Here is a 72089-nt window from a genome sequence, read left to right as displayed (position 1 = left end):
GTGGCAGCACATCCGCAGAGCAGAGAGAGAAGACAACTGACAGGTACGTGGGGGTCAATATCGGGGCACAGGGTCTGATTCAGCTGTGAGATTTCGTTTTCGAATCTGACCCGGCCGTGGGCATGAGGCCTTACTCAGAAACAGCTGGGGTGTGTGCTATTTAAAAAAGGTACAAGTGAAAGGATGACAAATGGGGTGAAAGACGGAAAGGGATGAGGGAAATAGGGGGATAAAACAGGGAAACATGTAAAAAATATGTACTAAAATAAATACAATCAATAATATAAGAAATTAAAAATCTATATGAGACATATATACTATTTTCATATATCAATGGTGACCAAAATTTCATTTAGATGGCTGAATAATAATGAATGAATGAATGAATGAATAAATAAATAAATGAATGAATTTATAAATAATCAATAGATCAATAATTACATAAATACCTCAATACAAGTAATGTATTGACCACTATTGTCTTTTACCCGATTTGTTATTCTTTCATTTGTACCACCGTGTAATAGTATACATATCAGCTGTATCTGAGAAAGACGTTTGCAACCTCGAACTGTATTATATTTGTTGGTTGGTCATTAAAGAGAGGAGTCAGGTTCATTCTACGACTCCTATTGTGCTATTACTAGAAGGTTGCATCTAGTCCCAGCTCTTTGTACCATGCTCTTAATTCCACGTAACTGGATTTATTATGCACTGATGTATTTTCTGTATTTTGTAAATAGTGGAGTAGCTCAGGGACATTATTACTGCAGGTAATTTAACAGATTGTCGACTGTGGAAGAATACAAAATGAAAGGCTTACCCCTGCAATAAGCCACATGCTCACTAACCGAGCCTCCCCCAAATCAGGTGTCTACACATTAATAGTATGGTTTAGGAGCACTCATGAACTATACAAGTAACTTAGATCATGAACTATATAATTGTAGGTAACTGGTGGGATCATGTAATGCATTGAAGGTCCCATAACAGGTTTTGTATCTCATCACAATTGCCTGATTTGAAAGCACATGAAAACAACTTTCTATACAGTCAATAGCAATTTTCTTGGTGTGTAACAAAAGAAGGTTTCTCTTTCCTTGCATCGGAGAGTTAGAGAGTGCTATATTTTCACATTGATTAAATGCATACCATTGTATTATATCATTTTATGTCTTATACACATTTTTTCTACAGCAGGCTTGGCTTTGACAATTTTGACAAGAATGTTATTTTGACAAATTAAACTAATGTCATTTTAAAGGGGTTTTCCAGGGTCAAAACCATTAGTGATCTATCCTTAGTAGCAGGTTTCAAGAGTCTGCCACTCAAGAACCCCATCGAACTGATGATTAACAGCTGCTACAAATGTCTGGAACTGTCAAAACACAATGTATAGCACAATGGTCTGGTTTCATATTGCAGCTCTCTCCTACTGAGGCATATGACAGCTGCAATATTCAACTAGCGCACTATATTAGAAAAGTCATTTTGACAATTCCAGCTATTTGTATCAGCTTCGTATCAGCTGATCAGTGTGGGTCCTGAGTGGTGGTCTTCCACCAATCTGCTATTGGTGTTCTTTTCTGAGGATACACAGACAAATTCTGATTGCAGAATCTGCGATCGCCATCCGCATGGAGAATCCATGGCAAAACAGCTGTGATTGGTTCATCGAGAGCTGGCTGTGATTGGCTGGTACTCGATCCAATCACATCCCTCACTAACTGAACCTGGGTAAATTCAAAGCCATGTTCACCAAAGCGTGAATCCTCTGACAGCGGGAAGGATAACACAGCAGCCTGCCGCAGTTCTGAGGAGACCATCGCGGGGAACACAGATGCTGGCTGCGAAGTGAGTATACACCAGCCACCCCCAAAAATAAGACACTGTGCCTCTTTGGGGCCAAATTTAATATAAGACAGTGTCTTATTTTGGGGGAAACATGGTATCTGGGGTTACCTGCTTTAATGCAATTCATTCTCCAATCAATGTCTACACTGAGTGGCATCATCTTTAAGAAAACATGTACTCTTAATTTCATAAGATCCCAGCAGTGTATTTCATTATATTATATTTCATATCTATCTATCTATCTATCTATCTATCTATTTCATATCTATCTATCTATCTATCTATCTATTTATCTGATATCTATCTATCCATCTATCTATCTATCTATCCATCTAATATCTATGTATCTCATATCTATCTATTTATCTATCTATCATCTATCTATTTATCTATCTATCTTTCTATCACCTATCTATCTATTTATCTATCTTTTTTGTTTCAGAGATCTGTGACTCAAAGCTGTTTATATATTATGCTACTACATGTATAAAATACACAAAAAGAAGGAAAGTAGCTATTCTGTCCGAATATAAATGATTACATATACCCTTCTGCCACCACCAGGGATCTCAGGCTGCTGTCAGAGACTGGCCTATTTCTAAGCAACCAAGTGAAAGAGAGGATGGAAAGTTACCAATGATAAAAGCAGAATGCTGGCTTAGAAATGAGCCACAACTCAATAGAGGAATAGAAATAAGCACTGGAGTGGAAATAAAATGTGCTGTAACATACAGAAGAACCACAGAATTAGGGAATCAACTGAAAGAAAGTAACAATGGAAAATGACACAGCAGGGTAAAATAAACAACCAGCTAAGAGCAAAGCAACATTAACTATAGAATCCCAGCCTGTGCAGTAACTAAAGGAACGCAGGAATGACATTTACTTGTGGCCAATGTCACAGCGAGTTAAAAGACTATAAACAAAGGGGAAAAGGGAAAAAAGGAAAATGTAATACTTGTATATACCGTACATCTTACCCTCATGCGGTGCAGTTTGTTATAAAAAGCACTCTGCCCTCATGTGTATGCATTATGCAACTACACACTATGTTTCACACTTCATCCTCATGTTGTAACATTCAAGTGCCGTGGTGTGATAAATATAAAAAGTTAGTAGTGTAAAAAGATAAAAAAAATAAATAAAAAAGTTAAAACCTCACTTTTCCCATTTTTTTCTGTAAAAAAAATTTTTTTTTAAAGTCATCACAAATTTGGCATTTCCATGTTTGCAATGACCTGTATAAAGAAATTAGAACATTATTTAAACCATGCGTTGCACGCCGTGAAAAAAAAAGCAACCTAATGAATATAGCTAATTTTGTATACCTCGCCTCACAGAAAAAGGAATAGAATGCGATTAAAAAGCAATTGGAATTACCAAATAGTACCATTAAAATTATAATTCATCCTGCATTCAAAACACACACCATAATTGAAGAAAAAAAATATTTGGGGTTTTTAAATGTGACAAGTAAAAAAACTTAAAAAATAAGTAAAAAAAAAATATTAAGAAACTGCATAGTTTGACATTTGCATACTTGTACAGAACTGCAGGATTAATTTGACATGTTATTAATGCCACAAGGTGAACACCATAAAAAAAAGAATAATAAACTACGCCGTAATTGCAGACTTTGTTAATCTTGCCTAGAATAACAAAGTGGTATATGTTCTCGGAAATGAGATAAATGAAAGCTAGAGATTATCCCACTAATAACAAGTCCTCATAGAGCTTCATTGATGGAAAAAATATAAAAAACTATGGCTCTTGGAATGCAGTGACCCAAAAGCATTTTTGGTGTATCGAATAGCAAAACAAGAGTAAAACGTAAAAACCTATAAACTTGGGATCAGTGGAATTATGCTGACCCTTAGAATAATACTAGTATCAGTGATTCTAGTGGCACAATTCACCACTTACTAATGTAATATAGTGAAAGAGAGTGGAGAGGGTCAGAATATTTCCACATGCTGCACATGCTTTACAAACTTCAGCAGCTTTCTTAGGAGACATGTTGGCTTGTTGCTTCCGCATCTGAGCTCCATGTCATTTCCAAACCAGCAGCTCACTGAAGAGAAATCGGTTCATGATTAGATGAAGGCTGGACTGGTGTTGGTGGCAGATGACATGATATCACGTTCAGGAGATATGAAGATAGAAGTGAAGGACTATGCTTCAAAATTGTTGATCAATACGCACCCCAGCTAAGTATGTGTACATTTGTGAAGCGTAATTTATTAGAGTCTCTACACAGGTTTCCAGCTGTCTCACAACCAGCTACAAACTGCAAGACTGAGTACTGCTGTATCCATAGCAACTGAGGTTTTGAGTGTTTGTGGTGGATGAAGTCTGCTCATAATCCCTCATTCAGTGCACAGGGATGATGTCACCACCATGTGATCAGGGATGGTTCAGAGCCCCAGTAACTGATCACATGATGGTGACATCTTCACATGTAACTCACACAGTCACTCGATCACTCATCACTCACAGACGGGTGGTCGTTGGTATTTTGATTATCACACAGATAGGAGGGTGCTTTCAGACATCCTGCGGAGAATAGCGCTGGCAGCCTCAGCGATGAGGTCCCTGGATAAACTCTGGTGGAGGAAGAACATAACACTCACGACTAAGATTCGATTCTACCAGACAATATTATTGTAAGGCTCAGAGACTTGGACCTTGCTGTTGCATACCACTGAGCATCTGGAGTCCTTTCACATGCAATGCCAACGCCAGATTCTCCGTGTCCGTTGGTTTGACTTCATCAGAAACAGTGAGATACAGGCTTGCACGGGGCTTGAGTCAATCACAAAAACAATAACAAGGAGACAACTCAAGCTTTTTGGTCATGTTGCACGCTTGTCAGAAGCTGTTCCGGCCCACGGTGCTATAACCGCAGCAATTGCTAGGAAAATCGGGAGACGACCCCCTGCCGAATGGCAGAGGCCCCCTGGTCATCCGCGGCACTTGTGGGTGCAACAGATAGGCAATGGTACCTCCTCCGACATCAACACCGAATGGAACAAAGCTCTTGGACATGGTCATTCTAGATAGGCGTTACGGACCCTGGTCGTCCAAGCGAGATAACTAACTAGCTATCCCAGCCTGTGATGCATGAGAGCATGGTTTGATTCCTTGATAAAGATCACTTTAACATTTTAAACCAACAACCTGTTGGACCCTAAACAGCATGGCTTTACTGAGGGCACGTCATGTCAAATTAATCACGTTGATTTCTTTATTGTCAATAGAGTGAATGGAGGTGGTGCCATGGATATCGCATATGTGGATTTCAGTAAAGCTTTTGATACAGTTCCACAAAAAAAGCTCATAGACAAGTTATTGAAAATTTGACTTATTCCTTTGCTAGTCCCATAGATTCACAATTGGTTAAAGGATAGATATCAGAGTCTTGTCATTAACGGAGTGTATTCTGAAAAGGGGCTAGTTATAAGTGATGTACCAGAAAGGTTTGTTCGAGGTCCTATTTTTATTATGTCTTTAAGTGACATAGGAGAAGATTTAACAGGTAAGCTTTGTGTGTTTGCTGATGACACAAAAGTTTTCAATTTGGTTGATACTCTTGGTGGTGTCTTGAACAAGGAGAAATATATATTTAGCCTTATTGAATAAATGGTCAAAACAATGGAAACTGCAGTGCAATGCTTCCAAATATAAAATAATGCACATATGGAAAAGAAATCCTCGAAATGAGTATTATATTGGCTGTTCTGTGTTTTCCGGAACTTCAGAAGAAAAACATTTGGGTTTCTTATTTCTGACAGTCTCAAAATGAGTCCACAGTGCAGCTAAGCAGCAAAGTAAGTAAGTATGTTGCTTGGCTGCATAGCTAGAGGTATTACCAGTAGAAAGAGGGAGATTGTGATCTTACTGTATAGAGCACTGGTAAGACTACATCTGGAATACTGTGTTCAGTCCTAGGGACCTCATCAGCAGAGACTTTGATAAAATAGAACAAGTAAATTGCTATTCTGCAAGGACATAGAAGAAACATCCTGGGCAGGAAAAAGTTTAAACTACTTATTTAAGGTCAGGACTCTGACTTGGCCATTCCAAAAACACAAATCATCTTTTTCATCTATGATTTAGTTGATTTACTTCTGTGCTTGAGGTAATAGACTGTGGCCACTCTTCTGTAAAATAGTTTGATATACCTTAGAATTTATAGGTCTTTAAAACATTACAAATCATCCAGACCCCGAGGCAGCAAAGCATCCCCAAAGCGTGATACTCCCTCCACCAAGTTTCATAGCTGGGATATGGTTTCACTGTTGGTGTGCAGGGCTCTTTTTCCTCCAAACATAATGTTATACATTTGTGCTAAATGGTTCTACTTCTGCTCATCTGTTCATAGAACAGTTTTCACAAATATTGTGGAACATTCAGTTGATCTAGTTGAGGAAACTTGAGAAGGACAGATATGTTTTTTTATTGTTTTTTTTACAGTATAGTGTTCTATGAACACCATTCTTGTTCGGTGTTCTTCCAATAGTGGGCAGATGAACAGTGTTTTTTGCAGTTTGTAGAGTCTTCTATAGGCCTTTTGTTGTTTCCCTTGAGTTCTTTCCCACCTCTCTCTGGATTGTCTGTTGTGTTCTTGGAGTAATCTTAACAAAACACCTGCTCCCATATAGAGTGGCAACAGTGGGATTTTGTTTAATACTCTGCTTAACCATGAATTGATGTACAGTCAGCTATTTAACAATACTTCTGTTGCCCTTTCCAGTTTTATGCATCTCTATAACAAATATTTTGAAGCCCTTTGAAAATTATTTGCATTGATGCATAGTTTAAACTAATACATCTCTCTTGAGAAAAATTGTTTGTTATTAACCAGACTTTGTGTGCCTTTATTTAATGGGAAAAGCACCTGCGAAAACCAGAATTCCTATCTCCTCTCCTTAATTAAAACACCTTTTGACCATTACTGCAGCTTTTGGAGAAGTAATTAACACAAAGGGTTCATTTACTATTTTGTCCCTGTACTGAGAATGATTACTCAATATGCTCACTACAAGACACGAAAGTTACAACTTTTTTGTGTAATCAGTTTAGTTAATTATGTCTTTCTATCACAGATTTATATAAGGATCATTCCACATTTTATTATTAATCCATGCAAAAATACAGGTTATTCGAAATAATTCACTTACTTTTTTGAAGCTGTATTTAATATGTTATTTCACTTGTTTGGAAAAATAACTCTACTAAATGTTAACATTATGCAGTACAGTTATTATCGTATTGTGTTACGCTAAGTAGAAATTGTAAAAATAAGGATTAATGTATTCTGTGATGAGCAGTCCTGTCATACATTACTTGTAAGTCAGACTATATATGAACGGACCTGCATAATCTAAATATTTAATGAAAATAAATAAACCTGATACGGGTTTTTTTATACTTTTTGCTTAAAAAATAACAGGCAACAGTTTCTGTAATTGTCAGAATTAAAATATGCAAAATATGGAAAAACAGTTTTAGGAAGCAGTTATTCCTTTGACAGCTACAGTCATTGGGCTCGCCTGCAGCAAAAGTGCCTCTGGCGAAAACGTGAAAGAAATGAACCTGTGTGAAGCCTAAGGTTACATACTAAATGTGCATAGTGCTGAGGTTATTGATTGTTTAGGGATTTACCATTGTTTCTTATTCCAGAAGTAGATGAAATTCACAGAAAAAAAATGCAGCTTAAAGAGGCTATAAAGTATTGCACCTACACAAAGCGTATAGAACAGTAGAGGTTGACTCAACATATTGTGTTGGCTTTGGATATCATCGAAGCCTACACATTCATCTAGGCTCGGCCAGATGAAGGCATAGGTATGACTTTTTGCATAGCTATATCTGCAGCAGTGTTTTCAACACAGATTTTAGGGTGAATGCCCACGGACGGATTCCTACCGCATTTCCCACTGCGGAAATCCACACGTGAATTCTGAAGCTATTAGGTTCTATTGAACCTAATAGCTTTCTGCCTGCCAATGCTCACATGTGGAATTCTACCGTGAATTTCTGCAGCGGGAAATAAATTGCGGCATATTCTATTTGCAGCGGATTTACACCACGGGAGGTCTCCAGTAATATAGCATTAAGGAATTCCGCGATCAGCAGCAGGCACTTTTTTGTTTTTAATCGCGGTACTCCAGTGGCGTAAATCCGCTGGCGTATCCCGCGACGCTCATGGGCATGAACCCTTACTTAGTTATGTTTACAAACCTAAAGAAGTACATAACAGTTTGCACCAAAGTTGCATGAAAATATTGATGTAAAATAGTGCTTTTGAAACTCCAGTCCTCACAATCCCCAAACAGGACATAATATGAGGATATCATATATAGAGAGCACCTATGGCAATGTCTGAGCAACTAACAATAATTATATTAGCTGTGCAATACTATGGAAATCCTTAAAACCTGACCTATTGAGGGGTTTGAGGACTGGAATTTGGGAAACACTGGTGCAAAGTAAGCCAATCAAGAGGTGGCATGAGCTAGAAGGAAGTGTGTAATATTGTATCTCAAGCTTCAGACACCACATTTATCATCCAGCATGAGGAAGGATGATATATTTGACCCAACTTCTTCCTGTCTCGCTATCTAGTTTTAAGCTGACTTACCTTAAGACAGAATTATTAAATCATTATGCATCAATATATTTTCTGTTCTTGGCTGGGCATAGGACTCAGATTTTCAATTACAATCCTGGGGAAAGCAGCTTGCACCATATAAAATTGCCTCCACCTGCAGCTCTATGGATGCCAGTTGGGAATCACTGTCTTGGGGCTCAGTTAGATGAGAGTTGTTTTTTTGCACACCTATGTGCGCAAAAAAACCCCGATCCACGCATTAGCAAAATGCGTGTGACAGTAGCTCTGTACCCATTGCTTTCAATGGGGCTGGCGCTATTGCAGCTGGCCCCATTGAAAGCAATGCGATGCAGGCAACCCCCACAGTGATTTTGGGGGAAGGGCTTCAAATATAAGCCCTTCACTGAAAATCATCTCTATCTGGTGTAAAAAAAAAAAAGTATATATATACATCACCTCTCCACCACTGTCAGGGCTCAGCGCGTCTAGCACCTTTGTCCCCGGCACTGTACTGAAGCTGTTTCAGCAGGCAAGGTCTTAAAAATCCCCGCCTCCTGAAAGGGCTGCGTCTGATTGACTGAGCTCTTAGCCAATTTAATTCAATGAATAGCTGAGCACTGCCTGTGATTGGCTGAGCCCTGTGACCAATCACAGGCAGTGTTCAGCTGTCATTCAATGAATAGATGAGTGCTGCCCGTGATTGGCTGAGCGCTTAGCCAATCAGATGCAGCCCTTTCAGGAGGCGGGGATTTTTAAATCCTCGCCTGCTGAAAGAGCTTCAGAGCAGTGCCTGCATGGAAGAAAGAACACATGACGGAGCCCCGACAGCAGGGGAGAGGGGAGTATATATATTTTTAAATTTTTTACACAAGCTAGGGATGATTTTCAGGGAAGGGCTTACATTTCAAGCCCTTCCCAAAAATCACTGCCGGGTGGTTGCCTGCAGCCCATTGCTTTTAATCGGGCCTGCTGCGGCATCGGCCCTATGGAAAGCAACAGGAGAAGATTGCGATCCTCTTCCACAGCTGTGACAGCTATGGCAGGGGATTCCTTCTTCACCGCAGGGAGTCCCCTTGTCACTGAACACTGTGACATTGCTGCCACAGTGTTCAGTGATAAGGAGGACTCCCACCAGGGATATTTTACGAGCAGCATGGACCTTGCCACTGCACAGATGTTCTATCTTTTGCAGGTGCAAGGATTTTGCACCTGTGAAAGATGGACATGTGAATAGAGAATTGGAAAACATTAGTTCTATCAAATGCGTTTTTTTGCGCACATAGGTGTGCGCAAAAAAACGCTTGTCTGACTGGGCCATCAGAGTGTGAATATATACAGGGTGATCATAGTTAACCCTTTTCAGAGATAGCTAAAGAGACATCTACTGGGTGTTATTTAAATCAAACATGGTAATACCCAAGACATGCAGAAGAAATCCATGCCCCAAAAAGTTAGTTACAAATCAACTGTTTGAAGGCAGTTAGACATGTCCTAGTCAGCAATGCTGAACATCCTATGTAAGGTGTTGCATTTTTCCTGTATAGGACCAACTGCTTGCAAAAACTGCTTCCTGAAGACCTAGAAGTCTGACTAATGTTTGCACTGAAATTCCTCGGTCGATTGGAGCTGGACAGTTCCTTGAATTGGTTTTATAAATCTCACAAGCACCCTGGTGAAATTTGGAACAATTATTTTTTTTCACATGGACACTTTCTGTATGTCCTAGATTGTATAATCACCACGTTTGGTTCAATTATGCCCAATAAATGATTCTCTAGATATCTCCAAATAGGAATACATTAATTATGAAATTACATCCACACTGCTCAGCACTTCTCTATAATGTCTTCCATTCTGCTGATGTTTCTCTATATATAAGAGGTAGTAATAGGGGAGAAGAATCTTCTCATATTTCTGTGTGCAGCATATGTGCAACATCATAGCAGACACTCTACATCTCGCAACTCAGGGAAAACTGAGAATTAGAGATGGAGCCTATTACATAATGGTGTGATCCCACCTGTACATACATTACAGGATATTCTGAAAAGTCATCTGAAAATATAGGTATGTTTGAAATAAACTATTTTTACAATGTATTATTATTTATTTTTTCTTTACTCACTCTTAGCTGTGTGAAACACGTTAAAGCCAGACGGTACATTTACATACTTCCATTGATCTCATTTGATACTATAGGCATTAACGTTGTAAGCTGATTTTTTTTTTCTGCTGGAACTGTACAATGCACATGTTTTTATTGTGTATTTTGCAAGTCCTGTAAATTAATGCTCTCCCCTGTGAAGATTACAGAGAAATACATATTGAAAGTAACAAAAGACTAGCTATATTAGAGTTGGCAGAGTAAAGGTTACCAAGAGTGACAGACTCAGCAGGTGTGCAAGGCTTTGCCCATTGATTCAAATTGAAACTGAAAATAGCACTTTATTCAGCAAATCAAACCCAATCACTACTGAACAGTCTTCAGCTCTTATTTCCAAGCCCACTACTCTTTATTACTTCCTTTTTTTCTAAGAGAGAAAGAAAATACTTCTTTTTAAGGTACTAAACGTCCTCCTTCCATTTACTTGCTATCGTCAATTGCTTCTCTCCTTTTCAAATGAGGCAATCATCTTAGTATGCTCCTCCATGCAATTCAGTTCTTCAGAAAAACTATCTTATTTTGTCACAGAAATTTGCTACTATTCTGGAAATTAATCTTTCCTGTAATGTTTAATATTTCTTCCGAAACAATTACAATTTAATAAAGCATTGTAGCAAATGCCTCTATTTTCCGAATGCTTGAAGATTGGGAGACATTAGAGCCATGCCTGGCAGCAGCAAAGCCTGGATCTACAAGCATGAAGAATTAATGTACGTTGACTAATAGGAAAGCACTTTGGGAAGTGGCTCATGTTTTGTTAGAAAAGGTGCCATCCGATTGGATATCATAAATAAAGAGAATTAGAACAGGCTACACTGCACAGAGTTTATATATGAGTTTCAATGAGACGATCATTTAGGCTTTCCAGGCTCATTGAGAACATGTTGCCATGGTAACCCGGGAGAAACTTAGCCACTAAATAACGGATCAGAATGCACAATTCATAATGTTCACTGGAACAATATATCTTATTTCTGATTCCTCTGTGTTTTCCTCTTAAGTACAACATGAAGAACTTGAACTGCAAATATTAAGTATTTATCTATATTCATCAGATAATATGCATCACACACCAGCCGGGGAAAATGTTTGCTCAGTATCCTTGACGTTAGCATTTCAATATGGATTTCTAATGCAGAAACAGCCTGCAAATATTACCTTTGAGCTGGATAACATAAAAAGATTATGTAACTACTGGACATTTTATCGGATAATGTGACATAAAAGGACACAAAAAAAATACAAGATACAAAGAACATTCCAATTTGACGCCTGACATTATCCTTTGAAGAGCTTTATCACTAAAAGAATGCCCACCAACTGAGATCTGTCCTATTCTAAATTGATGTCTAGTGCAACCTGGCATTACGGAATTTAATATTGATTTTCTTTATCCACGCAAAATATCACATACAAGTATTTTAGATTATTTTGCAGAGGGAGATGCTAATCTATGCAGTCTGAGACAGATGGATGCATGGATGGTGAATAGATAGACACAAAATGTGCAGCTATCCGATTTAATGTACTGGTAATAAATAAGGCTGATATGAGCTTTGAGTCTTGCAGAAATCCTTAACCCCTTTACGAAATCTGACATATATCTTCGGAGGATGTGTGGAGGATTGTATGGAGTGGGATCGGGAGCCTGGCCTACACCATATGCGGCAATGTTGGCTGTTTTTGAAAGCTGGCACCTGCCACAGTGGCTGCATAACTTCAGTCTCGGTGGCTATTTATATGTCAATTCTGATAGCAGCATTTAAATGGCCTCAAAGAGGTAAGGGGCTCCTTCTTTACCCAAATGGCGCACTCTCACCAAGATCATGGGTGGCTGTTTCTACGTCATGGCAGCCTGGGGACAGTAAATTATATGATACATTTACTACTATTATTGAAAAATACAAACTCCAATATATCTGGGTTGATGAAAAGATTAAGAAATTGTTATGTTTTTTGTTTTTTTTTACATTGGGGAGGAGAAAACAAAAAGGAAAAAACAAAAAATGCCCATGGCCTCAATGAGTTGAAGTATCGGAAGAAGTAAGTCCTTCCAATGCTTGGGTTTTTCATTTTAATGAAAGTCTAGACATATCCCAGGGGACACGTTGCAACTGCACCTGAAAACCTTTAGCTGGAATCTACCTCCTGGGAATCTTTTCCATTGACGTCAAAGGATCCACATTTTAATTAGCAACTCCTGAGAGGTCTGAGTTATCTTTCTGCTAAGCAGGTGAAATGAGATGTTGTTTACCTCTTAAACAAATTCGTATAACTTGCCTTAAGGCTCTTTTGCACGCAACGATGATCTCTCAAAATACACTCAAAAGCCATCTTTTGAGTGATAATCATTGTGTGTAAATATGTGCCCATCATGCACTTACCGAGCACTTTTCGTCCATCGCTAACTCCAGGTCCGCATGAAATCCTCGTCCCTCAGGACTATAAGATAAGTAGGACCACACGCTGTGTTCTCCGCGGGCAGCGTTGATAACATTCTTTAACAGCTGTTAACAGCAGCTGTCCCACTGGAGAACAATAGTTATGTATTTAGAGAACAGACCACTCACTGTTCTCTAAATATATACAATGAAATATTAAAGGGCTGATTAGCCCATTAGTACCTAATGCAAAATGATCGCTCAAAACTGTCAGTTTCTGGTAAATTTTGAGCGATCATCTGTGTGTTTAAATGCACCTTAACTCTATGTCTAGAGAATTGCATAAGAGCAGGCTTTGACTGTGATCATTAAAGGAAACCTGTTATCACCTATGAATATCATGAATTAAGTTATGGTGCTTACCAGGCAGGCCTTGAGGAGTTTGGGGACGTGCTTTGCATAATAACCCCGTCTGTGTTATCGCCCATGGCAGTCGGCATGCAGGCAGTGCATCCCACATATCTATGCACTCTGTGTGCATGCATACACATTGTTCTCTATGGGAGTACATGTACACAGCCTACAAAAATGAGTTTGCTGCACTGTCTCTGCGCTAACTTTCATGAGCGATAGCACCGGATAAGAAAGCCAGGTAAGCATCAGGACCTCTTCTATGAACACCATAACTGAGTTTGGTTCTCTTTAAAATGGTATTGTATTAATTTGGCAGTGTATTTAATCTTGTGCATGTGCTGTAGAATCCATAATAGAATATCTCACGGTGCTCATTGTGGATGGATTGGTGTCTTTCTAAAAAAAAGGATTAACTGAGTTACTGAATCAAAGTCTCTTACAGAGTCCAAGACCTGAAATCCTGCAGTTTTCATTCTATCCATTGAGCCTCATAATAGAGAGAAACTTCCTATCCTGTAGAGATCAGTTTTCAGTAGTGATTTTAAGACCCTTTTACTCTAGTTGATGATCTGCCGAACAAGCGTTCATGTAAACGCTCATTCCAAATCATGTGGATACAAACATAGAAAATGAACGGTCACATTAATGAGCACAAGAAGTAAATGACTGTTTGTGCAGTCATTCACTCCAGCGACCCTTAGCCTGTATGTAGTCCTTTAAACAAAATCTGCAGGACTTGTCATATTGTCAATCGGCGTTTGTATGGGCAATTGCTCTGCTTGTCTAATGCACCATTTACACAGGACTACTGAACGATCTGCACAAGTGGGCTGACATCACTGCTAGTTCACAGCGCTCGTGCAGAACCTTAAGACAGGCAGATCATCACTAGGATTCACTCACTTGTTGGTAACTCTTCATTTTATGTGAAACACTGAGTGGGGATCATTTAAATGCTGCGATAAGTGAATGAACCATTAATTATTTGTATGCTGTTTGAAAGTGAGCAACATCTGCTATATCGTTCAGTATTCTGTGCTATCAATCCCATAATGCATCAGAACAACATGATATAAGTAGCTACAGCCTATACCATCTCTGTCTGCTTATATATTCACCTTAATACCTTTCAGACCATAAGTTTACAGTCAGGAGGCCGAACTATCATCTCCTCCATTATAACTGTGTGACAGGAGCCTCTAGTCATTATCAGTAACAGTGATAAGAGTTTTTGTGCCCCCCCTCTAAAGAGCTTGTGTGGTCGGGTCCATCACACAAGAATTATGCTGACTGAAAAAATGACTTTTTGAGAAAGCATAAAGCCAAGTAATTCTCAGGTGGGAATCAGATGATCCACCTGAGAAGAAAGACTCTAGAAAGTTTCAAAAAGAACGGAATAACTAAAAAAAAGTAATAGTAGCCAACTTATCAATGCTGGGGCACTAGTTACATAATAAATGCAAAAAAACATTACAGCTCTGTAATCCATACGGAAGCTTCAATAAAGGGGTTTTCCAGGGAGAATACTACTGACAACCTATGTTTAGGATTGATCATCAATAGTTGATTGGTCAGGATCCGTCGCTCAGGACCCCAACCGATCAGCTGAGTGGGGGCATGCTGTCAGTGATGTAGTGGCCGTCAACGTCCATGTAGGGGCCGGTGCTTGTTACTGTAGGCACAGCTCACATTGATTTCAATAAGACCTCAGCCTGCAGGTACAAGTGCCGGCCGCTACTCGGAGGTCAGCATGGAGGCTTCCATTCTGACCTCTGTTTATTTGCGGTGGTGACAGCATGTGCCCGCTCAGCTTATCGGTCGGGGTCCCAAGCGATGGACCCCATCTGAGCAACTATTGATGACCTATCCTGAGGATAAGTCATCAGTTATATTCTCCCTGGAAAATGCTTTAAAGTATCAATGTGCAGTATGAATTATTATATCTAAAAGTAACATTGGATTAATACATTGACTAACTCTATTAGACATATTGCATAGACACGCGGTTAATTACAGCGCGGGATAAGGTAGATGGCGGTAGTAGTTTATCAACAGCTGCTCGCCATAGGTTATCTACTTCATACTTAAAAAATGCAAGCCCCTCTGAGCAATGCCAAATATGTGTTTCAGTAAACTGATCTGTTTGTGTATTTTTTAGAGGCAAGTAAAACTGCCACATATCTGCTATATCACTTCAATTGTGTGACATAATTCAAATCTTCACAGGGTTTTGGCAGAAAAAGAGCAAACAACAAATCAATCCCTCCAGCATGTAAAAATACATGTCACTGGTAAACCATAACCAAGATTTACTTGTGTTTTTAAATCCAAGCACAACACTCTCCTCGCAAACACCACTTTAATACAAAACACAAGGGGGAGATGTAGTAAAGCCCATTAATTGTGCCAGCCTGCTGTGTCAAGAGGCACTGAATGAGCAGAATGTATTATTTTTACTGTATGGAGTACTTTGCATTGTCCCGCATTGCTAAGAATTTTTACAGGATTAGAATGATATTGACTGTTTTTAGATTGATTCTGCAAGTCAGAAAAAAAATGACCTGATTACGTATTCATTGGAATGATGTATATCAGGGTTGATTGCTTTGTTCCAAAGTCATGTCGCGTGTAGAAAATGTACTAAGATAATGCAAAGGGAAAATATTATGCGAGAAGGTAAACATAAATATCATTAACGATATAGCATATTTTATGGCAAGATAATGAGCTGTGCTAAGGTAGGAATAAATAATCGAAATGTATGCAGAAGGATGGCACTACCCATAATGCAACTGGGCATAAGAACAGGATATGAGAAAAAAATACTGCTTTTAAAACAGTCCACCTCTAGGAACTCATAGAAGGTATATAAAAGCTAAGAAATTGTACCTACAGCTTGCTACATACATTCAGTTGTGAATGGATTCCTATCCACTTACATAGATCTGTCATAGACTGGCATTAAAAAAAAACACATCCTGTTGGTCTGAGGGGTGCAGTCAATATGGTTGGATATGCAAGATCCCAAGTAATCCTGGACAAATGTATGGATAGCCCAAGATCAGCCCTAGAAGATGTATAGGCATGTTGATGTGTATGTGTCGGTAGATCTTCCAGGTGTATACTGCAGTATATGTCTTTTTAGACATTTTGCCTGCAGCCACCACTACATGGGAAATGTAGCATTACATAGCAGGATAGCAGTCTGTAGGATGCAGCAAGAAAGCATCCATGATTTCGTTTTAGATAATTCAAATAAATTATAATCAGATGCAACAAATTTTAGCTTGATGGCGATATCACAGCATAGAAAGTTATCTTATTGTTATGTCTCTAGCAGGCTTTGTAATATTGTATATCTACTGTGCTTTGCATTATGTGTAATAGCTCCATCTAGAGGCTGTTTGTGAAAACAGCTTTTAGTGAGTTAGTCCACAATCTAGTTTGTCCTATGAAAGCTACAGCAGCAGCCATATACTCAGAATCTGCTGTGAGACAAGTAGCATTCAGTGCTGCTTCTTTAGCCAGGCCTACGGTAGCATCACGGGTATGGTCAAAATAACATCTAGCATGGTAGGTTAATATTTTGATGCATATTATCATGTTTTCACGCCTCATCCTGTTATGCAAATAAGGAAAACGGAACAATACCTCTGCAGCGCCATCTATTGGATGGCAGCATTCCTTCAAATCAATGTCAGACCCTTTGCACAGGTCTTTATAATAATGATTCCCCATAAATTACCCAGAGGAGTTTGCATGGCAGTATAAGTCTCACTCGCCTCTCAGGTGTCTTCTCACACCCCTTCTGGGTGCTCTCCTTGGGGAGAGACGATGCCATTCCCTGACCCACTCACCCCCTAGGTGTCTCCACACACTTTTTGGGTGCTCTCCTTAAGGAGACACAACACCCCTCTTGATCCTCTTGCTGTTATTTCGCAGTTATAAGTTGCCAGTCAGTCACTATACTTGTTATTGACAGTGCTGCGTCTTCACTGTGTGTGGCCTATGGAGACAAGCCATCTTTCTCATTTGTATAGCATGGTATAGTAGTGTGTTATCACATGCAGCATGTAACAGTAAGTGCATTATGTTCCTGTTCCTTGGTTTCATCTATCCTTGCAATAAAAGTTGAAGTTGGACGTTGCCTCTGAGTTAATGAGTTGCTTGGATTGAGTTTAGCTGCCTGTCAACTTATGTCACTTTCACACATAAGCAGGACAAAAAACATATTTAATGGCTTAAGGGCCCATTCAGAGGGGAGTATTTTCTGTCTGAACTAAATCCTTATTTTTTACCGACTGAATATAGAAAGCACACAGACTAGAGATGAGCGAGTATACTCGCTAAAGGCAATTCCTCGAGTGAGCATTGCCTTTAGCGAGTACCTGCCCGCTCGAGACTGAAGGTTCGGGTGCCGGCGCGGAGGAGCGGTGAGTAGCGGCTGCAGCAGGAGGGAGCAGGGAGGAGAGAGGGAGAGAGAGTTCTCCCCTCCGTTCCACCCCGCTCTCCCCCCCAGCTCCCTGCCCGCCGCTGGCACCAGAACCTTTTGTCTCAAGCTTGCAGGTACTCGCTAAAGGCAATGCTCGCTCAAGCAATTGCCTTTAGCGAGTATACTCGCTCATCTCTAACACAGACCCATTGAGTTAGATTGGTGCATTCAGATGTGCGTCTTTTATGTGGACTAATGTTGTGCGTAAAAACATTTGCAGCATGTCCATATTCATGGCCCAAGATCGCCCATTAAAGTCTATGGATGCATAAAAAAACTGCAGTGAGCACACATTAGCATACATGTTCACTGCAGGTTTTTTTGCACACCCTGTTTTCTGAAGGTTGTGACAAAACTTACATCACTTGAGCCTTTTTGCCTTTTTTTTTTCGCACATAGATTCAAAACGGAACTAGAGAAATGCACATACACAGCAAAAATGCCTTTACCATGGACATACACATTCAGTATATTCACTGATAGTAGCAAGCACAATATAATGATTCACCGAATAATCACATTAATTGAAAACAAACTTTATCATAAATATTAAAATATAAAAATCCCCAGATTCAGTAATGTATCACTAATAGAGACAAACAAACATAGATACAAACTTTCCACCTCTATCCTCGCAGTATAAACCCTAGTGGGAGAGAGTGTACTGGTTCAAAAAGTACCAGACCCCTAGATTAGTGGCTAATGATGAAATATGCTCCAGAACGATATAATTCTAGAAACTTCTTAGAGTTTGCAGCCCAGTTATTTCCTTCTAGGGCATATTTCACCATAAGCCTCTAATCTAGGGCTCTGGTACTTTCTAAACTAGTATCTTCTCTTCCACTAGTGTTTACACTGCGAGGATAGAGGTGGAAAGTTTGTATCTATGTTTGTTTGTCTCTGTTTGTGATACATTACTGAATCTGGGGATTTTTATATTATATTAATAATATTTACAATAAAGTTTGTTTTTAGTTGATACTATTCTTCAGTGCAACATACACATTCAGTGCAAAGAAAGGAGGTTTTTTTGGACCGAAACTGCATACACCCATGTGAATAAGTGCAACCCATTTGTTTTTATCAAAGAATTTGCAAGAAAGACACAAAATTCTACATTTACTGCAATTCTTATTTGAACAACCATAACTTCTATGTCTATGGCCACATACATGAATACAATACAAACTGCAGCCCCCTCCATAAAGTATCCAGATACAGGTGCACACAGCATTTCACCTACTAATAGAGCAGAGCCCCTCCAGCCATAGACGTCTTGTTACAGTTGATATTTTGTAAGACAACTCCTTACTAAACGTTAACATGGCAATCACTGAAGTGTATGCAGTCACTTAGTGAGATGAACAATAAGGTGTGTATAATGTAGACAGAACCACTAAGTGTTATTAGTAACGTCTCTGGTGCTTTGCTCTTGGCACAGCTCTGGCACATGACTAACAAAAAGCTCATATAGAAAAAAGAGACTTGGCATCTTCTTGCAAAATAATATGTTTTCTTTCAGTCGATTTAGGGCGGCTTAGTTATTCTTCATTTCTATGAGATCACACATGAAGTCATCAAAAAAGTAACAATGCTGTATTCGCCAATACTTAAAATGATTTCCAGGAATAATATGCCACTTGATATGTAAGTTCTATACACTGCAGTTCCCATTATAACACATTTATAGAGTGTGATTATCAATGACTGTTTATAATAATAAGGCTTCATTCACGCACAGAGGGACATGCTTAAAATACATACAAATCTCTCCATTATACTTTCTCTCCACTCCTGGTTTTGGCTCAAAAAATACTGATGAAAAATACAGACGTGTGAAGGTACCCTAAGGCTAATTTAACATGGACAAGCGCGATATGGGGCTTTCAATCCAGCCCCCATATCACGCTCGCCATCCATTTAAAATCCCCAGGGATGCGAGGTGTTTTCATGGCTAAACAGCCTTGCATCACTTCGGGGATGCAGAGATCCTCCATCGCGTGTGGCTGTCACAGCCGCGGCAGAGGATCATGGAGTTTCTCCCATTGCTTTCAATGGGTTCCGGTGATGCTGCCACTGACCCCATTGAAAGCAATGTGCTCTGCGATGCAAGAGCATGCAATAAGATAGAACATGCTGCAATTTGGCACTTCGCGGTGCCATGCAGGAAACCATCGTTCATGTGTATGACCCCATTCAAAGGAATGCGGTTCATGTTTCTACAAGATTTGTGTGTCTCGCAATGCAGAAATCTCATGTAATTTTGATGCCCGTGTGAATCCAGCCTTAGGGCTTCGTCAGAAGAGTGTGGTTTACATGCTGCTGAGCAAAGGGCAAAACCATGCTGGTGACATGCAGGGACTCTGCGCATGAATGAGCTGCCACTAGCTCCATGGAGCAGCCTGGTCACATGTCCATGGTGCACGCAGCCTGCTTCCACGGCTCCCATAGGAGCCTATGGTAAGCACCCTGTACAGCGCGCACCACGGAGCTGACAGGCGAGTTGGCACTCGCTGTCTGTTCTTTTTTAAAAGCGCACATTCTGCGCTTCTAAAAAGGGTCCATGTGAGCACTTCCATAGCTACCTATTGGTTGCTATAGAAAGGTTGTTTTACACGCTACTGTAGCAGCATGTAAAACACACTTGTCTGACCGAGCCTTCTGACGGAAGTTTAAAATGACAGTTTTAATAAATTTCTCCCATAAACTTTTATTGCCTTTTTTGCCCCTAAAAAAATACATATAAAAAATCCATGCATACGTGCATTCTGAGAAGTGGTTTGTGGCTGGCATTTTTCTTTAAATACATCAGCCTTTCTTTTCTGGTGTTTTTTTTTTTCTATAGAAAGGCCTATCAGAAAACACCAGAAGAATACCATACCTAGAGCATGCTACAATTCTGAAAAAATGCCATAGATCTAAAAGACACACCAAAAGTTGGAGAAAAGCCCCCCAAAAAGCCACAATATTTTGCAATACATTTCACAATTCATAAATTACTAACACCTGGACATGAAGTATTTTGACTGCTGCACATTTTCTAAAAAGTATCAAAACGTACATGCTTGAAAATAAATAAATCCATATGCATGCCAATGGGTAATCTTATGGTATGAAAATCTATCAGCAATCCATGCATTCAGCCTCCCATTGATATAGTACAATCCATTAACACTATTCATTTAGTTATGACTATCACTGAAATACTGTATATTCCACGATTGCCAACAATGACTGACATGTTTTGCTCTTCATGTAAGTTAATGACATTTGTTTTATATAATATGATCTACTGTAATGACAGATGCTTTTGTAGTGCCTGACATCAGTCTGAATGTATATATCTATCTAATGTAGATAAATAGAGAAACAGCAAGATAGACAGATATGAGGATAGATAGATAGATAGATAGATAGATAGATAGATAGATATGAGATAGATAGATAGATAGATAGATAGATATGAGATAGATAGATAGATAGATAGATAGATAGATAGATAGATAGATATGAGATAGATAGATAGATAGATAGATAGATATGAGGTAGATAGATAGATAGATAGATAGATAGATAGATAGATAGATAGAATCATAGACTGGTAGAGTTGGAAGGGACCTCCAGGGTAATCAGATCTAACCCCACGCTCAGTGCAGAATTCATAAAATCATTGAATATATATATATATATATATATATATATATATATATATATATATATATAGATAGATAAGAGATAGATAGATATATAGATAGATAGATATTAGATAGATATGAGATAGATGGATAGATATGAAATAGATAGATAAGAGATAGATAGATAGATAAGAGATAGATAGATAGATAGATATGAGATAGATAGATAGATAGATAGATAGATATTAGATAGATAGATAGATAGATAGATAGATAGATAGATAGATAGATAGATATTAGATAGATATATAGATTTATATTAGATAGATAGATAGATTTATATTAGATAGATATGAGATAGATGGATAGATATGAAATAGATAGATAGATAAGAGATCGATAGATAGATATGAGATAGATAGATAAATAGATAGATATGAGATAGATAGATAGATATGAGATAGATAGATAGATAGATAGATAGATGTGAGATAGATAGATATGAGATAGATAGATATGAGATAGATAGATAGATAGATAGATAGATATGAGATAGATAGATAGATATGAGATAGATAGATATGAGATAGATAGATAGATAGATAGATAGATAGATAGATAGATATGAGATAGATAGATAGATATAGAGAGAGATAGATAGATATGAGATAGATAGATAGATAGATAGATAGATAGATAGATAGATAGATAGATAGGAAAACGATATAACTATTTAAAAATAATTTCAAAATGATGAAAGAGAAACTTTTTTTATTTTCATTTTATTTTCACAGTAGGAAGATAAAAAGATGGCAAAACACAGGAAGTATAACGTGTCATGGTCAAATGCCTTGTCATTATTTCCTATTGGGGCAATTTATAACCGTGACAGCTGACTATCAAAGTTATATGGTTCAGCTGAGAGGTGCAACACAATGCTTGTCAATGAGTACTTAAGCCATGGGATGTCACAAAAAGGGATGTGTAGCTTTTGTATTTTCTTTAAGAACTGCTCTCCATTCATACTGTGATACATGGCCTTTACAAACACCTTCCACTGTGCATGTATTCATGGTAATAATAGTGTTCATAATACAAGGAATATGTAGTCATTAGCAGAGGATAGATAAAGTTATTGGGTCAATTACAACGGAGTAACAAAGATATCAGTGTGAGACAAAAGAAAACTTCAAATAACGAAATAATGACAGTTCCCTATCTGATTTCTATGGCACTTCAGATGTTTATAGGGATGCTTTCTACTGTCATTATTGGTTAGAATGCTCTTAGTAAATAATTGTTTGGAATGCTGATTCCCAAGCAATTCAAGCCAGACTTAGATATGACATCTTCTAATCCTCAGGGCTTATTCACACGAGCGTATATCGGCTAGCGCTTTCACGGACGGCCACCATACGCTACCATTAGATACACGGGCTCAACATATATGCTGATGGCATATACTGCTGGTGGAGTCACTGTGTCCCCCTTCCCTACCCCTCGCTGGCATACCTACTCTCTCCTCCCCTCTGGCTGTTTGCAATGGGAGGGGGTAGGACAGGGCAAAGATAAGCTCCCACCACCTCCCTGCTCTTTGCTCCGCCCCATCCTGCTCCTTCCCATTGCAAACAGCTGAAGGGGAGAAGAGAAGGGGGAGGGAGTTTAGCAGTCATGCTGCTAGACTCCTTCCCACCTCCCTTCTCCGGCCGCTGTCATTGGCTCCCATAGGAGTCTATCGCAGCAGCCATAGTCTGGCCAGGAAGATAGTTCCAGGACTATTTTTCCTGCCCAGCGTAAAAGCACCCAGCCAGGGTACTTTTACGCCAGGGGAGTACGCCTGTGTGATATGATGCATTGGAATCCAATGCAGCAGATGGCAGCGTATATTGGCTGGCCATGAAAACACCGGCCGATATACGCTCGTGTGAATAAGCACTCAAACTGTATTCACATGGGCAAGGGCAATTATGGTGAGCGAAAAACTTCCTGCAATTTTAATGCAAATGTTATGTTTGCTATGTGTTTTTGTGATTTGTATCGTGTTTGCATCCATTCTTTATAGTGTTTTCATTGAATCACACAAAAATAGATCATACAACAATTTTTCAAACTCGGACTAATAGTCTGAATGAATTCAAATGAAAGATTTCTTTTTCTGTGTGAATTCTATCCATTTTGCCCTTGGACAGAACTCAAACTTGAAAATTGCCCATGGGAATGCAGCCTCGAGCTCAAGTTCTTGAGGTGCTCGAGATAGTGGGCAAGATCGACAGAGTACAACATACAGATAGTCCCCGACTTGCGAACATTCGACTTACGAATTTCGCTAGATACGAACAATCTGTCCTGCACAGTATGATGTAATGCTATGGCATTACATCATACTGTGCAGGGAGCGGAGAGGCTTCTATCAAGCCTGATAGAAGCCTGTCCGGTCAGATCGCGGTTGCTAGGCAGCCGGGGGCCTTCTGAAAGGCCCTAGGGCTGTCTATGCAGAGCGCCTATCAAGCCGTGTGCTTGGTGGGCACTCTGCATAGGCAGCCCTGGGGCCTTTCAGGAGATCCCCGGCTGCCTAGCAACCGCACAGCGTCCCGCGATCTCATCGTGGGACGCTGTACGGGCCCCCTGAACGTCGGGTGCAGCGGGCACCCGGCGGCAGCAGTTCCGACGAGCCGCGCCGCTCGGTGGAACTGTTAACACTCTAAATACCGCTGTCAGAGCGGTATTTAAAGTGTTAACAGTTCTGACAAGCGGCGCGGCTCGTCGGAACTGCTGCCGCCGGGTGCCCGCTGTAAGAACAGCCGGCAACCGACGTTGTATGGAGCGGGATCCACCCGCTCCATACCATTTGTTCGACTTGCGAACAAAACGGACTTGCGAACGGGCTCCCGGAACGGAACCTGTTCGCAAGTCGGGGACCACCTGTAGTTTATTTTAAACACTTGGAATTGCCTGACGACCTACTGTGTGGTTTGAAGGGACACACAGCCCGATAGTAGGTGCAGCAATAATAGGTCTCCAAAAAAATGATACAGCAAGAGATACATGCAAAAAATAATGCTGCAATACAATAAATTATAATCATGGTTGCTGGTATAGGGCAGGGGATAATTTTATATGTCAGATTTTTATGAACACAGCAATACCAATTAAATGTATTTTTTCCCCCCATTTTTTTTACGCTAAAAATGCATTTCTTATGGATTTCTCTTTATCATGTTGGATTTTTGTTAACAATACAATATTTAATTCTTTTTACATTTATTAGTCCCACAAGAAGACTTGATCACGTGATTACATTTTCATGGTTTCTTGAATAATATACTGCATTACTTATATAGTGCAGTGTATTATGCCTGTAAGTAGTTTGATAGATCTCTCTGTCTCCCTCAGGATCAGATGGGGTTTATTACACAGTAGTTTCTATGGTCCATATTACTCCTGTGGCCATCATGTCAACCCACTGGCGAGCTGTGATTTTTTCATGGGCAGTCAATGGGGTACATTTAAATCATTTAGATGTCAGAATCACTATTTATCACAGTATTTAGAGGCTTAAAAAACAAGGATTGGAGCGTTCTACGATCCAGGCCATTAGAGCAGGAGCCCAACTGTCTGTTGACAATTGAGCTTTGCTTCATAGGACACCTGTGAAAGTGTTATACTAGACCTCATTATAAAGGCAGCAACCTAGTCTAGGAGCCCTTAATGGCCACTGTAAAATAAAGAGTTGTGAAACTTTCTAATATACTTTGTGTTTCGTAGGCCCACTGTACTCAAGATTTCTTATTCGCTTTCAGAGAAGTGCAACATTCTTGTATACAAAGATTGAAAATCTTTACAGATACTTCTAACAGCTTAAGGGAATCCGCGACTAAAAGCAACAAAAGCACAAATTTCTCTTTTGTGTTGAACAGAGAAAATTCACAAAAAATTATTTAAGCAAACTCCAAAGGTTTCTTCCTTAAAGAGGTTCTGTGACTTATTCAAACTTTATTTGAACAGACTCTCCATATCTAAAATACCAAACAGCTAAAGCTCACCGTTCCCGGTCTGCTGCTCCAGGTCTCCGCTCTGTCATAATGTTTACTGGCTGCAGCACCCAATGCACAGGATGTCACAGCCTGCTGCAATCAATGACAGAGCTCAGTACTCTATCACAAGGCAATTGGCTGAAACAGCATGTAATATCAGGACAGTGTAATATAGTGAAAACTTTTAAAAATGTTTAAGAGGTGTGAGGGGTGGGGGTGGGGGGGTTACAGCGTTCATATGCTGCAAAAAATGTTAACTTTATTCTGTGGGTCATTTAGAATGAAAACATAATACATTTATATCATTTTTTGTTTTATTGCTTTTTTACGGGCCCCCCTTAATAGAATACCAACTGAGCACCCCACCCCGGTCACACCCTGCCCCTCAACCCATCAACCCTTTACCGCCCTCAAAATTTTGTTAGGATACTCTGCATGTTTTAGTCAAAGTGGAAAATAAATCAAACAATAGATAACAAAGTTATTTGTGTATATGTTGGTCTGACATGTTAATTGCCTCAATATCAAATAAAGCTGAATTCTTTACAAATCTGAAAAAAAATGAATTTGGTTTAGCAATTAACTTAATAATATGATAAGTTAACTATTTTATACATCAGTTCTTATTGGAAATTCCGGCAACCAAATACACAGAGAACAGAACCCATTGTTACCAATGGGTTCATTCTCACTAGTATAGCGTATTTGTTGGCAGATTTCCTAGCCAGCAAAAAGATAGGCACTGACCTATCTTTTGGGCAAACACGGCAATTGTTATACTTACTAGGGTCTCAGCTAACAGTTGGTCCTCCTCCAAAGCCGGCGGCATGCCGCTTTAGTACAGTAAAGTGAGAAGTCGCCTTTTCAGGAGAGAAGACAGGCTGTCAACATGGACCCAGTGAGTAAAATCATATCCCCAAGTCCTTGTCATGTCCCCACAGTTCCTTAACTTAGCTTGGGTGCTGTGGGGACATGACAGGGTTGCATATGCTGTGTATTGGAAAAATAATCTTTTCTCCTGGTCAGCCAGGCTCCCTGGCCATGGATAGGGCTGCACCTCTCTATAAATGGCTCACAGAGAGCCCCCCTGACTAGCTACTTAATTGTAGCCATCAACATTGACAGCATCCATGTAATTAGGCATCCGCAATCAGAGCTACCACCGATTACCATACCCCACCTTCGAGTTCCCACCTGTATAGTGGGTAGTTGCTTACAGTTCATTATTAGAGATGAGCGAGCATACTCGTCCGAGCTTGATGCTCGTTCAAGTATTAGGGTGCTCGAGATGCTCGTTACTCGAGACGAGCACCACGCGGTACTCGTCTCGATTAAACGAGCACTGACCATTGAATTCAATGGAGCCGGCAATACAGCCAGCTCCATTGAAAGCAATGTTCTGCCGGCGATCGCGGGATGAATTGTCGGGAAGGGCTTAAATATATAAGCCCTTCCCTGCAATTCATCCAGAAATGTGTAAAAATAAAAAATATATATACTCACCTGGTCCCGGCAGACGGAGTTCAGCGTGGCCAGCGGCAGTACTCCTGAACTGCTCTGAACAGCTGTGAGTAGTATTCAGCAGCCGGGGATTTAAAATCCCTGCCTGCTGAATGAGCTGCCTCTAATTAGTCACAGCCTGACCAATCAGAGGCAGATCTCACTCACACACCCATTCATGAATGGGTGAGTGACTGCTGCCTCTCATCTGATTGGCGCTGCTGAGCCAATGAGAGGCAGCAGTCACTCACCTATTCATAAATTCATAAATGGGTGTGTGAGTGAGATCTGCCTCTGATTGGTCAGGCTGTGACCAATTAGAGGCAGCTCATTCAGCAGGCGGGGATTTTAAATCCCCGGCTGCTGAATACTACTCACAGCTGTTCAGAGCAGTTCAGGAGGACTGCAGCTGGCCGCGCTGAACTCCGTCTGCCGGGACCAGGTGAGTATATATATATTTTTTATTCTTACACATTTCTGGATGAATTGCAGGGAAGGGCTTATATATTTAACCCCTTCCCGACAATTCATCCCGCGCACGCCGGCAGCCCATTGCTAACAATGGGCTAACATCGTTCTTCTCTGTAACAGCTGTGGCAGAGGAGAACGATCTTTATGCTGACACTGCGGGGGGGGGTCTCACTCTTGCCACTATTGTGGCTTAATAGCGGGACCTGGGAACTTGAGATGCAGCCCAACATGTAGCCCCTCGCCTGCCCTATCCGTTGCTGTGTCGTCCCAGCACTTTCTTGAATTGCCCCGATTTTCACAAATGGAAACCTTAGCGAGCATCGGCGATATACAAAAATGCTCGGGTCACCCATTGACTTCAATGGGGTTCGTTACTCGAAACGAACCCTCGAGCATCGCGAAAATTTTGTCCCGAGTAACGAGCACCCGAGCATTTTGGTGCTCGCTCATCTCTATTATCCTTCTTTCTATTGGATACTATTTTGCCTTATATTCCAATTAAAACAGAGAAATATATAAATAAATCTTACCTATGTGTTCCAAAATAAGCCATTTCCCTTTCCATCTACTCATAATGTTGTAAAACAACTGGTTGCAGCAAGATACCTCAGTAGAACACAGAGATTCTTAAACCTCACTCCTTGGCTAAGCCAACCACCTCAGCTGTTCACCAGATCAAGACCAGCAGGGAATTACCCCCCGTGTTCCCTGCAGGATTTCTACTGGTTATCTCAAGAACATGCAAAAAATCCTGTAGACTGATAAACAGCGGAGACAAGTTTAACTTCTGTTTACTTTTATCATTCATCTCTGGTTAGTATTCCCTAAAGACACTGATACATTGTAACAAACTACAGCTTTTGTGCCAAATTATAGGCCCTTTACATGGCCGATGACTGAGCATGGATGTTTGCTTGTCCAGTCATTGGGCCATGTGAATATGCGGCCAATCAGCTGATCAATGAGCAATCAATGATTTATTGGCTGATTGGATCTTTTAGGTAGCCATAAAATTGCTCGCTCATCAGCAACATATTTCCCCATGAAAATAAGGAGATATTCTGCAGCAAGAGCAATCCATGTAGGAACAAACAATTGTATTTATGAATAATCATTCATTCCTATACCAACAATCCTCTGCCATATGTGAATGGCAGAACAAGCACCAATCAACATGCTACAGTGCCGATCGGTGCTCGCTAAAAACAGCAGAGAACTGACCCATATGAAAGGGTCTTAAGTAAAGACAGGTTTTCAATTTTTTTTTAATTAATCAAAATTGTTTTCATTTACTGATCTGAAGCAAAGATGTTAAAAACAGTGTAACATGAAAAGAAAAACTATATGTAATAGTAGTATAGCTTTTCATGATACATTAATTGGGATTTATTTACATATGACTGGATCTCTTCTTTAACACAGTAGCTTAGAAAGGTTGAAAAATATGCAAATAAATGTAGTTCAACCTAATTACCTATAGCATTGAGCAACAGGAATGGAAAAAATATGAAAAATCCCTCATGAGCTGACTGCCACATGTCCTTATTGTTCGGAAACAAATCCCTTCCCAGCTGAAAAATTGCAGAATAAATTGCTGAATCAATTACCTATCTCACACAATTAAATGTTAATATTTAATATAGACAGTTATTAACCCTAGTTATACATGTTTTCCCCAATCCCGTTGCTTTATGTACTAAAATCTATAAATCCCACAAAAGGGATTTATTCCGAGCGTTCAATGAACATGGGCAGGTCCACTCTTAGGCTGGCCATGCACACAGCTCTCTCCCTGCTCTTCCATCCGCTATAAATATGCATGTCCAATTCGGGCAAGCACGCATGCATTCTGAATGGAAGAGAGCAGTTGGCTGCTACCAGACACTGTTAATGGTGGCTTATCTTTCCAAAAACAAAAGCATGGATGGTAGTAAGTTGAAAACCAATTTAATGATCCTTATTTTCCCGAAATATCCGCTATCAGGAAGAGTAGGACTGGCTATGCTTATTGGATGATTGTCCATTCCTGCCAAAATTGGCATGTTCAGCTAATATACATCTAAGGTGTTTGGCCAGATTAATACCATATATTGTATTTAATTATACGTATTGTTGCTATCATAGCACACACATAGTCTATGTCTATGGACATGTTCACGCTGCAGAATCTGAAGCAGATTTTTCCATGTGGATTCCGCTTCCAAAAATGCTGGAGAAATCCGTGACTAAGCCATGGATTTGTACCATGTATGTTTTTTTGCAGATCCACATGCGATTTTAGCCCCTGTGAATGGACCAAATGTTTTTGTAAACTCTAGAAGAAAAAAACTTCACAGTCTTACATAAATCCAGGAAGTACTAAAATACATTTCCTTTTCATGTCATACAATGCAGCTCAGGATCACAGCCCACAATGTAGAGACAGACATAGCTATTGTATCTAGTTAATAGTTGGAGGTCACAAGTAGAGGACTGTTTTTATCAGTTCATCATGCCCCAACAGAACATAAGAAAACAGCTTTTCTAACCCATGCCATTTCTTTTAATACAGCTATAGGAGCAGCATCTAATTTCAATGTAAAAGAGTTCTGGAAAAGACAACACATATGGAGGGGCATTTTAATACCTGAGTGAGTATTAAAATGGGCCGCCCTCCACTGTAAACCTGCTCTCTTTGCACTGAACTTGTTTGTGGAAAAAAAATAAAGACATACTCACTTCATCCAGCAAGCTATACTCCTCTTTGTTACCTCCCGATCATCTCCACTCCAGTCCCAGTCCAGCAATCACATGCCTGTCTAAGCACATGAGTGCTGCAGCCAATCACTGGCCTCATTGGATATTGAGACCAATGATTGGCTGCACTAGTCGCATGCTTAGTCAACACATGACCAGTGAACCCGGAGCAAAGACTGTGGAGACCAGAGCATTTAGGTGAGTATAACTTGCTTTATTCTATATTTAGCTATGTTTATTACTATCGTGTGAGTATGTTGGGTGCATAGACTATTCATATTTAGACCTCTCTTTAGTTTTGCTTATTTAGGCTTGTTGGGGCCAGTACCACCTCCATGCTACCACAGAGTGTGCAAGAAACAACAAAGAATAGGTCAGCACTCCAAATTAAATCTTTCACGTTAACATTTTCATCCATGTCACACATAACCCCAGAGTCATCTGCCTTGCTTCAAAAGTTAAACGTGCCCCCCCACCCCCACTAGCACAACTTCTCTTCAAAGCTGCCAGCCACTGTTTACCCATGAGTTTTGCCTGTATCAAAAACAATGTTTCTTCTAAGACATTGTAGTTAGAAAACTAGTCACTGTTCCCTCTAAACTAGGGACTACATCAAGTAAATATTAATGTATACCCCATAGTAATTAGTAATAAAGCAGACAGATATATTGGGCCACATAGCATCCAGGCATGGATTAAACAGCATTCAGGTCTACAGCATTCAAGATGATTGACTGCATCCATGGTGGTCTAGGGAAGTGAAGGGTTTAATGTCAGTACTCCTGGTGGTTTAGGGCAATGAAGGGGTTAATGGGTTAATGGTTGTGTACCTAGTGATCTAGAGCAATAAAAGTGATAGTGTTAGCATATCAATGATTTAGGACAATGAAAGCATTAATGCCAATATTGTTGGTGATCTAGAGCAGTTATATAGTTATTTGTAAATTCCCTATTATAAAGTTTCTGAATCAGGTAGTCTAGGTCAACAAAGAGGTTATTACCAGTATCTCTGATCATTTTGGACAGTGAAAGTATTAATATAAGAATCTCTAGTCAGGGGCGTAGCTAAAGGCTCATAGGCCTGGGTGCAAAAGTTTATCTTGGGGCCCCCAACGTCTCTCAATTCCTTAATGCAGAGGCATAACTTGAAGCTCTTGGGCCCGATGAAAAACCTGTAAAGGGTCCGCAACTATAATGCTTTATTCATAGTACTGGGCTCCCTATATGGAAAAGAGAGACCTTATGGGCCTCTTAAGGCTTCTGGGCCCAGCTGCAACCATGTGCCCTGCATCCCCTATAGTTACACCAGTGCTGGTGGTCCAGAACACTGTGAAGGGGCTGGTGGTCTAGAGCAGTGAGGGAGGTAATCTCAGTATACAGTATACATGGTGGTCTAGTGCCGCAAAAGGGTTCATTCCAATATTCCTTGTAATCTAAGTTAGTGAATGTATTCATTTAAGGGCCCTAATGGTCTAAGGTAGTCAAATGGTAAATAGTGGTGGGAAGTAGAAGGATCAATGATGCACACCTAATATCTAGCATTGTGCTGGCTGTAACTTCCCATTTCTTCCCTTCAGTGGTCATAGAGATGAGTGCAAGGAAAGGCTAAAGAGGAGTATCTGCACATTTCACTCTATGATTCCAAAATGCTGTGTCTCATCACTTTGGGCAGAGTCCATATGTGATGAGGGGGACCTGCGAGTGCCACTGACTTAGGAGCCTGTTGTAACTGTCACCCCTATAGCTATGCTACTGATCACTGTGGGATATTAATTGTAGTAACATCTCACACTTAAACCCTTCAATAGTGTTATTAGCAATTCATAAGAAGTTGGCAACCAGCTAATCAGAGGTTTTCATAGGCGAAATAACTTCCTACAAAAGCAATCGCTGACTACTTCTGCAGGAAGAGCTAATCTCCAAGTGTATGATATGATGATATTGCAGTGAGTAGCAGAATATTTAGAATTGCCTCTGGATATATCAGTGTCATTGATAGAATCCCATTACAGGGGTTGTCCAAGGTTAGAAAAACATGCCTGCTTTCTTCAAAACACAGTGCCACCATTAGCCATAGGATTGTGTGTGGTATTGCAGTGAAGTGAATGGGAGCTGAGCTGCTGAGCTGCAATACCCGACACAACACATGGACAAGTGTGTTGTTTGGAAGAAAGCAGCCATGCTTTTCTAACCTCGCACAACCCCTTCAAATACCTTCAAGGATAAATGCAAACTCCAAATTACTGAAGACAATAACATAAAAAAATAGGCAAATTTAATGCAAGCTGAAATCTAATGCTGACTTTGAAACACTAAATTATAAGGTAAAGCAGTTCAGAATTCATTTAGAAAGAAATTATAGCAATTAATTGAAAAGGGAAAAAAACCTTCCAGTTTAAAGCTTCCGGAGGTTCAGTTTTCATTAGAAAAAGGAACACAAGTAAAGCTCCAAATGAGGAAATATCTGAGCATCAGCGTGCTCGGAAAAGTTTATTTTTTTAACCTCCTGATCTTCCTTTACCAACATAATGTACTTCATTGGGTTATGCAGAGGGCATGCCTGTCTGTGGGAGTTTAGCATCAGGCAGGCTGTATGACATCATTCGAATATTCAAAACAACACATCGTGTACCTGATATTCAGCATCTTGATTATAAACCTTTTAAGGACTTTTATTTTACTTTTTTAAAGGGAACCTGCCACAACATTTAAACTCCCTGAACTACAAGCAGCATGAGCTTGGGATAGGCATATACAGTACACTGCAGGTACTCTGAAACATTGTGATATTCTAGAAAAAAACATTCTTTGAAAATTTGCTTGGAACGGGGCTTAGAGTCACAGGGGCAGCGCCGTGTCAGTCTCTTCCTGGCCAGATCACTTAGAATAACAGATCTCTGGCCTTACGCAAGGAAGGGAGAAGCCAATTAGACCCTGCCCTGTGACTCCGAGCCTTATTTCAAGAAGATTTTCAAAGTATGTTTTTTAAATGCTGTTAACATTTTAGAATAAAACATACATACCTTTTTTGGCATAAAAATGATGCATTTTCCTTTCTTTGCCCAATTACCCTTTAAAAACTCCCAAAAGCTATTTAATAACTGATGATTAGTACTGTAAAATGTTACTAATAAAGACTAAAACTCATCCTGCAAAAATCAAGCTCTCATACAGATATGTCAATGGAAAGACTAAAATTTTACATCTCTCACAATGTGAAAGAACTATTTTCTTCTCTATAAATATGTTTTGATTGTGCAGCAATACTAAAATATTAAGGGAATATTTAAGTTTAGCATTGTTGTATTTGTATCTATCGCACCTTGGCGGTGGCCTCGACTCAGGCCAAGACCTGTGACCGTTTTATGTAGGTCAAGGGTTAATGCACCATGTGCAGAGACTGCTGGGTGTTGTCTCTCTTTGCTGCATGGATGCATGCTGATGATTAGTCATTCCTGGGAGAAGGTTGGGGATGTGGTTCTCTAGTTGCTCTGCCAATCCTCAGGGATGGAGAGCCTTATATTCTTACCTCTCCCTTTGCTCATCGCTGCTTATTCAGTTCCATAGAGGAGTCGTTGGAGAGTGGATATCCTCTGTGGAGGGTGCATTGCTACTTATGCAGATAAGTGCTGCGGTTTACTTTTCAGTTGTATTTCTGCTGTCAATTCATCTCTCCAGGGGCTCCTATAGGGACAATCAGGGCCCAGGAAGAAGACAGTGGGGCTGCTTTTATCAAGGCGATGACTCCGCTTTTAGGCAGGGACCCTTCACCTCCCTGCTAGGTTAGAGCCAGGCTTCCTTCTCCCTGGAGGAGTGCTACTGATCAGCATACCATGGTATTCAACTGTTTTCAGCATTGTGTACTTTAACCTATGCCGTGCTGAGTGGGTGCTCTTGTAGCACACAGGCTTTACATACTGTCTGTCATATTCCTGGTGTGTTGTGCACTGTTCTACAGTGCATAGTGTTTACAACATCAATAAGTGTGAACATCACACTGCGTTCGTGCTGAGCCTTGTGCTCATGTGCCGCATAGACTTGACAGTATTGACCCATGCAATAAAGATTTTGTAATTAACCTCCCAAACTCCAGTATATATAATTCAGCTTGATTAGTTATGCCTTTCTATCTGAAACTCTTGCCCTTCTTCTCCTCAAATGATCATGTGATCTCAATTCTGACCAGCGCAGATTAAATTGAGTTTATGTATTCAGCTTCTAGGCAGTTTCCCAGTCTGTGTGCTGTTATTAAATTTATCCTAGCACAGAAATTGCCTACAAGGGGACACAGTCACTGCTATCACAGTTACTGATGATGATCACACAGCTCCTGTCACACAGCTATAATGGGGGAGATCACAGCTTATCAACCTGACTGTATACTTATGGTCTGGATACAGAAGGTAACAATTCAACTGCACCCGCCACCCAGCAAGCAGAATAGCATTGCATCTAGCTAATGGTGGGCTGATACATCATGGATTGGTGTGAAAATAAAAGCAAAAATCTCACCATCAAGATGGTGTCTGATAAGCACCAGTCAGTAGTCTGCACTGCATGAAAGTGGCTGCAATACACAGAGAAGACTTCCAGAGTGTGACAGGCAATCAGGAGAGGGGGAGGGGGGGGGGGGCAGACATGGAAAAATGAGTTTTCATCTGAGCTCCCCTTTATTATGTTATTCAATCCACATGACAACTGTGGCTGTGGATGGGTCACGTGACCAAAACTTGCAGAATAGCCCTGCAGTCTGCTAAACTAATAGATGTGAATGCAGGTGTTGCAATTTGCAAATAGCCATGACTGTGGCCTGAAGATTGCAAAAAATGCAGAAAAGTTGTTGCAACATAACCCTTACTAACTTCTATTAGATTAGGAGATTGCATTCTTATGAAACACCCATAAAACCCAATAGCAAGATGATAGAGACTTGGAGCACTGACTGAATTATTGCCCTTTTATTTGGTAGCTATTTTTATGTTTTCATGGGTTTTTTTGCTATTCTTTTCAGTTATATGTTTATACACTCAAACTATATTGTTCAATTAATGTAAAGCCATTTTTATATGCCATCTGATTGTACATCTTCTGTCCAAGACAGTTGATTGTTTAACCGGTTGTATGTTATGAAGTTGAAAAGTTTAATAAACACCAACATTGAAACAATAAAAGAAAAACATTAAACGATTGCAGGGTACACTGCAATCTTTTATCACAAGATGCATGCTCTAGCCAAAGTCACCATGTAGCCTTAGCAATGTAAAGAAATGTACACAAACAGTCATGGAATTGCTGTTTTTTTTTCCTTTGTGCACTTTAAAAAATGAATAAAATAATAAATGAAGGAATAAGAATTAATTATAGGTAACTAAAAATGATGTCAGTAAAAAGTGCAACGGCTCTACGCGGTTAAAACTGTCAGCTCTTTCAAATAACACATTAAAAGTAAAAGTATAGAATGTATAGCCTTATAACCATATCTATCCATACTGCATTTCTACTTTTAATTTGCCTATCACGAGTAGATTTAAATTTAATGTGTCCTCCAGCTAACTTCTAGTACATGACACAAAGGTGACAACTGTATGTGTTGGTGCCAAGCCAGGAAGCCATTCTTTCTTCCTCCTGTCACTAGAGCTCCAATTTAAAATAAGAGAAATGCTACCTCAGCAATGACATATCTGAGTACCTCGTTGTCATTACCAATACAAATCACTGAACTTTGAAATCTATTATTGATGCTCAGAGATGTGGATGCTTGCTATGTATCCTATTTACAATTAAGAGCCAACTTAGACTTCATCTGTAGAGTGATAATTACATAAATAAATTAGCAGAAACGGCTCAGATCATGAGGCACGTAATGCGAAAAAGCACCAAAAATGATGAAGAAATCTTGTCATTTTTAGACAATGGCCAAGATGCAACCTGACTCATTTTACCTGCTTCAATTTTGAGAAGGTGAAGGGGTCGAGGAGTTATGCAGGCTGTGTCATAAAATGTAATCCTAAAAATGAAAGCTGCATCCTTTGGCTGGGGATGAGTTAAACCCCACTTTAATTTACAGTCTGTAATATAGTTTTGTTGGCAGGGTTTCATAAATCTGTTTCATCAGTACGACTCCTGAATGATAATGGTGCTTTCTCTGGAGCTGAGTCTATCTTCTGCAAGCTTGCTTCTCAGGCCATGGAGGATTCAGCTGTAGGGATATCACTCGGTGCCAGTCTTCACAGAATCGTAAGCATTATTGAAAATGTGCTGGTGCCTCACATTATTATGCAGGTCCAGGGTCATTAAAATTTTATCATATAAACCCTGCCGTCTGCACAGAAGAGGAATTGAGATCCTTGGCAGAGGATGATCACATATTTTATCAGTTTTCTGAAAGGGAAACCAGCAGGTTCAGAGCAGGAGAGAAACAGAATAATATTCCCTTTAATATAAACATAATATTATGTCAAAACCCTCTGAAATTGACATTTATCTACCATGGTTAATATTAACTTTTCCTCCAGACTAGCTGAATGTCTCACGGATGCGTGACAATTCATACTAGTCACACTTGATATCATTTCTCCATGTTTTACTTTCAGGCGGGTTTAGTTAAGGAGCACAGAGATCAACACACACAGACTGCCAGTAGCATATACATGCAAACTCACAAGCTCTAAGAAGCATACACTGGCCCAGAAACCGGCTCGCTCAGTGTCACATATTACAGGCTAAGAGGCGGCTTGATAGCTTTTCCTCTGCTTCCAGAGTTCTATGATATGTATGATTGAATATATGTATATATATATATATATATATATATATAGTTGTGTTTCATCATTTGTGTACAAATGACAGTAAATACAGGGATGGGTTTCAATGTTCTGGATACAAATCAGTCTACTAATATCAGGAATGGAGCAACAATCTATCACTCCTGTCCATCTATGTAGTAAGTTGCTGAATCAGGAGTAGCTCAAGGGAAGTATGTGTCCCAGGTGCTGGGCAATGGGTATGGGGGTGATGCCAACAAGCCACTCTGCCTAGATCAGAGTATTTGAAAACAGTGTAAGGGGGTGGTAAGACAACTGGGTTCCTGAAGTAACACACCCTAAGTGTTTTTTCTACTGTTATAATGTTGTACTAGTTCTGAAATGTTAATGTAATGTGATTATCTGTGGATAAAGTCTGACCTCTGGTGGTTGCTTTAGTGCCTAGTCTTAACATATTGGTTTATTTTTATTGGCTGGGAGGATTATAGGAGGAGTATGGGCGTGTAGGACATGCCCTGGAGACAAACCAGCCTACAGACTCCTCCACCTTCTACCCAGGAAGTGGTAGGCTAATGGTAATGCTAATGACTGTCCCAGAGTGATGATGTTGTTGAAGGAGAGGTGGAAATCTCATACTTAACTTGATTGCCAGGTAGGCCTGTGTGTTCCAGTCCGATTGTGATTCTCCACTCACCCTTGAAAGGGCCATTTAGAAACAACAATTTTTACTCACAATTCACTCAAAGCCATCTTTTGAGCAATAACCGTTGTGTCTAAATGCATGGACATCGTGCAGTTTTCATGCACGATCCGTTCCTCGCTCAATTCTAGTTTTTTAGAATTGAGCGATGAACTCTTATCAGTGGTGCAGGCTGTTATCATAGTCGGCAGCGCTGATAAGATTCTTTCAGCTAATGTCCCACTGGTAGTTCATAGCGGAACATGAGCTGTAAGCACGGAAAGCAATGCAGCCGTTTGCTTATGCAAAACAGCTGTATTGTTTGCTGAACAATAGTAGCCCTGTTCCCCTCCGCCTGCATAGCTCTTTAGTAGCTAATTAACTACTTAAGAGTTATACAAAGATGATCGCTCAAAACTGTCACTCAAACTGTCGCTTGAGTAATCATTAGAGATGAGCGAACATACTCGGTAAGGCCGATTTCGCAATTGAGCACCGCGATTTTCGAGTACTTCACTACTCGGGTGAAAAGATTCGGGGGTCGCCGGGGGGCTCGGCGTGGTTGAGCGGGGGGTAGCAGCGCGGAACAGGCGCCCTCTGAATCTTTTCACCCGAGTAGTGAAGTACTCGAAAATCACGACTGCGAAATCGGCCTTACCGAGTACGTTCGCTCATCTTTAGTAATCATCTTTCAGTGTAAATGAGGTTTAAGTTGGACTGTGTTTTTGTTTGCTGCTGGAAATTAGATTTGAACCACCAAGATTTGAAGATAAAAGAAGATAAAGGGACTGTTCTATGAACTGCGAGTGGTTGGAAGATGTGTGCATTATGTACTGTTCACCTGATTTGCAAATGCATTGTTACTGTTGCTCAATCAATCGACAGCTGAAATATTGTCCTTTGTGCATTAAAGGCCTATTGAGAGCTGCGGTTGTAATAAGCTGTCCAATCTTTACAAAAACATACTTATTATATCAATGTTTCTACTTCTATAGTACATTAAAAGTTATGCAGCAAGATGTCGGCCCAGCAATCAATTGTTTGCCACAAGCCATTGAGCACTCTGGTACATGTATGTGACCAGGACCAGTATTGCAATTGCAGCCCATGGGCTCAGGTATGGATAGTAACACCAGTGACTGTCCCTGGGAGGAGAGGTGTCCATCCTCATTGTTGGCTATACCTGCTGGCTCTCAGGAGGAGTGTTTCTGGAGTTAGCTTCCATCCTGATTCCTGTCTGAGGGCCTAACCTTCACCCAGAGGCCCCTTTCAACAATACTAGTCTTTGCCTCAGGTGACAGAAAACCTGTTAGCTGGTGGTCTGCCTTTCCAAGATTGCTAGGCATGGGTCACTAAGAATAATTGTTCTCTACTCTAAAACCAGTAAATGCAAATGTAGCAGCAATAAATAGTTCTTATGTAAGAGGGTCAATAATTGTGAATGAGTGTTCGTTAGAATGTTCATGAACCTTTTCTGATTGGCTCAATTGTGCTGCCGGAAAAAAACGTTGAAAGCAGATCTTTGCAAGTGAACGATTGTTCATCCCCGATACAATCTGAATCAGCACGTATGAATGCCATTTAAACAAGCGCCAATCTCCTTGATTGGCATGTGTGTTCCAGCTCATATTGAGTCATGCTAAAGCCACCGTAAGAGATTGATTGAAAATGCCTGTTGCATCAAAGTGTGACTTCCAGTGGCATACAGTAGATTAAATAGAGACAGTAAGTGAATTAACAGTGAAAACATGTTTCACTTTAGTACACCATTTGGCCTGAAATGACTTTTTCTCACTTTCTATCCTTATATATAAAAATGAAATTCTGTTGTCTACTCTTTATGCACAGCCAAATGACTGGACCAATCTGCACCAAATTTGCCACATGGGTAAATCAGGAACTTTCAGAGATTCTAGACTAGATTTCAGCTCTCTAGGACCGACCATTCTTGACACATTCACAATAAATAAGAATACAAAAGCAAGTATGAGCTGAAACCCAGTCTAAAACCTTCCGAAGTTCCTGATTTGGCTCATTTGGTGCTACAAAGATGTTAGCTTTATATGAGTAGCAAACACAATTTTTAATCATACACAAACAAACAGAACAGCTACAAAAAGTAGATCCGTGCAAAGTAGGGTAATTCTGTTCTTTAACAGAGTTGTATGTATCCAATAAGTATTATATTCTGACAATCATGAATACATTTATTATAGCTGTATTTAAAGGGGTTGTCCTTCATCTTCAAACTTATTACCAATGCTTATCATTAAGGGCAGCAACAATTGATCCTTTTCACTGTAGTCAGGCAGCTTGGAAAGTAAAATCCTGAGGGTTTCCCCATAGAATTAATAGATGATTCATGAAACAGACACTTTGTAGCTCATATGTAATAAAGGAGGAGACCTATCTCTTACAACTCCATATTCCTTTAATGAAATATTTATTTTCAACAGATTCTGGCTTATGCATACAATCAATCTCTAATTGATCGTGCACTTTGAACAATCCATTCTGCTAGGATGAATGTGAACTAGTGGACTCCATACGCTTTTTTGAGTCTAAAAATATGCTAATGTATACATGAAAGTAAATAGTAGTGTGATTTACCAAAATAAATATATAAGCAGAGGATATAATCTGAAGAAAACAATGTGTTCTCCTAGCTACATTACCTGGGCAATAGCATTGACTGAGACTTATGTATGGAAATGTCACAAGTTGTTACATAAGTAGTAAGTAGCAAATCTAATTTAAGTAATTATGTGGTAAGCAACTTCTGCAGAGAAGTTCCCAAGACGGCACTTAGGTTTCTGAGCTTACCAACATTTTTAAAATGTCAAAGGGATACATTCTAATAAAAAATAGCAGGGAATAAGAGTGGTAAACAACTCCCCGTGTAATAGCAGGCATTTGTGGAGCGCCGCTTTTCTGAATGAAAGCTATCCAGCTCATGCATAGCTGCAGAGCTAAAGGGAATGCATTGCCAGAAAATGGCACATTATTTAAATCAGAGTTATACTAGAAATACATAAATACATATACATTTAACCCCTTGAGGATTTACCATTATTTAATTTTTCCATACCCGCCTTTTAACCCCTTAACGACTGCCCATAAAACCTTCTACGACAATTATTAAGGGGCCTTATTCTGATACATGCACCTTGTGTCAGGGGGAAAGAGTGCTCAGCTGTTGGATTACAGCCTGGCACTTGCTCAAGTGGGAGGACCGGAAAAATTTCTGATATCCACTGTTTAATCCTTTGCATGCCACGGTCAATGTGACCGCAGCATGGAAAAAGCTGAGACAAGTACTGCAATGCATTATCATAGCAATCATAGCTTTTCTGGTTCAAGTCCACTACATGGGGATTAAAAATGTAAAAAAAAATGAAAACAGTTTAAAAAAAATGAAAAAAAAACTGTAACAACCACCTCTTTTTTTGCGCATTTTTCTGTCTTTGTATAAAAGAAGGTTAAAAATAAAAAAGCACATATTTGGTATCATCGTATCCATAACAACCTGTACAATAAATTGAAAACACTATGTATTATGCATGGTAAAAACTGTAAAAAAAAAAAAAAAAAAAAAAAGAGAAAAGAAAAGGCTGTATGTTCCCAGATATAGTACCAATAAAAACAACAGCCTATCACACAAAAAACAGGCCCTCACAGAGCTCTGTTGATAGATCAATAAGTCATTGAATTTTGAAGCAATGCAAAAGATATATAATTTCCAAAAAAAAAAGTTTTTACTGTGGAAAGGTTAAAAAACCAAAAAAAAAATTGTATTGTTTATTGTTATAATCTTACCAACTCGCAGAAACAATGTAACATATCATTTATGCTGTATGATTGAGGGCTTATGTACACAAGTGTATATCGGCTGGCGTTTTCACGGACGGCCTATATACGCTTCTATCTAAGCAGTTTCCCTGTTCCCTCCCCCTCACTGGCTCTATGCTTTTCTCCTCCACTCCAGTCGTTTGCAAAGAGAGAGGGCAGGGTGGAGAGAAGCAGAGAGCTGGTGAGGAGGAGGGAGTAAGAGTGAGAGTAAGGTAGCCTGCACACGAATAAATCGGATTCCGCGAGTGGATTTCCACCGCGGAAGATTTGCGATTCATCGCGGAAGAAAATTTAAATTGTTTGCGGATGATCACGGATGGGGCTGTTTTTCAGCGTGGATGTACGTGGGTTCACAGCAGATCATTTGCACACACAAAAAGATCACAAGCAGGTAATTACGTATTCCTGCTTCCTTTTATTCATTTTATATATTAAAATTTGCACCCATCCAGAATGTAATTGTGGATGCAATGCGATTCAAATGCTCTAATATAAAGGGCAATGAAGCCCGTCAGCAAAGGAATCTGCGCAAAATAGAGCATGCTGCGTGGAAAAAAATTACTATTTGGATCCAGATGGCTGCTGGAAACTGCAGAAGTCAATGCCTTCTTAATTAGGTGAATATTACAGCGGATCTTCCATGCGGGTTCTGTTCATGGATTCCCCAATTAAAATCCGTTTGTGTGCACGTGGCCTAAGGGATGAGCTGCAGGTGGGAAGATCACTGCTCACCTGTAGGACTTATGCAGGAACAGGCACAATGCTGTCATAAAGCTTGTTCCAACTGCAGCCTCTCCCAGAGGACAGGTGATATGCAATCTCCGTGAAGAGCAGAGGAAGAGGAAACAGACACCGGGAGATATATGGCACAGACATACGGTCTGATGAAGGCGCTCATCCAGCACTGAAACGTGTTAGAATTAAAGTGATATATATTTCCTGGTGTCTTTTTCCTCCTCCTCTGCTTTTATTTAGTATGACTATCCACATAGAAACAAATCTTGAAATCTTCTCGTTTGCACACTGGTCACTAGAGTACTCGCAGTAAGCTGAGATTCCCTGGTCTCTGTAGCTCACCTTTACATTTAGCTGTATATACAGGCACGGGAAGAGGAGAAGCGTGTCATTATCATTAGAGAAGGGCAGCTCTATTGTACTGCTAGAAGCCTAGATAAGGCAATACAATACTGCAAAGGTTCAGTATTCATCTTGAGTGTCTCTAAAAGTTGTTCCATCACTTCCTGGAGGATCTAATAGCCCTTTTACACAGGGCAATTGTTCTCCATGCCAGCAGTGCTGTCAGTGATATTCGCTCCTATGTAACAGGGCAGGAGGGAGGATCACTGGGACGAGTTGTTGGGCATCATTTGCCCAATACCTCATCCAATGTAAAAAAAGACCTTACATTCCTATTTACACACAAAGATGATTGCTCAAAATTTGTTCAAAAGTTAGGCTCATTGACAGGTTGAATGATCATTTTGCATAAGCTGCTATTAGGCACTAATGCCCATTACCAGCTTATTAGCTTCATTTGCATGTAAATGAGCCTCCCTGTTATTTACATACATCCCCTTTGTACTCAGCTGAATACAATGATATCAGCACTCCCTTGGAGAATCACAGCCTGCAGTACCTGCTATCAGCTGCCCAGCTGAACGACGGATTTTAAACTCAACTAAAAATCATCGTTCAGACAAAAAGCAAATAATGGTAGCATTTACAGGCAATGATTATCACTCAAAAAACATTTTGAGCTATAATTGTTGCGTGTAAATGGGGCTTAACTCTATGACATTTCTCTGCTATTCATTACAGCTGCCATCAAGTGCATGCACCCTGCTGTACTGACTATGCAGGATATACAGAAAGGAATTATGTGTCTCCAATGTGGCCACCCTGTGGGAGGTTTTAGAAATAAGAAGTAAACACCTCTAACAATAAAAAATGCATTATTTGTTATCTAGATACCTCAATCTAATTAATAAAACTACATTTAAATTCCCTTTAAATGCTAAAATTCTGTCCCCCTATATATTAGCCACCATTAGGGGAGTCTTAGGTTCTTACTGCAGGCTCTTTCACATGAGGGATGTGTTGTAATGCATGTCACATTTGCGTCAAAAAATCGTGTCAACGCTGCACTGCTGCGATCTGATTCCAAAAAGAATTAGCTTTTTTTGTCCATTCGTACGGTCGCATCGCATGAAAATAACTCTGCAGTGGTGGACGGCAGAATGGCTTCTATTTAGTTTAAATAGCTAAATAGAGCCAGCAGTCTTCTTCAACGAGTGCCAGAGCAGGTAAACTCCCCCCCCCCCTCTCTTTTTTTCAGCTCCCATAGCAATCTATGGGAGCTCCCTGCAATTTTCGTCAAAAGATAGGACACGGCCTATCTTTTGACGCTATGAGGAAGAATTGCGGCAGAAAATCGCCGGTGATTTTCAGCCATGAATAATTCTTGCGATTAAAAATTCGCTCATGTAAACATGGACACGGTTTTCCGTCGACATTTTCGATGGGAACTCTATGCAGTAAACACCCCCTAGTGGTGGCTGCATATATTACAATATGATATGCATTCACTTGTACTGCTTTGCAGATGAGCAGACATTCATATTTTTGTGACTACTCATTATTCTGCTACGTTTATATATAGATTAGAAAGAGATTACTTCAGTTTTATACCAGTGTATTTAAGAACCCATTACTTGGTGCCTTTGGTTATGCCACAGCGTCTTTACTGAGAAATCGATCATTCAGACTGGGTTTCATTAGTGAAGACCATAGCACTTAATGTCTTATCAATCAGATTATGTTAAACATTGCTTCTACTCTTAAATGATGCTTTATAGCTGAGTATGTGCACATTAATTTCTGGTGTTTTAAGGGATGGGGGGTAATGGAAATGGGAAACATGTATGCTCTTTCCTTCTGATATACAGTAATTAAATAGCCTCTGACTTACTATAGTATATGTTTGCATTAAAGGGTAACTACACTTTTTACAAACTTCTGATATGTTATAGTGACATGTCAGAAGTTTTGATAGATGAGAGTCCGGATACTGAGGCATTGCTAAAATGAACAACCTGGCGCACTCATGTCAGCACTGTGCCCAATCTGTTGTCTATGCCGCTGTTCAGATGGTGTAAAACATCTAAAGTCGGTCACTGCTTGCGATAACAGTTGAACAGGCACAGCGCTCAGCTGGACACTTATGCCCGTTTGTTTTAGCGATCAGTGGGGGTCTCAGCACCTGGAGCCCCACCAATCAAAACTTTTGATATGCCACTATGACATGTTAGAAATTAGCAGAAAGTTTAGTTACCAGTTGGTCAACATCAAGACTCACCCAATGAAATAAAGCATGACGTAAAAGCACACAAGACAGCAGTTCATAATTCTGGATACATTAGATTATAATGATTAATGGCATTACCATTATATAACAGCATGATGATTCACTCGGCTCTTTTATATGTATCATAAATTAAGACAAAGCCTGCTTCCTTCACAGATACAACCATTCAGTAAGCATTTACCTAAGCAATATTTCATGGATGGCTTTGCAAGCACTTGTATATTTTAATGTTACAAACTCAAGTTCTCATATTTTCCCGACACTTGATTCTTGTTTTCTGGTACTTATGATTTTCAACTGAATGCACTGGAATAGCAAAACACAGATCCGTTAATCTCTAGCTTCAGAAATTGTGCAAATGTCTGAATGAGCTGCAATGCTTACTGATATTTGATATGTTAACTTAATTTGGAATACATTCTTACATTCAGACTCCTTTCCTATCCAACTGAGTTTGGGCCAAAACAACCAATCAAAAAACTCTAATTAAGAATAAAGCACTTTCAGCTACTTATGTTCATTGAATATTGTTTACAAGAACAATTGTGTTGATTTCCAAGATCTTCTAATCTGCAGAATGTAGTGGTTCAAGTACAGTGCGTCTCCTTTTAATGCTGGATTTGAAATATTGGATTACTCTGCTAACGAATTACATGCCAAAGACTTTGTAGATTGCCTGTGGAAAAGTTACAGTACTTTGAAATGATGGAAATTTGCTATACAAATTAATTATAAAGCAATTTGACCCAATTTATAAAGTCATACTGTACAATACTGTATGCACCTGGGGCTGATAAGCAATTTAACTTTAACCCATGCAGCATAGAAATGTTTGGGAAGACTGAAGAAACAACATTTGCTATTATTACCTATTATTATTTCCCATCACAGATGTAAGATCGTCTAGATCAGTGTTCCAGAACAGTTGGCTCAGGAGCCACAGCCTCTTGGACCCTCGCCTGTTTAATTCAAACACTTGACACCAGAAATGCCATTGCATACACTGGCTGCTGTATGTTGGCATACCTTTTTTTAACAGTATGTAGTATGATAAACTAATATTCTATTCCATACAGAGAGGCATCTAGTAGAAAAATATATACTGTGCATTTTTATCATGGATGCCACTGAGCAATGAATGCTACTGTACACCTATGCCTTAATATCCATTGGAGGCATCACTCGGGGGCAGGTATTTTGAAGTCATATACATTCAACACATTGTGAATAGACCCTTACACGGGTTGTGGCAAGTTATAGGGGAGGTAGGAGACAAGTCTGTGATTGGTGAGGGTTTGACTGTCGAGACACCCACCGATCTGGAGTACAGGGTTCCTAAAGGTTCCTGCATGAAAGGACCAGAGTTGGAACATATGCGCCGCTACTCCATTCAATTAAATGGCAGTGCTTTAGATTGCCAAGTTCTTGTACTCAGTAATTTCTGATGTTCTCATTAAAATGAATGGAGCAACAACAGTCATATGCAATCTCTACTCCATTTATGTGGGGCCTTCAGAGTCCCAGCGGTCGGACCACCATTTATCCTAAAGTTAGTTCCTATGCTGGGGAAAGGAAAGAACTATATAACGTAGAACAAGCTCTTTAATCACTCTGCCCTCCAAGCAATATGTGATAATGAGATTGAGTGATATTCCGATTTGCAACATGAACTGTGAATGGTCTCTGGTCTCAGAGCCAATATAGCCATAACAGCTGTGCTGAAACTGGCAAATCCTGATGAATTCCGTTTACTTTCCATTTTGGTTATGTGAGAAGTTCTACTTTTTTTGAGGGCAAAAACAAAACTGGAAATTGCTGTATTCCTACTGTCAAAAATATCAGAAAGGCCTAACGGAAGCATAGATGGATGTTATGTGAACAGAGCTGCAGAAAAAAAAAGTTCCTAATGCTATATTTTAACAGACAGTAACTGTATACATGTACAATCCTTATGGTGGAACTGTTCAATTAAACAATATCTGATATGTTAAGTATTGGTTTTTGAAATCTTATAACCTGAATTCACCACAAACCTTTGGGGTACACTTTCTCAGTTAAATGCATGCATTTTTTCTTAGGGTTTAGTTAAACATTATGTTAAGCATTGTTTGTTTACTGCAGCTTCTACATATCACTGTATATAGACACTGCAGTGTAAAGGGCCATTTACACACAATAATTATGAGCGATAATCGTTGTGTGTAAATATTCCCCATCTTTCACTCTTCGGCTGAACAATGATTTTTAGGTGAGCATAAAATCCATCATTCATCCAGAAAGAAGATAACACAGACTGCATGCTGTTTGCTGTCCATGGTGCTGTATTCTCCACAGGAGTGCTGATTACATTTTATTCAGATTGCAGCCCCAATGCAGAACAAGGGAGCTGTATGCAGATAACAGATCACTTGCTGTTCTCTGCATGCTGCTCCTGCAGGCTCATTTACATGCAAATGAAGGTGATAAGCTGCTAATGGACCTTAGTGTCCATTAGCAGTTTATGTATTAGCAGTTTATGTAAAACAATTGTTTAAAACCTATCTTTTGAATGATTATCCTTGCGTGTAAATGGGCCTTAACTCTCTATAGGAGATCCATCAGTAAGGCTGGACTGACAGTTTTCAGCTCTTATATCTCCTTTCTTGCACTTCTTATCAGGTAATTTATGACCATAACAAAGACTAAATTAGCTGATAATAACATGCAGAAAACAAGAGAGCTGGGAGAAATTAAGCTGTTAGTTCAGCTTCACTGATGAATGTCCTATTGAGACTCCCATGTAGACTTACGGCCTGGATGGCATGACTCTGAAGGATAATCGTTCAGTGTAAATACTGGCAGTGACTGAACAAAGAATAATAATTCATTTAGTTTCTACAGGCATAAAATTCAAACGATGATCAGCCTGTGTAAACAGACCACCATTTACCTATGAATGATGGCCTATGGAGGTGGGCATTCGGGAAGTGATCTCCAGCCCGCTCCACCTTCATTCACTGAGCGATGAGCGCTCCTGTGTGAAAGCACAGGACAGGAGGGATTATCGCTGGCACAAATGTCAGGCGCTTTACTGCCCGAGAGTCATGCCATGTAAAAGGACCCTTAGACTGCAGTGTCTATGTGCAATGATATGTAGACGCCGTAAGAGAGAATCGGTGCAATATTTTTAATTAAACCCTATTGCAAAAATGATTGTCAGACCCAAAAGGTGTCCATAGCTTTTAAATACTAACAGCGCTCCTTTGCCTTTCATTATAACCTTCCACAACTACAAATCATATAATAGTGTTTGCCTGCAGCAGCCACTAGGTGGAGCTTGCTAAAGATGGATTTAGTGCCCTCTAGTGGTATATCTGGTTGTGTCTTTACTAAACTACTAAGCTCCACTTCTTTCATTGATATGATGCAGTTTTTTATTCAATTAGTCATAAAACGAAAGATAACCAAAAAACTGAAAAAACTGCATAAATAAACCCTAGTGAGCAGGAAGGCATTTAATGTTTAATAATGTTCATTATATTCTATATGAAAAGATACAACATAGATACTGTATGTCCTGATGCTAAATACTTTGTTGTTAGAATTCTGCTAACTACTGCAGAGGTTGTTCATGCATTGTCTGTTTTTGTGCCTTCAAGTATATTGAAAGTCAAGCTGAGCCTAAAAAGAGGATCATGCATGAATTACAACAGTACATTATATTCAAATATTTGTAATACATTCAGATATTAATATTTGAAATGACTTTAATATTCTTACAGGATGTGTCACATTTAATTTGACTCCTTCTGCAGTTTAAACAATAGACTTCAGAGAATAACAGACCATCTTGATAATGACAGTCTGACAAAGGCAAATTAACATTTCATGATCTAACCCAAAATATATTTTACTTAGTGGAAACACTTGAATTATCATATGCATAACTATACCTGTCAGAAGAATCTTCCAAAATTTGCAGACAAACCCTGTGAACCATGATTTATATGGAATGGTAAAAAGGTGCCCTGGGGACATCTCAGACCATAGATGTAGCTCATATCAACAATGAATGAAATACAGAACAGGAAGATCCAACAGAATGTCTTTTCTAAGTCAAATTATGTCACTGGTTGAATATTAGGAAAAACATCTCAAAAATTTAAAGTAGCCCTTTTTTCCCCTGCAGTACTATATATGTGTATTTTAATTATTTATGACAGATAACTGACAGCTATACTGATGGTTCTTCAGTAATGATCTAAAGACTTAGAGCAGAGGTGCCCAAGTCCAGTCCTCAAGGCATCCCAACGGGTCACATTTTCAGGATCTCCTATAGAAGAACAGCTGTGACAATGTCTGAGGCACCGACAATAATTACATCACCTGGGCAATACTGAGGAAATCCTGAAAACATGACCTGTTGGGGTCCTTTCAAGAGTGGAGTTGTGCACCCCTGACCTAGAGGATGCACACCGTCACATCTGTACTAATCCTTATCCTAATGGTAATTTTTGTTTTTGTCCTTTTTTGCAACAGATGTATGTCATATGTTAATAGGCATTAAATCCTGGTGGATGTTCCATCATAATATGGTTATACTGAGAAGTTTAATTTAAAGTTGCACTGGGTTAAATGAGTGTATGCTAAAAAAGTGCTAACTGTCAATTGGATAGGTAGCTGCTCTTGATAAAAGCCTAGATGTAACACTCAGCACGAAAAACATCAGTTTAAGTAAATACAGTCATTTTCACTTCTGCTAGTTATCATACTCGCAATCACATAAGTACAGGCTGTTTAAAAAGTTGGTGGCCATTTAATCGCTGCGCTATTTCGTAGCTAAACATCAGTTTACTGTGCAGCCGTTAACAATTAAAGTGCTTTTAGCTGCAATCAACTTGAAAACTGTTCTGATCTATATGTCACAGAAGTTTTGGATACAGCCTGGGCACTCTTTGACCACATATCGGCTGCAATGTGTGAACTGACCTTAAAGGAGTAGTCAAGTTGTTTTTTCCCCGTGCAGCAACATAACAAACAGGCATACGTATAGTTGTCTCTCCTGGCTCCTTGCATCTCCACTGCTCGGTCCTCTGTTCGCGGGGTTTGTTTTCAGGCTGCAATTAGCCTATGTATTGATTTCACAGGCTGTTGTAGCCAATAACAGAGCTTAGCAATTAAGTGCTGAGTGCTGAGCAATTAAGAGCTCTGTCATTGGCTGCAGCAGCCTGTGACATCCCGTAAACGGGCTGCTGCAGCCTGTAACCATGACATCATGGGGGAAACTAAGAACAGCAGCACTGGATACAGCAGGGAGCTGGGAGAGGTGACTATATGACTGTTTGCTATTTTGGTATAGAGGGAACATGTTTTTTGAAAAAAATAAATAACTTGGACAATCCCTTTAATATTAGCTAGGTATAAGCAGCATATTTAGTGTACAATTTGTACAGGAATATTGTATTCCTTGTATCCCATATTTTCACATAAATGCATAAGGATATCAGAATCAATGATTCTAATACTTCATGCTGTATCATTCCAACACAATTGAGTGTCAGTCTGTCCTATTTTTACATGTTTTTTTTTCTTTTATTATACATTGAGGCTTGACACTACCTCTCATATTTCAAATTGGCTTGTGACTAATAAGGCTACTTTCACACCCAGAATAAAATTTCCGCTGTGATCCCCACTAAAATTCCACACCAAAATCCACAATAAAGCCTGCACATTATTGTATTGCATTTTTTGTGCAGATTTAGCCGTGAATCTTTTTTTAAATACATGAAATCTGCAATGAAATGCAGCAGACTTTTTTCCATTATGAGGCTGCTTTTACGCAACCGAGAAAATGGTGCGACATTTGTGCATTGTGAACCGCATCGCCCATTGTTTTCCATGGGACAGGAAAGCAAATTGCATGGCGTGCGATGCGAGGTTTGTCATTAAAAACAACAGGAAACACTTGCCAATCCTCCGATGCAGCTGAAAGCCATACCGGAGGATCCCGACTGTACAAATCAGAACTTTATAATCACAGATGACAGCATCTGTCAATGCAACAAACTGCTGACAGTACAGCTAGTACCTGAGCTCACAAACACCGGGACCAGTCATCAAGCACAAAATGGGTAACAAAAACAACAACTATTGTTTATAAACAAACATGCTATTTTTAAACAATTTATGCTGGAAAGTTACTAGTAGAGCTTTTAGATCTGGAAATTTGGCAACTATGAAATTTCAGCATGCTTAGCGCCATAAATTAAAAACAGACATTGCAATAATTCATCACAGAATGAAAATATATAGTAGATGTGAATTAAATTACTTATCTGGTGTCAGTATGGATGTTTATTTAGTGGTTGTAGTTGGATTTCTACTCAGGCCCCAATTTTATCATTGCTTCAGCTAACTAAGACTGGGTTATCATGAATAACATAGGCATCTGGCATGTTTTACAATGCACCATCCAATGGACATACAAGTTGGCTCTAATACGCCATTCATCTGTCAGCAACCAACAACAGAATCACATTCTTTTAAGAAATATGTGGCTGGAAAAGCATCACTAGAGATTTTTTTCTGCATCAATTGCAATGTGGAACCCTGTTGTTGCCTTATTTAAGTTATGCCCATTAAAATGTAGATATGGCAGCAGTTATCCCAGCAAGTGTCCAGTAACAACAAATATACAGTGCTTTTCCAGCTGGAACTGAAAGGATTAAAAGGGAATAACAAATCTTATAAATGCACGAGGAACTGTTGGGAGACAACACACAATTTTAAATTTATTTTTTTTTGACAAATTAGTTTCATTCTGAATAGGAATTAAATGGTTTTGCTTTGATGCAGAAATCAACGTAGCATTTGTAAATGTATATAATGATAATAATGGTAGACATTAAAGATTGCATCTATTCTAAATGCTCTACATGGCGCACCGTGAGTAAATACATATTCTGCAGCACCAAGCTGGGCTCAGAATCCATGTCAGATTCTGGAAGGGATAACGTATGACGATATGGTCATCCCCATCAAAGAACATCGCGAGGCCGTTATCGAAATTCAGAGTCTGAGACCAACATGAATGATCAGTAGTTACTGAGTCTGCTGTGTAACAAAGCTGAAAGTCCAAACCATCAATTTCAGTTCAATTTTTCAGGAGGTCTTTCTCAAACCCTTACAAACTATGGTGGAGTATTATGGTTCCTTTGTATTTTGAGCCTTTCTCATGGAAGAAATTTAATCTTCAAGTCACTATAAATGACTTGAAGATTAAATTTCTTCCATGAGAAAGAGTTTCCTAGGCAGATTGGCCAAGGAACTAAAAAGTGAAAATCTTATAGGTAAAACATAATATCCAAATGTCAAAAGTTCAAAGACCTCTGTGGGGAGGGCTAGCTTTCAGTTAAGGGACCATCCAACTCATTCCAAAAGCTCATCGAAGTTGGAGTGTTTAAAGCAGATTGTCAACAAACAAGGTCCAACCTAAAACTGAGGTATTACAGTAACTGCAGCACCAATGGGCATCTGTAGGACACTACAGAGAGTTAGGCTGAGCCTCTCTAAAATAACAGAAAAAGTTACAGTAATATCAAAACGTGACATCCCTATGCATGCTCTTTCCTTCCTCTTGTAGTATTAAACTTCAATTCTCACAAATGCATTGCTTCAGCACCTCCCACAGGCCTTCCTGGTCCACTTTTACTATTCACATTGTCAATAGGAATGGCCATTTCTGCAAAGGAGGACAAAGGTAGCCAATGGTGGTCAAGGAACAGACACTGAATAAAAGCCAACATATATATGCTGTCTTAGCTTCCAGACATGAGAGGTAACAAACTATAAATACGACCTGGTGCATGCTGTCTCTAGGTACTGTATATTATAATATCTAGCTCATGTAACTTTTTAGCTGGAAAGTCCCTTTTAAGCGGGCACATTATCAGCTATAATAAGCATCATTTGACGATATAGTAAGTCAATCAGTGCTCACTAGTTTTACATTTAGATGATTATACAAGAGTTCATACGAATGATTGTACAAGCAATTGTTCATTCGAACCAGTTTACATCATTGTCGGATGGGCATCACCTGTATAAATTATAAGATGTGCCGCCAATAAATAATAATTTGTATGTCCACATAAATGATGCAATGAGAAACAAGTGCTTTATTGTTTGTTGGTCAACCTCTGGAGATGTTTACATTGGACAATGATTGGAAATAAAAGTCTGTATAACCAGTTTTCACCTCATATAAAAGGGCCTTAAGATTTTTTTTTTGATGTCTGCAATAGAGATAAGTGGGGTTATACACTTCTGTATGGCCATATTAATGCACTTTGTAATATACATTGTGCATTAATTATGAGCCATACAGAAGTTATTCACTTACCTGCTCCGTTGCTAGCATCCCCGTCGCCATGGATCGGTCTAAATTCACTGTCTTCTGGCATTTTTAGACGCGCTTGCGCAGTCCGGTCTTCTCCCTGGTGAATGGGGCCGCTCGTGCCAGAGAGCTGGTCCTCGTAGCTCTGCCCCGTCACGTGTGCCGATTCCAGCCAATCAGGAGGCTGGAATCGGCAATGGACCACACAGAGCCCATGGTGCACCATGGGAGAAGACCCGCGGTGCATCGTGGGTGAAGATCCCGGCGGCCATCTTGGTAAAGGAAGAAAGAAGTCGCCGCAGCGCGGGGATTCGGGTAAGTAATAAACTTTTTTTTTTTTTAACCCATCCCTTGGGTTTGTCTCGCGCCGAACGGGGGGCCTATTGAATAAAAAAAAAAACCCGTTTCGGCGTGAGACAACCCCTTTAAGCCTCCTTGATGCCTTTAACCAACAGCACCGATTTTCCCTACAGTTCTGCATTCTTAAGATTTTTTTTCTTTGTTTTATGTATCTATTCTTTAACAATCTGTACCTCTATTGTCAAAGCTATGTATAAAGTAGAAAAAGACAATAAAACAGATTAAGCAGATCATATAGGGTGATGTCATGTTATCAATCTTCTTCTTTAGGAGAATTGATATAAAATTCTATATTTTATATGGACGTTTAACAAATATTTAAATTTGCAGAAAGGTCTTATATTTTAATTAGGCTATACACAGAATGATCTAAGCCACAAGATATCCCAATATTCTTTGAAACGTTGCACAAGAGAGAATTGTGATGTTTATTTCATTGATGAATATTAAACAGTCCCTTATTCCAATTAAGCTTCAGTCACATGTGGTCAATCAGCAGTTTTGACATTGACATTACAAGTTCATTTATCCCTTATATTAATTGAGTTCTGGAATATTGGTCAACATCATTAATTAATGTTTTCTTTCTGAATAATTTTGGAGCTAATCTAACTTCATGTCAAGACATTAAATAAGGAAAAGGCGGCAATAATTTACACATTGCCCAAAGGAAATCTAAAGTCTTCATCCATTTTTTATCTTTACATAGCTTGTGACAACTGTGGGGCACGTTAGCTCATGGGATCACCCTCTTCTAAGTTAGATTGTTAGCACACAAAGAGACTTCACTCAAATACACTGAATTTAGTCTAAAACTGGGCTCAGCCAGTTTCTTTTTTTTTTTTATATATATACGAGACAACTCACTACATAAACATGCAAAAATAAATCCTGCTTGCCTGAGCTCTAAACAAGAAATATTAGCATCCATCCCTTATAGGCTCTTGAACTATTTCCCAGCATCTTAAAACTTAAGAAGTTATCATTATCACAGTATTGTGACTCCTATCGACTTGGGAATACCAGACCTTCTGCAGACTGGGAGCCTTGTGAAAATGAACCACATTTTCTTTAAAGAGTTTATGCAAGTACTGTATAAATGTATCCCCTATCCAGAAAATAGGAGGTGTCTGATAGATGGGGGTATGACCACTGAGGCCCCCAATGATCAGGAGAATGTCCCTCCTGTATACCCCCAAATGAATGGAGCAGTGATCAAGCATGTGTGTTGCTGCTCCCTTCCACTCTATGGGACTGTTGAATATTGTTGAACACTGTAGTCAGCTACTGATACCAACATCACTCCCATAGAGATAAATAGACTGGCAGCACATCTTTAACTGCTGCTCTTATCATTTGGGGTACACAGAAGCCCCATTCTCTTGACCATTGGTGGTTCCAGTCTATCTGACACTCAATAAGTTTTAAACTTGGCACAACCTCTTTAAGGAGCTCCTGTTGTTTAATAATAGCCCAGGAGTGGGAGCTTTTAGTAATTGTTCTTCTACAAGCTCTATTGGGATAATAAGCTGACTGTGATATTTCTATTAGTAATAACAAGTGTATATGTGTTAAAAATACTAAGACGTTATAACCTTCTGCTTAATATTGTGTCCCCTCAATAACACCAAAACAGAACAGGAACTATTGAGACATAAACTCTGAAAGAGTCCTGTTTTATCTAGCATCAAGATGTTAACAGTAAATCTTTTAAGTTCTGTAAGTTGTGATGTGGGGCCTCCATGAATCAGACGTGTTCTGCTAGCACATGCCATTGACATCTGGAGATTTTGGAGGCCAAATGAACACCTTGAATTCTTTGACATGTTCCTCATTCTGGAACAATTTTACAGTGTGGGAGGGAATATTGTCTTGCAGAAAAAGGCACTGCCATTAGGGAATACCATAGCCATGAAGGAGTATACCTGATCTACAAAAATATATGTAAGTGGTACATGTCAAAGTAACATGCACATAAATTAAAGGACGCAAGGTTTCTACTAATTTACCTTCATCTCTTAATGCATCCTGGTCCATCCCTTCTACAGGTAAGCGACACACACACACAGCCATCCAAAAGGTGTAAAATAAAATGTGATTTATTGAACCAGGTTTCTTTCTTCTATTATTCCATTACCTAGTTATGATGCTCACATGCCAACTGTAAACTGGCCTAAAGTCACTCAAGTCAGATAGATAGATAGATAGATAGATAGATAGATAGATATGAGATAGATAGATAGATAGATATGAGATAGATAGATAGATAGGAGATAGATAGATAGATAGATAGATATGAGATAGATAGATAGATAGATAGATAGATAGATAGATAGATAGATAGATAGATAGATAGATAGATAGATATGGGATAGATAGATAGATATGGGATAGGTAGATAGATAGATAGATAGATAGATAGATAGATAGATAGATAGATATGAGATAGGTAGATAGATAGATAGATAGATAGATAGATAGATAGATAGATAGATAGATAGATAGATAGGAGATAGATAGATAGGAGATAGATAGATATGAGATAGATAGATAGATAGATAGATAGATAGGAGATAGATAGATAGGAGATAGATAGATAGATATGAGATAGATAGGTATGAGATAGATAGATATGAGATAGATAGATAGATAGATAGATAGATAGATAGATAGATAGATAGGAGATAGATAGATAGATAGGAGATAGATAGATAGATATGAGATAGATAGATAGATAGATAGATAGATAGATAGATAGATAGATAGATAGATAGATAAGGCTGTTTGAACAACATTAATGTAACAATATTTTGGTAGCATTACAATTTAGGTACAGGTGTGTACACACCACAGTTAGGCTCCATCCATTTCAGGGTTCTGCCTGGTTCATGTAAAACAACATCCAAATAGAACTCTGGATGGAACGGTAGTTTTTCATTACTCAAATGGAGACCAGATTGACTACACTATTCTGTTCAACACAAATGCCAAAAGGGAATGGAAACCTGCTCAAACAGAGACATTATCAGTCGTGGTTTGAGTAATGTAAGATACAACCAGGATTCTATCTGCCATTTTTGGTGATCCAGGTGGAACCCTGAAATGAAGCCCAAAAAACTAGTGTTAACCCACCCTTATATAAATTGTTTTAATTTCTAACATTCAGTTGTTAGATTATTAATGGGAGTATAAAATAAGCCCTCTTCGGCCTTTAGATAGTTATATGCCTGGGCAATCACACTATTTACTATATAATTTTGCACAGTATAGGGGCAATCAAACAACTTCCGTCATGTTCTAAATCACATATGCATCCACATTGTTATCCAGAAACATTTCACCATCTTGTTATTTCCCACAGCCCTCTCTTTATAAATGGGATATCAGTTTTTATAATTTTCTTCATTTACCACTATATTCGTGAACCGGAAGGTTCAGGATGAACAAATCCCTAGATCCTGACTCATGCTCATGATAAAGTACATAGTATTGTGGGAGAGCACATTAAAATGAATAGAACAAAATATTATTTACCATATTACATTTGTGATTATCACCAATAATCCAGACTGCAGTCTGCAGGAGATCTCCTGAAACAGTCCCAAAGCAGAGGTTCCCAGTCTTTTGTTGCCACTTTCAAATACGACAGATGGTGCTGAGCCATACTGATGATTGAAAGTTTGATTCTGTTTAAGATATGACCAAGTGAGATGGCTTTTATCATAGTATTATTTGTCAGTGATATGGTTTTGATCACAAGTTATAGTAATGCTATTACATCACTGCTGTCACTAGTAGATACTAGCAGTTAACAGCCGGGGAGCCACATACAGGGGACCCAAAAGCCACATGAGACTCCCAAGCTACTTTTTGTCAAATACTTCCTTAAAGAAAATGACTGATACATTGTTTGATTTGAAATGCTTTAAATAGATGTAAAACTATATTTCCGTCTTGCATTATATCCTTGTATTGAGACAGAATTTTTTTTATTCCACAATTTGAATTTTGTAATGTAATTCATTTTTACTTTGAAAAATCGCAGCCACTGAAAGAACAATAATGTGTTATTTATCTGGACTCCAGAAATAGACATTGGGACATGAGCATTCTGCACATCCCTGACTAAATAAGTGAATTTAAGAATGGCTAACATTTCCTAGCACCATTTGATCCTTATTATAAGTCTAGTCCAGCTAGAGAGTCTCATTATGCTTCTGGCAAGCCTGAGGAAATTAAGCCCTTTGCAGGGAAAAAGAAAATACAAATCCGGTTAAAAGTTATCAAAAGCTTACAAGCTTGTAAGCAGAAGGCAGCTTCTTATTGCAATCTTGAAACACGTCTAGTTGATGCTGACATTTGCTTCAAATTTAATGAAAGCTTAGGATAGGGAGTTCTAATGATTTGAACAGACTGAATAAATCTTTCAAAGCCAACAATAAAATGAACCAAGGAGTTACAGGCTCCTCTTACTGGAACACTTCTCTCCTAAAATTCAATTTAGTTGAAAGGTCTTTACATAGCCCAGGAATCATTCTTCCCACTTTTCCTGTGTTTCTCCTCAGCTTTGTTTCTGCTTACAGTTTGTATCTCTCTAATTAAACCTTCCTGACATTAGTTGCAAGTGTGGCTCAAATAATGTCAGTGCTAATTTTATCCTGCATGATCAATGCTTTATCTAGCAGCTACAAAAATAAAAAAGCTGTATAGTGAAGGGATCTTGTCAGGTGAATCATGTCTAAATACAATACCCTCTCCTGCAATCCAAGTGAACTACTGATATTGCAATATGTATATATGGATATAAATATATATACCGGTATATATATATATATATATATATATATATATATAAATATATATACCCTGTTACCCTGAAAATAAAACCTATCCTGAAAATAAGCCATACTCAGATTTTTCGGGGAGGCTTAAAATATAAGCCCCACATCAAAAATAAGCGCTAGCTGCATGACAAAAAAAAAGGAATACATTACCTAGCAGGCTTGGTCCAGGTCCCTCCTGCTACTCTCCAGAGCTCCAATGCGCTTCTTGCAGTCCTTGGTTGCCCACAAAAGATCACGTTCTGGTTACGGGTTTTATACATCCCACCTCCAGGAAGCGATGGCTGTGATTGGTTCTTCGAGCACTGCTTCGATTAGGTGAACAGCAGTTGAAGAACCAATAACAGACATGGTTTTTGGTGCTCACCAAAGCAATGACAATGGTTTTCAGAACCACAAAAAAATATATGTTAATATATATGAAAAACACATTTTTTACCCAAGCATATGGGTATATAATGGCATATATTCGCATATTATAAATTTGGATTGATTTAAGGAAAGATATGCAAAAAAGTCTTCAGATATATCAACTTTGTTGCAACTGTGTAACTATTTTTGATTGATTTGAAAGGGTTGTTAGTGCTAGTCCCCCCACAATTCGCTACCAATCAAAATATTACAAAAAAGGACTCTAAATGCAGTGTGCATTCCTGTTTCCATGTTTTTGTTATTTGGATCAAGAGCACTGACTGTATATGCATACAAATAAACACCAATATTCTCTAAGATTCTTCCTGAGCTGCAGGAGCTCTCTGGAATGTGCTACCCCATACAATATCCACAATCTTAAATGATCTCTTTAGAGAGAGCTATCACATTTCTTAATCTAATTAATTTCCTAATCTGATTAATCACCATTTGCGCCTCTTCTATATTCTCTCTCAGAACCTGATCCTTTCATCCATTAGTATATGCTACATCCTGTACACCTTAACCCCTTCCCAACATTAGCTATACATGTACAGCATATGTTGGGTGTGTATATGAAGCAAGCTCAGCAGCCAAACTGGCTACATACACAACTGGTTTCAGCCATCTTTGACAGCTGATGCCTGTCAGCAACAGCTATGATCATCGCTCATGGTGATCATAGCTATTAACCTTTTAAATACTGCTGTCACTTCTGACAATGGCATTTAAATGCCCCAATCATAGTTCAGGGCCCTGAAAGACCTCCTCGCACCAGATCCAGGGGTGGTTTTTCGTCGTCATGGCAGCCTGGGGGCTCCTGAAGGCACGTGGGGCTGACGTGAATGATTGCCTTTGGCACGCCTTGATAGACTGTGAGAATGTGGTGTAATGCAAAACTATTGTACTGGGTTAAACATAAAAGTTTAAAAATATAAATTTTTAAGTTGCTATCACTGCAACCACAAAAATTCAGATTATTAAAATATCCTATTATTAATCCCAGTTTTTCTGTGTTTCTTCTCAACTTTGTGTCTGCTTATAGTTTGTATCTCTCTAATTAAACCTTCCTGACATTAGTTGCAAGTGTGGCTCAAATAATGTCAGTGCTAATTTTATCCTGCATGATCAATGCTTTATCTAGCAGCTACAAAAATAAAAGCTGTATAGTGAAGGGATCTTCAATACTTCAGAAAAAAATACGCGCAATACCAGGAAGTACTCTTTTATTGGTCACTCCATATCCCCCAAAAATGGAGTGAATAGCAATTCAAATGTCATATGTACACCCAAATAGTACTTATAAAAACTACAGATCACCATGTAAAAAAGCCCTCACATAACCTGACTAAAAAATTAAAAAGTTATGGTGGTCAAAAATGGTGATAGAAAGCAAATTTTTTTAAAGATACCATATATAATCGAGTATAAGCCTAGTTTTTCAGCACATTTTTTAGTGCTGAAAAAGCCCCCCTCGGCTTATACTTGAGTGAGGTTCAAAAAGCAACAAAAAAACCCCCTGCAATAGTCACCTCCCAGCCTGCATCTGTGTCCCCGGCGCGATGGTCTCCCTGGCGGTGCGGCAAGCTGCTTGAGTATTCTCCCCGCTGTCATCTCCATGCTCAGCTTTGAATTCCCACGCCATCAGCGCTGTGTAGGTAAGCGCTGTGATTGGATTGAGGGCCAGCCAATCAAAACCGTCGTTCGATCATTCACAGCCATTCAGTGGATGACATCACTGAATGGCTGTGATTGGTTTATTGAGTGCCGGCTGTTATTGGCTGGTGCTCGATCCAATCACAGCGCTAACTTACACAGCGCTGACGGCGGGGGAATTCAAAGCCGAGTAGGGAGATGACAGCGGGGATAATTCTCAAGCAGCTTCCCACAACGCTGGGGAGACCATCGCACCGGTGACACAGACGCCGGCTCGGAGGTGAGTATTGCATTTTTTCTTTACCTAGTATGTACACAAGTATAGCTAGGCTTATACTCGAGTCAATAAGTTTTACCAGTTTTTAGTCGTAAAACTTATTGACTCAGCTTATACTCAGGTCGGCTAATACTCGAGTATATACGGTACATATATATTTTTTAAATCGGACTGCATAACAAAAACTTTATAAATGCGGCATTGCTATAATTATACTAACCCATGGAATTATACAGAATTTTTACTGCAATTGTCGTAAAAGCAAAAGCTCACGAAAAATGAACAATTGCATTTTTTTAAATTCTTCCCATTTAAACATTTTTGAGAGTTTTGCAGTACATTATATGGTACGTTAAATGGTACTATTGAAAAGTACATCCATGCACCAGAAAAATAAAAGAGCTATGATTTTTTTTAAGGTCAAAAGGAAAATGAGAAAATGTAAAAGGGCTCCAGCCAAAGGGGATTAATGGACTACACATTTGTATATACACACAGATACTAGCTGGTGCCCGGCTCCAGCAATTATATGTATACTACCCTATTTAGAAAAAGTAGCTCTTGTGCCACTGTTACTTCCTCATAGATTGCACTCTCTTACAAGCAGAGCCCTCAACTCCATAATTTATTAGTTTACTGCATCATTTCTGATTTTGTCTGTACATATACTCTCAGATTTGTAAAGCGTTGGCGCTATATCAAGATTACATTATTATCTCACTTGTCAATCATATACTGTATCATCAACAAGAATGTATCTTAATATCCACTTGTCTCAGCAGCACGAGATTAACAATGATGCAAATGGAGAACCGGCACCGAGCCCCATGTTCCCTTATAATTAGGGAGGTCCCAAGATGCCTACTCTTCAGTGGGCTGTGTAGGCCCAAGGCACTGGTTCTTGCTGGTTTGGTAGATCTGGGGAGAAGCAATTAGATCTAATAGTGGTTTAAAAAACAAAAATACCCTAGTATACCCTCTGCAAGGCATCCCATGCCACTATGGACTGCGCCACTGATCTTACAATCATAGAGTTGGAAGGGACCTCCAGGGTCATCGGGCCCAACCCCCTGGTCAATACAGGATTTACTAAATCATCCCAGACAGATGTCTGTCCAGACGCTGTTGTAAGACTTCACTACTTCTTATGGCAATATGCTGCACTCATTGATCACCCTCACTGTCAGAAAGTTTTTTGAAGCTTATCTAGATTTTATTAACCTTCTCTCTCTTCTCTAGTGTTAGCTATTCCTCCTAGCTTAAGCCCCATTTAGACGGATCGACTGTCGGGCAAATGATGTCCGACACTCGCCCCGCATATACTAGCTCACATGCTTTTGCACAGGAGTGAGTATCATTGCTTCACACCTCCATCCACTTAACACAGCGGCCGTTCAGTACTGAACAGCTGCTATTTACACTCATCTCGCATCGTTCAGATTTTGTGCAGCTTAAAATTCTGAAAGATGATCGTTCAGTGTAAATAGCACTTGTTCATTACTGAACAGCCGAAAAAATGGACGCACCGAAAAAAGGTCGTTTTTTTTTTTTCTATTTCTCTCCACTTACACTTTTTTTAAGTTTTTCGTTACATTATATGGTACATTAAATAGTACCATTGAAAAATAGAACTTGCCCGGCAAAAAACAAGCCATAATACAGCTAGATCGATGAATAAATAAAGGAGCTACAAATTTTTAAAGGGGAGGAGAAAAAAACGAAAATGGAAAAAAACAAAAAAGCCCCGTCTCTAAGGGGTTAAAAGCAGCAGAAACAGGCTGTGGTCACCTTTTATTAAGGGGTGTGGATTAAAAACTTGCAAGACTATTGCATTGCCTGTACTGTGGGCAGCCTTAATCTGCTCCTGTGTCTCAGGTACATATTCTATAATTGGCTGCATAAGAAGTGAATCATATTTCTAGAGCAGAGGCGTAACTAGGAGACCTTGGGCCCCCATGTGAAATCTGTAACAGGGCCCCCTATCTACCATGTACCATTTATAATACTGGTGTCTTGGCATGTAACAGAGGGGCCTTTGGGCCTCTTAAGGCTCCTGGGCCTGGTAGTGACTGCTACCTCTGCACCCCCTATAGTTACGCCCCAGCTCCAGAGTATATACAGCAAGTAAACTTGAGTGCTTGGAGGGAATCTACCCAAGAGTAGGCAAAACATACAAAATTCAAGGGAATTGAATAAGTGAAAAGATATGTAAAGTATCAATTGGCAAATAAGGATTCAATGGTTTATTTCTGTATGATGGTTTTGCACAGATCATTCAGTCCTAGTACTTTTTCCTCAAGATGTGACTCCCATTTCTTGAAGACATTGTGTATGGTTGTCACAAGATTGACTGAGTGTGTTGTTCTTGTGTTTTATGTAGCTGACTTTTAAATGCCTAAATACATAACTGTTTATCAAAATGCAAATTAGCAGAATGTTTAGTTTTATTTTGATAAAACAAAATCTCATTGCACCTCAAAGGATTGAAGAATTTAGTGGTGAGCAAGAAAAAGTGATGACAGCTGTTGGAATGCCTTTAGATATGTGTCTGATTTCCATGTAGTTAAACACTTCCTAAAACATGTGCCTGGTTACCTGTAAGTATTAGAAGCAGCAGGTTACAGTATTTCTGCCTATATTCCTTTTACAGGATTTCAAAAGGTTTGCTGTTAAAGCAAAACCTGACTGTATTTCACCTGTCCATGATATCTAGGAGGCGTAGGTCTCACAATGATGGGCCTCCAAATATAGTATAGCAATGTGATATGCTTAACACATCACTTTATTAGTGTTACAATTTGCAGCCGCTGACCTACCACTCCTAGCGATTGCAGCCCGCACTTGGCCTCGTCCTGAAGCAGATATTCACCCCTGCCATCTGCTTGCTTACTGTCTATGGCCTGTAGGGCGCGAGTGTGTTCCTGGTTGTCCTCTTAAAGGGACAGTACATCTCATTCAATATGCTCTGCAGCCAATCATCTTTAGATGTTGGTTATATCAAACATCCTCCCCCTATGGAGGGTTCTTTAGCACTGAGGTCCTTTGGTCTGCTCCAGATGCTACTACAAGCCTTTCCTGATTCTCCATTTCTAGACATTTGGCTATTCCTGGATACATTCCTGTCTCCTCTTCTTACCCTGATCTGTTATTCTGACCACACTTCTGTTCACTGCCTGGCCTGACCTCTGAACTGTTTACATGTACTGAACCTGTTCTCCGTGACCTGACCTCTTGGTTTTATTCCTTTTGTTGAAGGGTGCTTGCCAACTTGTATTATCTGAATACGCTCCTACGCCTTAAGTAGTATCAGCTGCCACTGCACTGGGACTGCTGCCGGAGTAAGGGCCTGGTATTCCAGCAGCAAAGCCCACATCCCAAGTGGTGGAGTTAAAGAGTGAAGGTATCTCAGGTATTGCCTCAAGATTTGGCCCAAAGTCAAACCAGTCTATGTTTCAGTGGATCCACATCCCCTGATCCTGACAATTAGCAAACCTCGGAGAGTATAGCCATCCATTTTATAAGATGTTGCAAGCATTGGAGTGGTCTTAACAAAATATCCTCATTCTAGCACTGAGGATTGGCAACACTTAGACATTTGTCTAACCACAAGAAAAAAAAGTGTAAAGTAAAAAGCAAAATCCGTTGCAGGGTGAAAATCCTACAATTTGGACCTCAGTCATCTTTACTAGGAAACAAGGTTAGACAAAACAATATTTCTCTACAATATATGTAATTACATTAAGTAATGTACACTACTTTCAGCACCAGTGTCAGTACTAGGGAAACCAGCCAGGCCACACTGAACCTGAGGAGCAATGTGGACTGGCAAATTTTATGCTTGTCAAGCTGAGGAATGGGTAGATGGAGATTTCACTATATTGGTAAAGATCAGAGAGAAAAAAAACAAGTTTATTTTTTCATATCCGTCACAAAAGAAGTAAAGCTGATGCTAGATGAAAGCCATACTGTCCTTCGACTTGTGGGGTGAGAAGAGTCTGCTACCAAAATAATATGCAGCTTTGCTAAAACTTTTGCTGCTGGAGCTAGGGGCCTTTCTTCTACACTCAGGACCTGCGGCACTGCCCGACCAGCCAACCCCAGTCACTGAAGTCTGTACTAATTTCTCACCCCAACATTTAATGCTTATGTTCCTATTAACTATGAGGGCTCAGTCACACAGGCGCATCGGCACCCATACACCGGCGCCGATGCGCCCGTGTGACTGAGCCCTAAGGATTTTTTTTCATAATTTTTTCAGAGTTTTGAAGTATCGTAGTAGTGTCTCTCCATATACCATTTTACTTCTTGTAAGTCTTAGTTCTAATGCTAGCACCCTCTTCTGGTGAGATGTTCTCCTGTAGGCCGTGGGCTGGCATGAAAGGGATTACATTTCAATATGTTATTAGTATGCACTGCTTAGCTTGCTTGCCATCTGTCTCTCTCCCGTGTGAGATGAGGTTTTTCATACTGTATATTTTCTATTACTTTTTTACAAATAACTTCATTGCAGCATTTGCTTTGCTACATTTTTTGCTGATACTTTTATAATTGGTTATCAATAGATTGCAAGCTTCTAACACGACCGAATACTATAGAAGTCAATTTCATTTACAAGTCGGCAATGTAACCTTGCTGTCTATAGACGTATTGTAATTTAAACACAGCCATATAGCTGGGAGTAATATTCATCTTTTGGCTTTTTTACTCTAAAGATGCAAAAACTTAATTTCATGGCTCTTCTAACCAATTCAGCACCTGACAATCACTCGGTTAATGTTCCAGGTCATTGAATGAGCTTTGGTGAGAGAGCTACATTCATACTCCTTGCTCTGAAGCCCAGCTGACCCCGAATGAAGAAAAATATATTTTTTTAGCTTCCTTTGAAGCAGTTTGTTTACAGGTGCTGAACGTGGAACAAAGCCCCCATTGAACACCTGTTCATGTAATTTATATTTACATCTGAAGAAAAGACATCTGCAGGCTTAAAAGATTATGCACTACATTACCTTATGAGAATGACACTGCATGTTGATCCATGAAAGAATATCAAAGCCAATGAAGCAACTTTTATTGCTAGAAAAGAACACTGATGATGAAAAGTATGTGCAAAGCAAATACTAAAAAGATGGAAGAGGTTTGTAGGAACAACAAATCATAGACTTAGAACAACAAAAAGAAAGTTGGATGGCATCAAATGGATATCAAATAAAGGTATTAATATAATAACAGGTGAATTATAAAAAAAGCTCCTGCAAATATTGTCCGGAACGGATAAAAAACCCGTAAAATTTGCCATAAAGCTAATACACACGCTTAATGGCTTGACTACATGGGAGATGAAAAAAGGATACAACAGTTGACGCACAGGGGATTTGATCACAGAAGCAAACGCAAGTCTTTTATGGAATGAGATTGACAATTACAAAAAAGAATAATTTTTCATTGATCTTATTGCAGACAACCTGCCTTTTGGGTACAACATACAAACAGGTGAGCCACAGAGAGCTTGCATCCGGTTGCTGTTTATCCACTACCACTAGGACATTTGATGATACCCTGTGCAGCACCTCTGTTGGACCCCCATGTTGTGTATGGCTTACAGTGTACAAATTATCAGATCATATTGAACCTAATTACTTTGTGTATTCCATATGGTATGTGCCCCAATGTCTTTTGATCTAGAGCTACACCTCCCTACTCGTCCAGTCTCTTCTGGGTGGTGCTCTAGTCTGTCAGATGACTACATATGGAGGTACATGTGGGCCACATGTCATCATGCCGCCTCCAGTGAAACACAATGTGCATGCTACTGTATATTGGAAATATACTGTGTTTCACTGGAGGTGCTATAATAACATGTGGCGGCATGATAACTATCCTAAAAGTGGCCAACCCCTTTAAGCAAGGGCAGCTGATGCAGCCTGTGGATCTGCACAGGTTATACACTGTAGAATCAGGTATCAAGAGATTTATCCTTGATGTCAATTTTTTTTTATAACACCATACCGTTAGGCTGGCTGCACACAAAGGGGTCGTATTCCGCATGCAGGAGCCTGCAGCATACCTGTATTAGGCCGCTCATGGAGGAAAAATCGCACCATGAGTTTTTTCGCGCGGATGGCTTCCATTGAAGTTAATGCAATCTATCCGATCTGCGGCTCTTACATTGCATAAAACGTCGCAGATTCAACGTGATTCAGCGAAATGCTAAGGTTTTATAATAAAAAAATTCTGTACTGCGCATGTCCAACGGCTCATCATGCGTACCATCAGCAGTACAGAGAAGACTTTACAAAAGCAGGTACGTGCAGATGCCGGCTGGGCACAGGGTCAGTTTTCGCTGTGGGATTCCGCATGCAGAATCTGACCTGCCTGTGTGCAGTCGGCCTTAATATGTATTGCTAATAGTCCAGACGATTTGCGATCGGACATGCGCAGTACGGATTTTTTTTTCAAATCTTTTTTTTCCTGCACTATTACTAGGCGAGGATGCGGAATCCGCAACCTTTCCGTATTGTGAATTGGAAGGCCCGCAGGTCGGAAAGTTTTCATTGACTTCAATTCACGCAAAAATTGAACATGCGGCAAATTTTTTTTTTACGCAAACGGAAATCGCAATTGCTGTCCGCTCGTGTGAGCTGGCATGCAAATGTTCTTTTTTTGGTAATGGATGAGGAATGCAGTGGGTGACGATTACGGATTCCGCAATCCAAATCTGGTCATGTACAGCTGAACTAAGGCTGGGTTCCCACACAGCGTATTCCGGGCGGAAATCTTGCAGTTTAGCTGCAGTGAAAAAACACAAAATTTCCACCAGGAAAGTGCTACTTCAAAACCTGCGGCACTTAGCCACGTGTTTTGGAGCGGCTTGGCCACACGCTTTTCTGTTGCGGCCGGCGCTTCCATAGGGGAGAGCACGGCCACAATGGAAAAGAATGAACATGCTGCCAGGCTCCTGCCAGTGTTGCCGCGACGGATATGCTGTCCTGTGTGGACGAGATTTCTCAGAAATCTCGTTCACATGGTTGGCTAACCCCGGGATTAGGGGCCACGGGCGGATTTGCCACGGCGAAATTCCGGATAGAATTTCTGTGTCAAATCCGCCCTGTGTGAACCCAGCCTTACTCTTCTCTTGCTCTGAGTAGGATGCACAAAACGGCAGTGTAATTCTTATAGAAACTATTTGCAAAAATGGTTTAGGCTTTATTTTAGATGCACTGTCACAATACGGAAATGTGTATGTATCATTTAATCTGTCAGCATGTTTATGAAACCTTGGAAGACATAAAGCTAAAAGACACTCATGCTGTCACATGCAACTAGGAAGTATCTGCCAATATTGTATTAGCCAGATGTTAACCTAAGGGCTCCATGCTGAAAGTGCTGAAAGGCAGCAGTAATAACCTTTATTTGATCATATGGCTGATAGCAATAGTGTAAGAGACGTGAAAGACAGAAACTGCCTTCAGTATAGAATTCAGAATCTTCAACGTACAGAAAATGATACATATTCAGTTGACTAAAAAGGAGTGAATCTGAGAAAAGCCCCTTCTCCAAAGTTCCACCAACGGGCATGCTGCATTTCCTATTACAGAATTCACCTTCGACAAAACCCTGGCAGAGCACATTTTCACAGATTTGCTATTCTCCATTACTTACAAATCCTAAAAGACTTATTATTTGATTTTTCCACGTATACCAAAGACATTTGACAAACCTGATATAGTCATTGCTTTCTCAGCCTTCCCTAATGGTCTGCATCTGACAATACTCTGTGCTGCTACTTCCAGGTATATTTTGCAGAACAGGAGACATCAATTCAGTAAACAAAATGTAAATACATTCTAAAAATATAAATAGATGGCTGATGAAACAATAACACTCATTGTGTCATGTTACTGTCATAACGACTCATTGCGAATGGCTTTTAGGGGGAAAATGATCAGCTTTAACAACTGAACAAAAAGAGCTAATTGTATTAGGCAATCAAGTGTTTAAAGCATACTGATAGGTAAATTGGCCTTCTATTAAATTGTCCCCAGTATGTATTTGTGCGTTAGACAGATAAATTAGATAGTGGAAGCGAGGACTGAGCCATATTAGCAATAGACAATAAACGAATACATTTGGCATCCTAATCTATAGTAGTAAGCAATGTATACAAGTACAGATGTAGCGAAGTTTAACATAATTTTAACCCTTTCCAATCCACTGTCTGACGTCTGAAGACATTCTGATTGAAGGCTGTACAGCGCCGATGTCGTAAGACGTCCGGCAGGGTATTCTTACTGTATATTACTGGCCGCTCTGTTGTTGGGGGCCTCACCAGCATGTCCCATACCGCAGTACTATTTCTAGCCAGCAGACGGCACCATTGTATAATGGCAGAAAGACAAAGTCCCGTAGGAAACCCTGAATCCAAAATTGGATTGCAAAGGGTTAATGCAATAATTTTCTATGTCTTTCAAGTATTTTACAAAGGGTTTTGTTGATGAAGGCGAGGCTCACACGAACGGGTCGTATTTTGCTTGCAGATATCCGAAGCAAAAAATCTGCGTGTGATCAAGGGAATGAATTGTGAATGGCAATGTATGCATGCCCATTTATGGACAGTATATGGTCTGCGCGGAAGAAAAATCGGACGCAGGTAATGACATCAGAACATGGAGCAGTCGACAGCCCAAGCAAAAATTAATTTTCATTCTTTTTCTCTCTCCTCTCCCCAAGCCGGAATTCCAGCTTTTCTACCTGGTCTTCCAGCAGGTTCCACCACTCATACGCAATGTTAATTGAATATGGGCTGTGGGTCGCACGTATCCACAGACATCAATGGGGCCTGTCTGCGCGGAAACAGTGCTTAAATGAAGCACGCTGCGATTTTTCTTCCACTCATAGAATACGCAACTAGGAAACTTTGAAACTACATGTCTTTCAATATCCGCATATTAAAGCAGATCATCCGCATGGACGGCAATCGCGGAATCCACTATTCAAATTCGGTCATGTGAGACGGGCCTTAAGATAAGAGATCAATATTTTTAATGGCTTAATGTGACCCTTTGAGCCTGGAGAAACAAAGATGGTCAAACTGCTTCTCGACTACCTGAAGAACACTGAGTATAGTATGCATTGGTAGTCTATGACACTACATGCTGCTATGACAGGTCAGTACTGCTCATGGGGGCAACACTGGTCAATCAATGCAGCAGATGTAGTGACTTATACTAATGATAATATACAGTGTATATCAGGTAGTCGGAGAAGCTGGTGAAGCCATCATTGTTTCTCCAGGCCTGGGGGGTTGCTTTATGGCAAAGTAACTTTCTGCAACAAGGTATCAGAGACAAGTTAAAATATGTTACATCTGATCAGATTGGAACTCCAGCAACTCATTTGACTGGCCAGCACCCAAAACCTGACTGAAGGGACCTCCTTAGTGTATGTACATAGCTGTAGTAAGTGGCGATACCATGCACAGCTAGTAATAAGTGTAAGTAAATGTAGGTAAAGAATAAAGTGGACACAGTGCTAATGGCCCATTTACACATAAAGATTATTGCTCAAAATTTGTTCGAAGAAACGAATTTAAGCGATAATTGTTCAATATAAATGCAAAAAGATGCTCACTATTTGTTTGCACTTCATTATCACTGACTTGCAGTCGGCATAAAGACTTTTGCTGGTTCGTTGGCTTCTTGTTCTGTGTAAACTCTCCCTGCTCAGTGCTTCACAGTGCTGAGCGGGACGCCAGTGAGATCCAGCAGTGAAGACTGTCTGTATAAACACTCTGCACAAGTGCTAAAGACTTTAGCGGTGACGTCAGTGCTTGTGCAGTCGTTTAGCAGACTGTCGTCCCATGTAAAAGGGCCATTAGTCCCTTTAGTCAGCTTATTAGTTAGGTTACCAAGAGTTGGACACAAATTGATCTGATATTCATGAGCAATAAATATTATTTTCTTGGAAGACCACTTTAGCCAATTAATAGTTCCCAATCTTCACCCTTTCCAATCCACTGTCTGACCTGTGAAGACATTATGATTTAAGGCTGTACAGCTCCGATGTTGGAAGACATCCGTCGGGGCTCTCTTACTGTATATTGCCAGCCTCTCTGCTGTCGGAGCCTATCCAACATGTCACCTCATGCAGTACTGGCTTTATCCAACATATAGCGCTGTTGTATAACGGCAGAAAAAGAGTAAGCCCCCTAGGAAAACCTAGGTACAAATTGGATTGGAAAGGGTTAACTTGTAGCACTAAGTTCTTGAATATGACCATCTATGGAAATATGTAAAAGTTAAAGGGGTTTTTGCACTTTAAAAAAAAAATAAATAAACAGCTAACCATAACCTAAAGCAACAAAATAAGCAGTGCTCACATCTCTTCTCCTCCTGGTAAGCAGCACAATGGCTTCCACATCTCTCTTGGTCTGTGTTGAAAGCAGAAGTCAGGTGACCATTGCAGACAATCAGTGGCCACAGCATCACCATCCCAAACTCTTGGCATCATGACATTCAGGATGGAGCACTGAATCCAGGAGAATTAAATATGATGCTGCAGTGTGTGAATGGCTGTAGTGGTCACCTAACTTTCTCTGTAAATACAGAACATGTGAGCCATGGGAGCTATTGTGCTGCCGGGATGGGGTTGGGAAGAAGGTGGGAAAAAAATGTGCATTATGCTTTTTTTGTTGCCTATGTCATGGCCAGCTGTTTCTATTATTTTAAAAAGTGGGGCCACCCCTTTAAACAAATGCTAAAGATAATTTGTTTCACAGTTTCTGAATTCATTAGTAAAGAAAGAGAAGTGTATTAATGTTGACATCCCTGTTTATTAGCGAAGATGCTTTTCCCTGTCAAAGCGGCCAAAATAGCAGTCTTTAGAGAGTTTAGCAAAGTAGTTTTTCAAGTCCACAGTTGGTCATTTCATGCCAATTTTATGTAAAGTGACCCAAAAGCTTGTTATTATTTAAATATATGCAATCTTACTGAGCATATACATTTAATAACATAAAGTGTCCAAAACATGTTTTAAGGAATAATTTTACCTTACAGGTCAAAAAAAGTTGGGAAGTTCCTATCTCCATAGCTTATAAATGTCGAAATAGTGAAAGTGCTGTTTACTCAGTTCTAATCAAAGCAGTTTTATGACTGCAAAATTGCTTCATAAAACCAACCAGTTGTGGTGCAGGATTCATTCGCCAACCAGGATTAACGTTTA

Source organism: Eleutherodactylus coqui, chromosome 1 (genome assembly GCF_035609145.1).
Source record: "Eleutherodactylus coqui strain aEleCoq1 chromosome 1, aEleCoq1.hap1, whole genome shotgun sequence".
NCBI lineage: Eukaryota > Metazoa > Chordata > Amphibia > Anura > Eleutherodactylidae > Eleutherodactylus > Eleutherodactylus coqui.
The sequence above is the reverse complement of the archived record's forward strand: the minus strand, read 5'-3'. Positions refer to the sequence as shown.